Here is a 72,089-nt window from a genome sequence, read left to right as displayed (position 1 = left end):
GCAAAACTTTGGGGATGTTTTCTTGAAAAGAGCTATCTCTTTCCTTATGTGTGGGGCTGGCAGGAACATCTATGGTGAACTTTCCTACTAGTTTCTGCCTCAAACAAGAAATAGAAATAGTTTTAATTAAACTACTTGTCTGATTTGGAAAATAAGCATAGGAAAGAACCTCCCAATAAGAGAGGAGAAAACAAAGGCAAAGAAACCCTCACACAACTAACCCACTTGCTGGTAAGTTCTGATGCTGTTAAGTTAAAGCATGTGCTAGGGTTTTCATGTGGTGGTTTATCAATCTTGTAGTAGTTAAGTTTTGCTGCAATCTAAGGCTTTTGGAAACAATGTTTATTACAGTCCAACAGAACTGATGCTTCGGAGGAAGTTCTGAAGATTACGTTCTGCCTGTTCAAGTCTGTGCTGCATGAATGGAACAAAACTTTTCTGGAACCTGCTTAACACTGGAATTTAACATGGAGTGACTTTCCAGTTTCATGTATGCATTTTCTTTGTTTCTACCTAGGAAAAGGGTGAAACACATGACTTAGTGAGTGAGTGACTAGGGCTGTGACTCGGGCTTTTTCTGGACTGGAGGACAAAGGATTATTCCCCAATTCTTGGATCCCAGTGTATCTATACTGGGCACATATAGAACAGTGTGCTCTAAGATGAGTTCCATACAGTTGTAGCTGGACTGAAGTGAGCTGTGTGCTTGTTTTCAGGACTATAGCACAACAGTTCATGTCTGATATGATTCCAGTGGCAAGCTGAAACATTTCAGAGTTAAAATACTTAAATATGAATTTGGCCCCCCTCTAGGTTCTTACAGTAGAATATGATGATGTAATTAAAGATGAGGGTGATGAGAAATTGGTCTCAGTGAATTAAATAGACTTTTCAGTTTGAAAAATGCTCTTCCCAATCATTACAGAATACTAAGAACAGGATATGTACTTTCTCTTGTCCAAATTCTAACCTGAAAACAGAATCAGTCTTTTGGAGTTTCAGAAATGTGGGGTTTTTTTTCAACACAACACTTCAGAATTGTGCTTACTTTTGTCTCCGGATGTGGTTGTGGCATTAGATGAAAGGCAATCTTTGCTTTGCTTTCTAACTTTACAGTTTCTTTATCATAACTTTAAGCTAATCTGTATCTTTCAGTAGTTCTGCTATGACAGTTGAGTGCTGATGCTACAATGCTTGATGTAGAAAATTGAAGCATCCTTTATGCAGCATTAGCTAGCTCAGCATTAGCTTTCTGTCTGCACGTTTAAGTGTGTGTTGGGGGTGGTGTTGTAAAAATGAAGAAACATTACTGGAATGCTGCTTACCTGTGAGTTACCTCCTTTCTCTCCTTTCAGAAAATTGACTTTCAGCTGTTACTCTAATAAGATCCTTTGAGGAAAATGCATGTGCAGAACTTTTAATCGAGTAAATGCATTCACTTGTGCAGAATCCTAAAGTGAAGTTGGTGGGTTTTTGCTGTGGAAAGACTATAATGAAGTGTGATTTGTGGATTAGGGCTAAACTTTTCTTCTAGGCCAGTGGGAAAATATAAATGTTTATGCACTGAAAATAGCAGTTTTCTGTTAATGTTCATTTTAACTTCACAGGGATGAAGGCATGGCTTGGGGATTTTAATTATGTAGTTAGTCCAGTCTGCCATTTGGGGAAAAATTATGTTGATTTAGGGTAACACTAAGTACTATTCATGTCTTCTGATGTGACAGTATTTTGACCAGAAGTTGCAGTTGGATGGTGGAGAAGACTACATTATTGTTGGTTAGATAGTCTTTCAAGTTACAAAATTAAAAATATAGGCCAGATACGGAAGTTTGGATATAGATAGCCCTTGAAATTTACGTACTAAAGAAAAATTACACAAGGCCATATGTGGCTTGCTGAAGAACTTTCTGTAAGGAAATAGTTATAGGTGCAAATTTAAAAGCTTATTCTGGAATCTTGAACTAATTGTGTTTGAAAATAATATATAGCAGTTGATAAGAGGGAAATGTAATTTTTGATTATTCATATATATGTATAAACAAATACATATACACAACTTGATAGGAAAACCTAATGTTTTCAAAGACTTGGCTTTATAAATTTTTATTGATGAGAAGACGATTCAAATGTACCTTAACATTTTCAGTTAGGCTGCTTATTTGGGTGAATCTTGTTTTTTAATTAGAATGTAGATAATGTAGTTTTCATTTCCAGAATTCATACATTCTGTTCTTTTATGTTGCAAAACTGTTCTGTTAATCTAAAATTGGTTGATATTACAAAAGGAAGAAGCAAAAGAAACCTGGGTACTTCTTGAACAGTACATTTGTCTGACGTAGCCATAGAATGTGAACAGAAGAATCTGCAAAACTTAGGCTTTTAAGTGAAAAAGACAAGTGGTAATGTAGAAGGTAGTTAAGACAGAAACACCTCATTGTTGGAAGTACTGGTGATGCAAACAATTTAAGTGTACTTGTGATGTGTTAGTTGCCTTGCAGTGTTGAAGAGCACAAATAGAAATAAAGATGTTTTGAGGCTGTGTATATTGAAAACAAATTGCACATTTGAGCTCATGTATGATCTCTTGTAAAGAGATTTCATTTGTACTTGAAATTAGGGTATTATGCTTACTTTCTAAAATGTGAATCTTCTGCAGTATGAGGAGTTTGATCTGCATGGGATCAAGAAAGTGTAGCTGTTTTGCTAATTTTTCCTCTTTGCTGCTGAAACTCTAAGGATTTCCAACTTGTTAATATGTTTGTGGAATAAATGGTAGCAAATGTGGGATCTACTCTTCAGTATTCTGAATGGCGAGTTGGTTGGGAAAGAATGTGACCAGTGTTTTTTGATGGTCTGAATGTGGATGGCTGCAAGTGGTCTGATTAAGTCCATCTACACTTCTTGTGTATTCCATGTGTTTCTCATCTTATTCATGTAGAGGCACTAGTCTTCTTACAACTGCAAAAGTTCATTGTTGTTTCTTGGATTACTTCATATTTTCTGCAAATTATTGGATTTTTGGGGGGAAGAATAGTATTGCTTCAGAGGATTTGCAGTTTTACAGTGCTTCAGAGGTAGGTGCTTGCCGCAAGAAGGGGCTGCACACAGACCAATATGATCGGCAGAATCCGTTTATTGATTTCCAAGCTCACACTTATATATGCTTACAGTTAATTATGCCTACTAGTCAACTACTGATTGGCTTACAGCTAGATGTTAACCCCACCTCTTGCAGGTTAAACATTCCATTCGGCTTAATTACAACATCCTGTTTTTCTCAGGCCCGGTACTTTCCAGTATTTCCCTCCTCCGCCCAAGGACACCGCAGCCCTGCAAGTTTGCAAGTCACACTGATTCAGCTAAACCCATCTTGTCCTATGGCACTGTATATCTTCTTCAGTAAAGTCTATCAGGCCTTCATGTCCTTTCTTTGCCAACCATTCCTCAACAATTCCCCCGCTGTTTTTAAGGGCAACAACATTCTGTGTTATTTTACCAACTAGTTTCATCATACATTGATACACAATTCTTAAACATATTAATACAATAAAAATTATTAACAACAACCTACAGCCTTCCTTAAAAAGTGGTAACAACCATCCTGACCAAGATCCAAACCAAGATGATAACCATGAGTCCCAAGGACTATCATTCTTCTCGAGTTTTTTTTTAAATCCATCCTCTAAGGTTTGAATACTATGATAAATAGACACAGAACGATCAGAAAGATTCATACAACACATACCATCAAAATCTTCACAGCCATGTCCTTGCGCTAAAAGCAAAAAATCTATTGCTGCTCTACTTTGTAGCGTAGCATGACGAACACTATCAACATCTAATAAAAGGTTAGAAAGTGCACTACTAGTTGCATTATTTTGCTTAGCAAGCGTAACCCACACATTAGTCTTCGGTAAAAAGGGAAGGACAAAACTTCCCCATGATCCTATAAACCCTATCTCTAATACAATAAAAAACTATTAAACAAAACATCATTAAGTTCAGTTTCATCTTTTAGTTGTCTTCAGGCAGTGGCTGCACAGATCTTCCTTCCTCAGGCACAGGTCTTATCCACCGACTTGGTATCCACATAGGTCCTGAAGCAGAATCAACACACATATACCCACGTCCTACAAATATAACCATTGCAGGACCCTTCCATTTGCCACATCTCATTAGCCTGCAGACCTCGAGGATTAACTTCTAGGCCAAGACCTTGCCCTTTGTTGTGAAAACTACAAATCGGACAGGCCTTGACTATAGCCTTAGCATCAGCATATGATATTTTAAAGCCTTTGGCTAATCCTTTTGCATTTTGATGAAACGTTGCATGAGCTTCCTTAGCCTTCTGCATTGCTGATACTGGTACTGCAAGTGAGATTAAATGATCTTCTCTATCATTACCTTCACCTAGGCCTACATCCCAGAGATGACTTCTAATATGCAATATCGAATACTCCACTGTCCTTTGCTTGACTGCCTGAAGTATTTGCAAAAACAGTTGATATAACCTCTTATTTCTGCATCCTCAATTCTACTGACAACTCCTACCACATACAATGAGTCTGATACTACATTAAGAGGTAGATGTATCCATTTCATCAAAGCCCAAGCTACAGCAAGTAATTCTAATGTCTGCAGTGAATCACTGGCCTCTGCTTCTGATATTTGATGTTTCCAAGTCCCTTGATCTTTCCACATAATAGCTGCTCGTCTAGATCGTTTGCCTGCATCAGTAAAAACTGTCACAGCCTCAGGAAGTGGATTAACACTATATTTAGGTTTCTGAACCCAAGACTGATTTGTCATCCAAGAAAGAACCTTGTCCTTAAGAGGAGACACATTGATACTGGCACCTATTCCCAGCAATGCTGTTTGAAGTGCTTCAGAATTCTGTAAATACCATTATAAATCAGCCTGTAACATGAGAACATAAATAGTACCAGGTGTTTTTCCCCAAATCTGTAATAACCTGTTCCGACCTTTACAGATCAACCCAGCCAAAACAGAAATTTTTTGTACTAATGTTGTTTTTGGTTGTAAAGGTGGAAACAACCATTCCAGTACTATAGTCCTCCCATTTTCCCCCGCTGTTTTTAAAAGCTGAGTGATAGCCCCTATTATTGCTTGTGGACCACACACTATCGTTAGATCAAGAGGCACGTCCATCACCCACCGATGTACGCTCTTGGAGGAAATCAACGATACTATGGATTGCAAGGCCGTCTGTTGGAGTCAGCATCCAGAGGATGATGAAAGCACTGGGACCCAATATGGTCCAAAATCTGTTTAGATACAAGCATATCCTCCACCCGAGGTTATTAATGCACTGGTGGTAGTCAAAGAATTAAAATGACGTGTCATTGGGGTTTCCTGGGAATCATTAGGACACTGTAAAAATTTTAAATTTTAAAATGTAATACATATGTCTTTAGTTTTTGCAAAAGTCACTTCAGTATACTGTGTGAGGGAATAAAAAATACAGGGAACATGAGCGATACCCCACAATTGCAAGAATGAATTAATTTTACCAGATAAATAGGCTGGGCTATTTGTCTATTCCTGGGTAACCACTGTTTAACTATAACATTCTGGTGAGTTAACATATAAGTCTACATAAACATATTCCCTAATTACGTAACATTAAGACATTGAAACATTCAGTCCCAAATGAAATGTTTCCTCCGGGGACACTCGTGCAGTCAGCTTCAGATTGACTCTTCTGATCTCAGTTAAACAAGCGCTGTGGTCAGACTCAGTGGTCAGCTGATTGTCAGCTTCACAGGCACTGCTGTTTGTCCCATCCTTTGAGTCTTGCGCTGGGCCTAACCATGCTGGCATCAGGAAAAACCTGTAGGTGGGAAAAGATGAATCCCTTTCCTAGCCCTGAGTTTTCCCTAGGGTAAACCTCTGTATCAAAAGGGAAAAGAATTTTTTTGTTTGTGTCGCTTTTCATAGTCTTATAACCTTATCTTAAAACCTTTATAAGCACAAAAACAATAGAATACTCTATAACGTTCCTAAAATAATCTTATGTCCTACTAATATAAAAAAAAGATCCTAAAAACTTAAAAAATACATAAAAATTAAACCATCAATATAACACACACACACAAAAAAAAAAACCACAAAAAGATAATGTGCGCTTTTCAAAATAACTTATTTACCATATAGATAGAGCTCTTTTTTGAAATTTGCCGGCAGACTCAAAAAAAAAAAAAAGAGATTTGAACCAGAAAAAGGAGAAAAAAACCCCTTTTAACCTATAAACTCATAAAACCAGTAGCACTTACACAGTATTATGCTTGATTAGAAAAAATACTTTAACACAATGACTAAAAACTTATAAGCAAACTTCATTTTCTATAACACTTAATATACCTTATTACCAAAGTACCAAATTTGTCATATGCATGCTCATTGTGAAAACACAATTGCAAACACTAAAATAATGAATTTCCCAAATGCCTTACAATCAGAAATAATGATAAAACCAATACATATATATCAAGTTTGCATAAAATGGCAAGATACCTTTCTTAAGAAAACTTAATACTGTTACTTTAAAATTAGAACACAGGTTTGTGCAGACCTGCAACAGCTGCAAAACAAGGGGGTGAGATAAGGAGGGAAGGAGGGGGGGAAAGGCAGATGGGAAAGAAGCGGAGGGTGGGGTGGGGGGGGTGGGTTCAAACGGCAGTAGAGAAGACGACACTTTTTTTTTTTTTTTTTTGTCGTTGCTGGCATGCTGTTATCTTCAGAAATGTGCAGATTTTCAAGCTTTGAGGTGAAAGTTCTGACTGTATGAGCACTGCCTTCAGCTCCAAAGTTGCTTTTTCACTAATTTCTTGATGAAAAAACTGTGACATTTCTTTAAAAAAAATCAAGAGCTGTAAATGCTACTGCTGCTGCTGCTATAACAAAATCTCGGGGACTTTTCCACTTCATAAGGATTTTAAGTTGCTCATTAGGAAGAGGATTTTCTACTCTCCAGCACCCTTTTCTTCTGGCACTGACAGAGCAGCTGGGCAGCTAGGGGCGGGGGGTGCGGAGGCTGCTGGTATGTCATCCACTGCTTCAGTTATCTCCCCCATACCCAGCTCAATTCCCTTTTCTTTTATTAGATTCTGTCCCATTATGTTCCTGGTGGCTCACCTTAATAGGTGTCAAAGTACAAGTCCGGCCTGAGGTGGATTTCTATGACCCAGGCTGGGGGCTCCTCCTGCGGGGCCGCACGCCTCGGGGGCGGGCTGCAGGGCAATTCTCTCGGCTCAGGGGGCCCCCGGGTCCCTTGCCCGTGGCAGCGGCGGTGGGTCGGTGCTGCCCTACCCTTGGCTGGACTCCAGCCGCCGGAGGCTGGTGGCGAGGCCATGCCGAGGCCGCGACCTTGCAGCCATTGCTGCTTTTTGCTCTGCCTGATGTTGCTCTAAAGCATTCATTACAGCTCGCCATGGCTTTGCTAGTTTCTTTGCTGTTTTATCATCACCTTTCCCAAAGTTCAGTTCCAACTCTGCGCCACTCCTCAGCTTCAAACACTTCATTTGGATCTTTAAAATATCCTTTAGCAGTTGCATATGTAAGCAATCCCGCAAGTTCCTTATTCAGATCTATGCCTGTTACCCGACGCTTTTCCAAAAAGCATTTAAATAAATCGTACGCTGCCTGCCTATCCATACCTGTTACACCGTTGCGCGCTAAGCAGTCTCCCAGGCTTTGCAGCGTCTTCAGCTAGAACCTCCTTTAAGGCTTCTAAGGTGCGGAACACTCTCCTCGCTTCTGGGTGTTCTTTCACCTCCGGTGCTGCTGGACCGGGCTGGAATCCTTACGACTTGGGCCGTGGCAGCAAGATCCACTGCTCGATCTGCTCCTCTTTACCAATCTGAGGGTCCCTGTTCGGGCGCAATTTGCCGCAAGAAGGGGCTGCACACAGACCAATATGATCGGCAGAATCCGTTTATTGATTTCCAAGCTCACACTTATATATGCTTACAGTTAATTATGCCTACTAGTCAACTACTGATTGGCTTAAGCTAGATGTCAACCCCACCTCTTGCAGGTTAAACATTCCATTCGGCTTAATTACAACATCCTGTTTTTCTCAGGCCCGGTACTTTCCAGTATTTCCCTCCTCCGCCCAAGGACACCGCAGCCCTGCAAGTTTGCAAGTCACACTGATTCAGCTAAACCCATCTTGTCCTATGGCGCTGTATATCTTCTTCAGTAAAGTCCATCAGGCCTTCATGTCCTTTCTTTGCCAACCATTCCTCAACAGGTGCTTACCTGACTGAAGTTGGAATAGTAAGTATGAATGGTAAGTACCTAAGAAATGGGAGAATAAAACATACTTAGATGAATCAATTAGCGTCTAAAAGCATGAGCTGTATTAGAAGTGGTACAACGTTAAAAGGCAGAAAATGCCAAGCTGGGTTTTTTTTTGCTAAAAATATTAAAAAAAACCCTAGGCTGCATTAGACTTGCAGAAGTTAGACTTCGATTTCTGTATTTATCAAGTGGACTACATTGCTGTGAACAAAACGAGTTAATTATTTAGATGACATCATCTAAGAAATGTGAAGTGATACAGTAATGGAACAATTTCTATACAGGTTATTGATAGCTGGAGAGAGAAATATTGAGGAGAAATTTGTTTGGAAGGGTCTTTTGCTTTTCAAAGCTCATGTAATGAGTATGTACCTTCTGTGAAAATTCCACATGCAAGCTATTTAAGCACTCATGTTTTGTGTCTAGTTTTGACAGATGCTAATGATTTATTTTTTTTCTCCTGATGTCTACAAAGTGATGAAATAAGTCAAAGATTGGTTACATTTGAGTTATACAATGAACCTTTTAACACCTGTTTTTTATTTTAGAGTTTGTATATGAAAAATTTCCTTTTCAGGCTCAAATCAGTGTTCAAAGCATAATATCAATATTACAGGCATTTATTTGTACACAGAATATATAGACAAATATAAATTGTTGGAATAGCAGCTCTACTTTTTTTAGGTCACAGGAAGATCATGTGAAGTTGTTGTGGTCGAGGGGGAATTATTATCTGTTTACCCTCAGCAATAATAAACGATATGGCAAATGGGTATTAACAAAAATATTAGTAACCTTTTATTAATATGAAATATGCCAAAACTCGTTAAATAGGATCATTGTACAGTTGGAATATATATTTACAATGGGAATAGGCAGTCTTAGGGCAAAATACAAACTACTCCATGGAAATTCGGAGGCAACAACTTGGAAAGAGAAAGTCCCTGAGAGCAGACGGCACTCAATTACAGCGGGGGGAGGCTTGGTAAGAACCTTTATACCCAAAGGACAGTGAATTAATTACTCACAGCTGGTTTTACCCACATGGGGGATGCTGCTGCTGCTGTGTTAGAGTTTACCACACGGTCCCAGGCTGATCTGGCTTCAGCGGATGGTGGGCAGTTAATGACACTCTTCATGACGGGCACTTGCTTGGTTTCTGGGTAAACTGAGGCACAGCACGATTCTGGTAGCAAGGGGAAGCAGGCTCGGTGGATCCGGCTTTCTCCGGCTTGTGGCTTCTTTGGCTTGCTGTGTGTGGCTTATGGCTGTATCCCAGGCTCTGGATCAGATACTTGAGGCAGGGCAAGGCAACTCAAGACAGCTTCTGCAGGACAGGTCCAAGTAGGCTTGAAGCAAGGCTTAAAGCAAGGTAAGGGTCACTTGTTTATATACATCTTGCCAGAGATTGATTGGTCCAATGGGGCACTGAAGCTAACCTGTTGCTGCCCAATGGAAAGCATTCTGCCAGGCTATAAAAGGCAGAAGCAAGGACTTTGTATCTGGGGGAAGCAGTGGTTAGCTTATGTGCTCTCACTCAGGTAAACATCTTGTTTACCAGACAGGGAGGAGTCCTGTCCCCTTTGTTCTTTTTCTCACGTTGTCCTGTTTTGCTGCAGGAAGGAGGAGAGAGAAAAGCACCTTGTCTAGACATCTCAAAGCCCATCTGGGCTTGCACTTGGCTATGTCATAGCCCTACCGTGACAGAAGTTTTGAATTCCTCTCTTTGGACTAAAGTACTTTCTGATTAAAAAGTGGATTTAATTTTCATTTTATGTAAGTATTGAATCTTACTAAGTAATGTATAAACTTAGAGGTTAGAAAATTCCATCCTGAACTTTCAAGGACTCTTCAATTGTGAACCTTTTTGCTGGGAAAATGAAATTGCACAGATGTCCTCTGTTGCATGAAGACATATTTAAAAATGAATTAAAATGATGCGTGTTAGAGCTAGGCCAGGAAGAAGAGCTTAATCTTTTAGTGAAGCGTGCTATAATACCAGAAAGAGTTGATCAGATATTAGAATTGTGTATTGATGAGCTCACAATGAAGCTCTCACTCTGAGCTTGATTTCAGGTTTGTAGTATGAATTGCTTTTTTTTTCTAGTTAAAAAATTCTAAAAGTTTTGCTAAATAGAATTACATATTACTCTCTGGTCCAAATGTGTTTTTAACATTCAAATGTATATTAGAAATTGAATATGACTGTTCTGTCTGAAGTAAGAGCTACTTAATGGGTGAATTATTCCATAAAAATTGTGTTCTGTTAGAGCAAAGCTCTCAAATCTGTAGTAGAGGCACTAGAAACTTTCTCTGGACTCCTTTAGAAGGTGTGAGAAGAAGCTTTGTCGCTAGATTAATTAGTGCTGAAACCCATAATACCTTTGAAGTAGAGGTACATTAACAAAGAAGCTTGACAGATAAGGAAAACTGAAAATGTATGAAAATGGTAGGGTAGGAGCCTTGTGCTTAAACCTGCGATCTGTCTTACTATCTTTTTATTTTGTGGAATCTTTTATTTTCCTCCCTAGCTCTTGTGCTGTTGCATTCTTTTTTCTACAACTAGATAAAAGTGGTAGTATACTAATACTAGCAGTGATATAGGATGTTGTAAATAAAGAAAAGGTGTATGATACCTAGGGGAGCAGTTACAGTTTCTTGTTTCATATAACTTTGTCACTTCCATTAGCAGGTTTAATGTTCTCTTAATAGGTTTATTTAAGAGTAAATCTGGAACATAAAAGAAGTAGCCAGTAAGTTTTTGTTTTAAAGGTGATTTGCACATTTGAATGTGAACATTGTTGTGACCTACACCTTGAAATATGTAAACTTGCATGAAATTGCAGTAGTACTCTGCTGCAGGTGCAGCCATTTGAGATGCTTAAGTACAAGTTTTTTTGCTTTTGCTCTGCCTTATATAGGGTCCTAGGAGGTTATTATTATGTATGTGGTATATAGTCTTTGGTAGTGTTAACTGGAACACTTTCAGCTGAAATTGAGCGATGTTTTGATATATATCTTTGTAAGATGGTGTTGTCTGAAGTGTTTTCTAATTGTCACTTCTCCCTGTGTGCCAATCCTTGTATTAGAATTTGAATTTCAGTAGCCTGCGTATTCTGGCAATAATTTGACTTTGATCAAGTAAAGCAGACTTTGAATGTGATGTTTCTAGCTAAGTGTGGCTGTGCAAGAAATTAGATATACTTGTTTTATAATAAAACTCAGAAGTAATTTAAAATTGCCAGCCTAACTGGGGCTTTTAGATTTTGTTGGTAGGTATGAAAGAAATTGTGCTTGAGAGTGTGTGTGATATTTGGTAATGGTGCAACAAAAAGAACTGGTAGATGTTTCCTGGGCACTTGAAAAAGGAGAACTTTAACATGAATATGATTAGAAGATTTGACCAATTTTTTGTGGTCTTCTGTAATTATCCTTTCTTTTCCTTATAGCTGGTGTTACAGTCCTCTCTTGGTTCTTGAATACTGTATCAAGAAGGAAAAGATTAAGAGGATTTAAAGGAAAATTTCTTCAGTGTAGGTTTAGGTAAAGATTGTTTTGCTTCACAGATATTTTGTAGCAGCATATGCTTACTTAATTTATAATGTGTTCTTTTGGGTGATGTTTGAACTTGGAACAATATCAGCAAAGCTGTTAAGTATACTCTCTATACAATAGAACAGAAGACAGAATAGAGCCTGAATTCACTGAATATTCTGTTAGTGTTTTTCTTCAATGCCTATAAACAGTTTTCTTTAATTTGTTCAGAGAACATAATATATCCATTAGAAGGAAAATGCAACAAACAAAACCCAAACAAACCAAAAAATCCTGAAAATTTTCCTTGCTGAATTCATTTGGAAGTGAGATCTTTGCTTAATTTTATTTTCTACATATCTAGTTCTGTATGTATTCTTAAGGAGTTTTCAGTGTTCTGAGTTCTTCAGTGCTATACAACTGCCCAACATGAATTTAAATAAAAATAGTTTGAGTGTAATGGTGAGTTGAGGTATCATTTTTGTTTATGTAACTTGTGTAGTTCCATTAAAACTCCAGCGACTTATTCTTTGTGTAGAATTTTATGCAGCAGAGGGAGTGCAAACCAAACATTTCAAACACTTTGAATTTTCTGAGTTGGAATCTCCTTGTCTATTAAGTAAGCAAGCTTTGTGTGCAAATCATCAATGATTGTGTCCTGGAGAACATATAGAGTAAAAATACCCTTTCAGGGGAATAAATTGCTCATCAGACCTGTTCAAATATGGCAAAATTGCTCAGCTAACCTTTAGAATGATCTCTTTAGTCCTTGTTTTGGATTCGTTGAAGAATCCATGTATTGTTATGCAGAAAGAACGTGCACTGAAGTTTGGAAATGACAATGCCTGGAGGTGAATTACAACATATTCATTTCGTGGAGCAGAGACTAGTCGTAATGCTAAGTTTATGTTTATTTGCTTAATTTGACTGTATGTTCCGTGTTTTAAGTTTTATGTTGACACAGATCAGTAGCCCAGCTGTCTTTTGCAGTCAGTTCTAAAACTGAGCCTGAGATTCCTTTTACTTTTCTGCAGGTATTAGGTGTATGACTACTGTCAGTCAATTGAAACTATTATCTAGCTATTGCCTTCACAATTCTTGCTTGCCTTCATCACACCTGTTCTTGAACTGGTATTCACTCTGCAATGCTTGAAAATGTCTATTAAATTTTTCTGTTAAGTTATACCAAATACATAAAGCCTCTATTAGCTAGTATTAATTTTGCATCTCAGTTATTCTGCTTCATTAAAGGTCTTCTGTCTCACCTTTTACCTTCATCTGTATGGATTGTAGGTTTAATTTCAACTTATGATGTGATTACTTTTACTGCTGTTTAATACCATTTTCACCTTTTTTCATAGCTTCCTCTTTATACTTCCAACATAAATAGTCATTTCAGTGCCATGACATTGCTTTGTTAACTTGGCTTTGGTGGTGTGTTTGCCATTGTACTGATACTTAATCACGCTTTTAATAAGTATGCTTATTTAAATATTCTCCAATGTCTGGCTGAAGCTTATGGGTTAAGTGTGCTCATTTATGTAGACAGATATGAAAAATGAAAAAGAGGATAGGAAACTGTGAAATAAGGATGGCACATTTTCCAGACAGATTGCATGTGAGGAGAATAGCCTATATAACTAGCACATAACAAGAAAAGTTTATGCAAATAATTTAGAATGCTCACACTGTATGTGTTATTTTTTGCCATCAGATGATTCGCACTGTTGAATGGTGCCTGACTTCTGAGCCCTACAAATTCTAAGCCACTGAAAGAAATATTCTGTATCATTTAAGGAAAATCAATGCAATTCCTAGAACTTGTAATTATTAGCATTCTGTATCAGAACTTTTTGCATGCCCAAGTAATTGCAAATACTTGTATTTGTCTTAGCCTTTCAGTGTTTCCCTCTAGAATGTGAGCATCATTGTGAAGGAAAGATACTGCCTTCAGAGTTTTACTGTGTCATAGGTAGGTGCATATAAATAAACAAATTAATTAATGTCTTCTGTATTTCTAAGATAAATACATCCTAAAATGTTGTACAGGAGCTTCAACATGAAGAAAGTCTAAGTGCTCTCCCTATTTCAAATTAGCTGCAGATTAGGAAATAGAGTCTACCTTCTGACATGTAGTGTATGGAAAATATATGAGGTTTCTGATCTTTGTTTGTCAGGAATCTGATAAAAGGTGCTAATTTCAGTTTACATTAAAAACCCTGATTGTAACTGGAATATCTGTTGGTTCAACAGCAGAAGAGGGAAGGGCACAAGTTACCATTTAATTCATAGACTGATAGAATGGTTTGGGTTGGAAGGGACCTTGTTTCCATCCCCCATACCATAGACAGGGACACCTTGCGCTAAACCAGATTGCTCAAGGCCTCATCCAACCTGGCCTTGAACACCTTGAGAGAGGGGGCCATCTACAATCTCTCTGGGCAACCTGTTCCAGTGTATCACCACCCTCAGTGTAAATTTCTTTCTAATACCTAGTCTAAATCTGCCTTCCTCAAGCTTCAGTCTGTTCATTCTTGTCCTGTCACTACAAGCCTATGATCAGAAGCCCATGTGAAAAAGTCCCTTTCTGTTTTTCATGTAGGCACATTTCAGGTACTGGAAGGCTGCTATAAGATCTCCCCGGAGTCGTCTTTTCTCTAGGCTGAACTGCCCCAGCTCTTGCAGCTTGTCCCCATAGGGAAGGTGCTCCATCCCTCTGATCAGCTTTGGAAACTGACATTGATGTAGTTAATTGTGTATTTGGTTTCACACATGTTGGCCTTAAATTTCAGTAAAACACTCAAACCATTATGTAAAACATTATGATTTTTTTTTTTAGGAAGGAATTCAGTTACCAGTTTATTTACTATTTACTCCAAAGTACTTTATTGGATTTTATTGGATTTTTTTCCATCTCTGTGATTTGCTTTCAAAATGGTAATACTGTGTGCAAAATGAATCCACCTGATAAATTCTGAAACTTAAACTCATCTTTATCCCTTCAATCCATGGTAGCTTAGCTCTTCTGTTAGTGCATTCTCAGGCTTTAAAATTACATCTGGCAAACAGCTTGTTGGTCTGTGTGCAGACACAGTTTCAGAAGTAGTGGTTTCTTAAACAGAAAAGTCTGTGGTCAGCTATTCTTCTGGAAGCACTTGCTGCTTTGAAAAAGAATTCACTCACTATAATCTTCAATTTCACAAATTTACTTTTGTAAATGCACTGGGTGTCTGTGCTCAGGTGCTGGCAGGGGGCCTGCAGGGGTCTCTGTGAGGAGAAGGCAGGGCTGTGCTGTGGTAGACATGCTGCAGGGCATGGCTGAGCCTGGCATAGTGGTGCCTGTGGGAGAGTATATTTAAGAAAAAGTAAAAAAAGCCACATGGTAGCTGAGAGAAACATCCTTGCAGTCACAAAGGTCAGTGAAGGGGGGAAAGAAGTGCTCCAGGAACAGGAGCAGAGGTTCCCCTGCAGCCTGTGAAGACCATGGTGATGCAGATTGTTCTCCTGCAGCTCATGGAGGCAGCAGGAGCAGATACACACACCGCAGCCCATGAAGGACCCCCCTCCCGCTGCAGCATATGGAAAACACAGCCCATGGAGGGCCTGCATCAGGGTAGGCTTAGGTCAGGACCCATGAAGAGATGGAGGAGCTCACACTGGGGCAGTTTTTCTGGCATGACTTGGGAACCTGTGGAGGACACTTCCTGGAGCAGTTCTTGAAGAACTACTGCTGTTGGAATGAACTCCGTGCTGGAGCAGAGTAACAGCCTGAGGAGGAAGTGTCAGAAAGGAGCTGTTGTGGACTGGCCAAAGCTGCCCCTATTCCCTGCCCCCTGTGCTACTTGGGAGAGGGCAGGAGGTGAAGGAATGGGAAGTTAAGGAGTGAAGTTGTGCTTGGGAAGAAGGGGGTGTGGGGGAAAAGTGTCTTTAGCTTTCTGTTTCTTGCAATTTTACTCCACAATCTTGCCCAAGTCAAAGCTTTTTTACCTGTGACCATCATTGGTGAGTGATTTTTCCTGTCTTGATCTTGACACATCAGCTTTTTCATTTCGCTTTCTTTCCTTTGTCCTTTTGGGGAGGAGGAATGTGCAAGTGTCTGGGTGAGCACCTTGCAAATGATTTAAAAAAGGAAAAGGGGCAAAAAAGATTTCTTGTAAATTAGCTCAGTTTTAAAAGATATCTGTTGCTTGAAGCCTTGGCATTTTTTTAATTTTTGTTTTTAGCTCACTTTAGGCACACCAGTCTCTCTTGCCATTAGGTGTTAGAATCAGATGCTTGAAGCTTACAGTAATGCTTTTCACAGAACATCTGTGAAGCTGGTTGAAGTGAAAGGTAATTTTGTACAAGAATCCTACTATACTGAATAACTTCAGTTTCTTTACAGAATTCCTGGAAATACTGCTGAATATTGCTGGTGGTGGGCATTCTGGATATCTGTTTCTGCTACAGATGCTACCAAGGCTTTGTGAATGGAATGAACATGCTGCAATTGCCTGCTTACTGACAGTAACTAGCTGGATACTTCACTGGTGATTTTTTCCATTCTCACTCTGTCCAGCTGACATTTGTTTACACTGATTTTTAAAAAGAGGAAGAAAACTAAGTGAAGTATTGTAAACCTGACATGGAAAATAAAAAGAAATACAAGGACAAGCCAGATGAAAGAATAACGCAGCCTCGTGGGAGGTCACGCCATAATCCACGTGGAGCTGGTTCAAGTTCTGGAGTGTTAATGGTTGGCCCTAACTTCCAAGTTGGCAAAAAAATCGGATGTGGTAATTTTGGAGAACTACGGTTAGGTAAGATCCATGTTTCTTTATTCCAGTTTACATTATCAAAGGCTATTGTATGCATTCCAGGCATAAAAATATCTGTGGATACACCATACAGCTCTTCAAACTGCTTTCAGGCTTCAGATAATTTAAATTTGCCTTGCACATCTTTTTGTGGCTTGGCCCTGGCCAGTGCAAGCTGTATCACATGTTAAGAATCTCTGTAGCAGGAGGCTTTCTGGGACTGAAAATGTTTCAGGACTCTATGCCGTTCAGTTATTTGTCTTCCCAGATGCTGAAATGACTTCATTGTTGTTGTGTTTTGTTACCTTTTCATAGCTTTCCGAACCAGTTTATTCAGATGTATTTGTAGCTAAGTATACGTGAAATGCATTGCCCTTCTGTAGGTCCACCTTATAGACTGTGGTCTTAAGAGTTCTTGTAGTAAGTGTAGTGGGGACTACTATGTTTTGAAGAGCAGCAAGCTTTTAGATTCCTTTGTTTCCTTTCCATCAGCAGCAATGTAGTGAGGCTAAACAGTGAACTGCTATTAGACAAGGGCAGTCGGAATCCATCTGTAGAGAGAATCTGGGAGATGGGTAATTCAGTCACTTAGTTCCCTGCTGAACAGATGGATGAAAGTCAAATGGTGAAGAAAGGAATGATTGAGAAGAATGTGTAGAATTTTGAAGAATTTGGGCAGTAAAGCTGGAAATATTACCATTTATTAAAATAGGCATTAAATGATGGGGGTGTGTTTTTGGAATAACATAAATTTAGTTTTGGGGACTTAAATTTACATGATGACAGTATGATTAGCCAGGGTTTTCAAGATTTGAGAATTATGCATGTGTTAACAAATGTGATTTGTCACTTCATGGCAAGAATTTATTCTGGTATTTGTTGAAGTCTTGAGGTTGTGCACTGCTTCAAGGTTGAAAGACAGATGGGTTCAAAAGGGTGTTTGAGGCTAGGGTAGGCTGTGATTGACTGCACCCTCAAACTGGCAGATGACACCAAGCTGGATGGGAGTGTTGATCTGCTTGAGGGTAGGAAAAATTTATAAAGGGACCTGTACAAGCTGGATTGATAGGCTGAGGCCAATTGTATGAAATTCAAGCAGGCCAAGTGCCAGGTGTGCTGTGGGGGCTTTACATCTAGTCTGAGCTAGAATATAAACAAACTTAACATATTAACACTGTAGAGGGCTGAAAGAATATATTGCTGGAGCTCTGACTGAGGATACTGTATTCAACAGTCTTAATAAGATGTACTCTTGTTATTCCTGTTAATTATTAAACAAGATTGATATATTTTGACCTTTGCAGTTTTATGTGTGCCTCTGCAGTTCAGGAGTCAAGCTGAAAGTCTGCCTTCATTTTATCCTAAACTTACCTAAACTGTCTCTGAATGATAGTTATTTTAAACCTCCCATGACCTAAATGCTGCATTTACTACTGCAGGCCACTGTGAAGTAATGAATTTACATTTTTTTTCTGTTTGTTATCTTGGTATGTTGACAATTCAAGTTTCTCTCCTTCAGATCAGTATAAGATTAACTTATTTGCTTGCAGCAAATGCAGAGTGAAATCTTCTATTTTATTTAAAAAAGAATATTAAAATAGTTAAGACTTAAGTGTTATAGTACTTAAACTGGACAAACAAGTAAAAAGTAGGAGGAAGGTAGTGTAGTGCACTGTCCTGCAACAGCCACTCCAGGACAAGTGCAGGCTTTCTCTTCTTAACTTCTGCATTTTTGCCTATTTAGAAGATATTTCAAATCCTTATTTCTTGTTATTTGTGGGATAAGATGATTTAAATTATTGAAAATAGGAATTTAGTTTGGTATTGCAAATTCTGATCTAAATTGGTTATTTATGCATTTATATTAGTACAGTAGCAAATAACTTAAAATCTGGCATCCTTTCATGAAGCACTTTATTTGTTTTATATATTTCTGCAAACTGGAATGTGTTTTGAACATGTGTCTTATTATCAGATCTTAAAGTTTTAAAGGAGGAATAAAGCTGCTGCTTAAGAGCAGTGAAGTTGTGCTTCAGGAGATAAAATTTCAGTTACGAATCAGTAGCCATTGCAGTTCTTCCACCTGAGAAGAAAGGAACGGCCAAACTTTTGTAGTGTCTTGTGGCTCAAATGGTAAATTGGCTGTGTAGCAAGTGAGTGACTTGCTGACTTGCAAAGGACTAAATTGCTTTTAATATTAATCTGTTAAGACTAAGGGTTTTCTGAGTTACAGTGGAGGTAAACTTGAGGGTCAGCAAAAGAAGCGTGTTCATGCTGCATCTAATGCATTACACAATGCCTGCTCTGTATTTATGTCAACAGTGGTGTCAAATCTGCTGTCTTCCGTATTTTTAAGACAATTGTCCTGAATCATCTCATGAGAAGTTATAATGTCCTTTCTGATGTTTCTTCAGAATAAGCTTATCTTTACTGCCTTTGGTTACTGAAAATCAAGTCATGTAAACGTGACTGAATTTGTTAGCTACTCCAATAATGGATTTATATATCTAATATAATGAATGACCAGAGTCTCTGCCAGAGATTCTTTTAATATAATCTAGATTGTTAGTGGCATGAAAAGGTGTAGAAGCAACTTGAAACAAAGAATGTTTTTTGTTAAAAATGTAATCCAAATGATCTTAAGAAGAAATAACTTGAGCATGTCTGGATTTCTGCTCTAGTCCCTAGAAAAGTCTTGGAATTAACCATTCTTTTGGTGCATTTCAGGCATGCTGCCCATACAGATTCTGTTTATTATCATGCAGCCTTTAGTAACTTTTTACAAAGTTGATTCCTCAACAGATACACCGTTGTAATAACTCTGCCCCCTCCCATCTTTACGAGAGTACACTATTTTTAAAAATCAGAATTAGAGCTGACATTATAGTCTCTGAATGTAACTGTCTTTGCAGGTAACCTTTTCACTTTGGTCCATGACTTTTCCCTGTTTTTCTTTAACAAAAAAAGAAATAAACATGCGAAATTCAGTCCTGAATACAGAGGGAAAAATAGGTTTGTCATTAATACACAATAATCTCATTTGTAGACTCTAGATGAATGAAAACTGTTGGCAATAACCACTTCTTTCCCTTTATCTGCTATTTTTTCACTTTTACACCTATGAATCTTGTTTAATGTTTTAGTGATTCCATGCAGTTTGAAGTAATGCATGTGGAAACATGCTTATCCAGTTACAACATCACTTCTAAAGAAGCAGATGCATTTTTGTAAATGGTGTAAACGTTTAAATCGGTAATATTGTTGCCATGTATGTCTTACACAACACCTACCTTTAAGCTTGGTAAGTTACAGAATAGAGGAAAAAGGGGCCTCGTTAAATCTAACTTCAGTGCCTGATTTTCCAAAATCGTATGACAATGTAAAAATAAATTTTAAATAATTTTATATAATAAATGTGGAAATGTAGAATATCACATCCGACTTATTTTAGTTTACCAATTTTCAAGCTTTTCTAATACATAACAATTATACAAACTTGGTGAAACAGCCGAAACTCTCAGTGAAACTTCCAGTACTTAACACTATTCAAGAACAGAGATTTTTAGAGTATACTATAAGCCTAATAAAGCCACTTTTCTCTACCAGAACACCTATCACCTTAGATAAAAAAATATTTCAAAGACTTTCTTGAGATTTAAATGGCATTTTACTGGAACACAAAAGCCAATGTCTCACATTCTTTTTTTTTTTTTCTTTTTTTCAAGGAAAACATTTGCACACAAATGAGTATGTGGCAATTAAACTGGTAAGTTGGGTTTTTTTGTCTTTTTTTTAAGGATTTGGAATAAAAAAATCAGAATTTTCCTTTCATATATGTAATAGCTTGATTTCCTTAATTGAAATCTGTAATATTGTATGTTTTCAGATGAAAGCAGTGAGTGATAGATGTAATTATGTACTCTGGCTATATTGAATAAAACCAGTGTTAATTGTTGTCACTGTTTGAAAGGCTAAATCTGTTGGTAAAGTTGATGGTGATTGACTGCTGCCTCAAGTCTTCTTAGTAGATTAATTTTCTGTGCAGCAAATGCTGGAACAACAAATTTAATGGGCATCTGACATCAGGTGACTATGGAGAAGCTCCAGAAATTTTGCAGACTGTCTGTATTTAAACACATATATTCTTACAACAAACTGGGTTTTGACCATTGTAATGTAATCATTGGTATTTTGATACATGTTTTATTTGCAATGTAAATGTGTGGGTATTTTATTCCTATGTCATTGTTCTGATTTTTAATCAGAACCACTCAGTTTACTTAACTTTTGTTTCTGGATACTTTTAACCTCTTGGTAAATGGTTGTGTTCATAACCAGAGTATTTCAAGATTAAATTCTCTTTACTTTTTGGCATTGAAATTATTTTAGGATTTCAATTAATTTCTTGTTGCTGCAGTAGGTTGGAATGTTTTTCATAGTGTGCTATAGTGATTACTGGTTGCATAAAGTGAAAGTTAAACTATAGAAACAGAAGTACATGGCTGTAGATGAGGAATCTAAAAAGCATTATAAGTGTATATAATAAACTTCTGAAAAATACTTATGTCACTGTCCTTGCTTAGAAAAATACATACTTCAGAAGCTGTTACAGATTTAAAAACATCCATGTTGTGGTTTGAAGAGCAACACTGAATGAAATTTTGAAGGTTATCATATGTGTTCTATACAAGGTTTACATTCATTTTCTTTTAAAATATCTTGAACTTACTCTGTATGTTTAAAACTTGAAAAAAGTCTGAAAATTCCTGAAGTTAATGACTGCTTACTTTAAAGCCCTTTCAGAAATAGTTTGCAAGATAGTGGTTATTGTTTTTTAAAGCACTAATTGATGATACAGAGCAAAGTAACTTTTACATCTGATCAGTGGGGTGTGATAAAACTGTTTTTATTATACATGTAATTATTAATAAACTCAGATATTATTTCAACCTGTTTAAATTTCCAAAGATACTGTTCAGTGGCAGCTTTTACTGTAGTTTTTTCTGAATTACTCAATCTTAGCGGTGTTCATTTACAGTTGTGCAAAAAGCTTGAAGTGTCATTATCAAATAAGTTACTTAGAAGTTACTGAAGAACCAGTGTAGTAAAGTATGTAATTTATTACCAGTGCTTAAAGAACTCTGAATATGTAGTGTTCTTCTTGCATTGTTCTCTTACAGTAGTGGTATGAAAAGGCATGCAGTAACAGATGGAAGGAATCACTTTAAATCGACACTGGTACTTGAGTCATCGTTGTAAGGCAAAATACATTTGCTAGGTAGAACTAGTGGGTTCTTTTAATATGATCCTCTTTTTGTATCTTTTAGCTTGTTAAAATTTGTTTTGAAATCGGAAAAGATTTCGGTCTGTTAAAAAAAGCTGGCATCAAATTGAAGGATTTAGTTTGGCCTTTTCTGTTGTTATTTGTATTGTACACAGTGCCAGGACTTTAACAGTTAGGTAGGTTGCAATTACTCATGGTATGCCATCTTTTTCCTTTTAAAGCTTTTCTTTCTAGTGCTTATGCTTTTATGCTTTGCATGCAGTCATTAGGCCTGTGCTCAGTCTTTATTGTAAATGAAGCGCTGATAATTTCCTCTAGTCTTTGCACCTGTTGTACTTCAAAGTTTAGCCTTCCTGAATGGGATTACTTGAATTGTGTGCTGATTTGAGCAGTTATGCTTGGCAGGTATAGTTGTGGTAATCTCTCCTGCAATATCCTGAAGTCTCTTTTGCATTCCATTATTGATGTACTGTTTTCTTTAGCAGCAAGAGATCTCCTTTGCCAGATGTTCTGTGTATAAATGATAACTGAGTACTGTAATGGAGGATAATGAGGATTGTGTGTGTCTCTGTCTTGAGCATGGGTTATAATGTCTACACTTACACAGCAGATTGCAGAAGTGCTTCTGATGTTAGAAGTAAATGGGTTTTATAGCTACTGTTTTGACCTAAACTTTTCTTTGTGTTGAATTTATTTCCCTCTTGGAAAAAATTATACAAGTATATTCCTCTTTATAATGCTTATGGCAACCTCAGGACTTACTTATGTAAGGAAATAGTTGAAACAATTTTCCTGTGTTAGGCCTTAAGGTCATAGAATGCATTTTAATCTATGTGGTTTATATGTAAATGATATTTGTTTTGCTAAAGCAGCTATGCTTATAGGATTTTACTCTTAATCTGGCTTTTTTTTCATTATGGACTGTTCTGGCTGGTCAGATAGTTGAGGTTAGAATGAACTCTTCTAAGGAGTGAGACTCATAAGAATTGAGATTTATGAGTTTTGCACTGCCCAGTGATATATGCATGTTTCTGCAGATCTATTAATATGCAAATTGGTATCTTCAGATCAGGTAGTTCTTCAGGAATAATCATTTAGAATACATGAACTGTACCTTTTCTGCTCACTTCTTCATTTAACGTTAGATGTGCTACTTATTGCATGACCATATACTTTACTTAAAACTCCTGTTCTCTATTCAGATATTCCCTCTCCTCTTCTTCCCTTTGATACTCATCTTCCCGTTCCCTTTGACAAACCTTCTCCACTGCCCAAAGTTATCTCCTTCTCAGGGTGCTTAACGACTCACCAGATACCAACAAAGGAATTTCTGCTTGAGCTGCTTCAGGAAATAAGTCCATTTTGCTTTCTCTCCTTATATTACAGATAGCAAGTCACTGTTGCTTTTAATCTCTAATTCATTGATTCATGAATCATTCAACTGTTAAGATTTTAATCCTTCAAATTTTAAGTGGGATGTGTGGAAAAAGGATTGTTGTTGGTTCCAAGGCTGGAATATTTTTTTCCTTCTTTTTCTGGTTTTAAATAATTATTGTGGTCTAGAACAATGCCATTTAAGAACCTCTGTAGAAAGTTGTATAGTAAAGTGCAACTCTGAACAGACTGATCTTTTCCTATAGTGAATGCTTTACCTTGCAAAAGAATCTTTTCCTGAAAATAGTTTCATTTGTTATTGCTTAAGGAAATAGGAGTTCTCACTGGATTGATAAACCTGTGAGAAGTAGGTAGTAGCTGGAAGTTTATATTGTGCTTTTGGTTAACATTAGAGTTCTTGAAAATTTCTAACATTATTGTTAAACTAAGCTGTTTACTCAGAGCCCTTTAGATTACGTTTATCATAATTTCTCTTGATTTATCACTATCTATCTCTCTTTCCTCATTTATTGATAGTTTACTGCATATTGCCAAGTGGGATGTATAGCAACAAAACACATTTTATGTGAGGAGGTTATTGTGCTTGCCCTTTCGCAGTATTCATTGGACAAAACATTTTATTTCCTTTGTATGTTTGGAGTTACTGAACAGTCAGTAACGTGTAAGCCTCCTTGCAAAAATAAGGTGGTTCCAGAATACTGACAATGAATAAATGGACTGTAAATACATATCAACACTTCCCCTCCCCCCTTGCTTTAGGAAGCAAAATTATTTGTTTCTGTAAGACAGGGTTTAACTTGAGTCTTTGGCTGGTGTTGTGAAGTAGATTTGTTTGACTGAGAACATCTTTTCAGTCTATTTAGCTGTGTATCAATGATATCTTTTGAGAGCTGCAAGATGCATCATCCATATCCTCTGGTGATACAGGCATATTTTTCAGCTATTCTGTTGTCGGTCTGTGATTGGTTTTTCATACTGAATCTGTTCTGTGGAGCAGTACAAGATGTAAATGTTCTGATGTACTCTAGTCTCACTTGACTGAGATTTAGGTTTCTTAGTCCCTTAATTACCAGTCATTTTGGAAGAAACATTCCAACTTTCCATGTGGCTTGGAAACAGCTGGCTTAGTGTGACCAGGTAGTGGGTTAGTGTATTAGTTCATAGGTTTTGGCAGTGAGGCTTTGTTTTAAATGTTGTTTTTGTTTTTAAATCAGGAGCCAATGAGGTCGAGAGTATCACAGCTACATTTGGAATACAGATTCTACAAGCAGCTGGGATCTGGAGGTAAAACACAGTGTGATACATTTTACTGTGATATAATCCAGGATCATTTTTTTCACAGAATTTTTCTGGTTTAGGGGTATAAATCTATTTAATAAACTATCTCCAGTTAATTAAAGCAGGAAAAAGCCCAATGAGTCAGTGGAGTAATGTATAAATTTTTCTAGCGTGGCAAGACTTTTGTTTCACTCTTTGAAATGTCTGTTAAATCCTAAGACAAATCCTGATGTCTCTAAAGTCACAGAATTTGTTCATATGGATATACCTTCAACTAAACAATCTTAGACTATTCCCAATACGTTGTCTTTGAATACTGTGAGTGACCAGACAGCTGACTTACTAGTTACATTTTTATTTAAAATTGCTATGTTGTTTCAATAGCTTCAGTATCAGTTCTACTTTATTTCCATTCATATATCATTTCTTACCAGTTTTAAGCCTATAGTTTAAATGCAGTTTAAGGTTTGAATGTCTCATTTGATTCACCTTTGTGGTCATACACCCAGAACTGCTCTTATTATGGTCTCCTCACTGATCCATTTATCACTTTTTGCTTTTATAGGTGAGCAGTACCTAAAATTTCTTACTGCTTTTTTGTGCCTTTCACCGAACTCTATATGGTCAGTAATATGTGAGGATTCTTAAACTAGGAAGTGGAGTACAAATCTTACCTAAATTGGTTCTTCCCGAGGAAGAAATCTTAGATATTCTGCTTGAAAATGTTCCTTTAATTCCCAGACTAATTTTTCAAGGTTCTTGCAGTTAGTTGCGTTTTCTGTTTTTAACTAATACAGAAATTTATTTTATAAAATGAAGTAATAATTCTTTTCTACATGCACACTTTTTTTCTATCAAAGGCAGCATGGATTTCATAATGGTGATTTTAAAGTTGTTCTTCATCTACAATGGAATGCTATTCAAGCTGAAAAGTCATCTCTTGACAGTCATGGAATGCAAAATGAACATGCCCCTACCACTTCCGTTTTGTTGACTTTCATGTGTGTTATAATGAACTTCAATACTTCTAAAATACTGTGTCCCTCAAAAATTCAGGACATGTATTCTTTGTACAGACTGGATACTCTTTCTCTGTTTAGGTAGCTTTCAAGGTTTTGTGCTCTTCTTTAAGGACTGTCTCTAGGGAAACGTAACACTATAGAACAAATGCTCTGCAAACAGGAATCTTTGGAGATGGCTCTTAGCAAGGTACAACATTGTCTATTCCTGTTTCTTAGATGCAGAGTTAATTTTTTTGTAGGTAGTTGTAAATAGTCAACCTATGCTAGAGCAGCACTGTGAAATAGCTCATAAGTGGAAATCAGAGGTCTGAATTGCTTAACTAGTGAGACAAAACAACCCACAAGTTAGGGACAGTACCCAGCTGTGTGAAACCCAGCTATCTAAAATTGACATGGAGCTGTTTAGTGGAGGTAGGGGAATATTTCTTGTGAAAAACATCTTTGCAAATGTAATCTTTTTTGCCTTTTTGTTTACTGAATAAGATTGCAGAACAGCATTTAATGTAAGAATGTAGGCAAGTCAAAGTCTGCTTTACTTGGGATATCCATTGTCTTTAACCCTATTTGTTGGTTGTACCAGTGTTATGAGTTTTACTAAGGTATTGTAAGAGAATGATGCATTCAGGAGGATGGAAAGTTTTGGGATGAAAACTGAGAGATAAAGCAGATGAGTTACTAGCTGCCTTCAGTATTTATGAAGAACCTATTACAGAATCACAGAATGATAGGGGTTGGAAGGTCCCTCAGAAGATCTAGTCCAGTTCCCCTGCCAGTGAAGGAATGCATCCAGGCAGGTTTTGAATATCTCCAGAGAGGGAAACTCCACAATGCCCCTGGGCAGCCTGTTTCAGTGTATCCTGTGACCCTCAAAGTGAAGAAATTTTTCCTCATGTTTACATGGAACTTCCTATGCCTCAGCTTCCACCCATTGCCCCTTGTCCTGTCATTGGGCATCACTGAGCAGAGTCTGGCTCCATCCTCTTGGCACTCACCCTTTACATGTTTATAAACATTAATGAGGTCACCTCTTAGTCTCCAGGTAACAAGATAGCAGCCACTGGCTGAGCTGCTGTGTGTTTGAGAATTTCCGTAGTCATTAATGAAAACTGGAAATAGGATCACAGGATGTTAGGGGTTGGAAGGGACCTCTGGAGATACTCAAGTTCAACCCCCCTGCCAGAGCAGGACCATGTAATCTAGCATAGGTTGCACAGGAATGCATCCAGATGGGTCTTGAAAGTCTCCAGAGACGGAGACTCCACAATCTCTCTGGGAAAGCCTGTTCCAGTGCTATCTGATTCTTAGTGTAAAGTTCTTCCTCATGTTGTGGTGGAACTTCCTGTACTGTAGTTATCCATTGCCCCTTGTCCTATCATGGGGCACAAGTGAGAAGAGGCTGTCCCTTCTTGATACACAACCCTCATTTTTATATACATTTATTAGATCCCCTCTCAGTCTTTTCCTCTCCAGACTGAAAAAACCCAGGTCTCTCAGCCTTTGTTCATAAGGCATGTGCTCCAGTCCCTTAATTGTTCTTGTAGCGAGGGATCAAGCAGATCCCTGTCCCTCTTGAATTGGAGAGCCCAAAACTGGATACAATATTCCAGGTGCGGCCTTACTAGGGCAGAGTAGAGGGGAAGGAGAAGCTCTCTTTATCTGCTGGACACACTCCTCTTAATGGACCCCAGGATCCCATTGATCTTCTTGGCTACAAGGGCACATTGCTATTTCATGGATGACTTGTCCACTAGGACTCCCAGTTCCTTCTCGATGGGGCTGCTCTCTAGCAGATCACCTCCTAATTTGTACTGGTGCAGTTTATCATTCTTTCCCAGGTGCAAGACTCTGCACTTATCCTTGTTGAACCTTATTAGGTTCCTCTCTGCCCAGCTCTCCAGTCTGTGCAAGTCTCGCTGGATGGCCACACAGCCTTCAGGCATATCAGCCAAGCCTCCCAGTTTGGTGTCATCAGCAAACTTGCTGAGCAGATACTCTGTCCCCTCATCAATGTCATTGATTATGTCGAACAGGACTGGACCCAGCACTGGTCCCTGGGCCACTCCAATAGTCACAGCTCTCCGGGAGGACTTGACACCATTGACCACCACTCTTTGCATTTTATTGTGTAACCAGTTCCTAATCCATCTCACTGTTTTTTCTTCTATCCCCCATTTCCTGAGCTTACTCACAAGAATGTTATGGGAGACAGTGTCAAAAGCCTTACTATGGTCAAGGTAGACTACATCCACTGTTCTCCCTGCATCTACCCATTTGGTTATGACATCATGGAAGGCTATCAGATTAGTCAAGCAAGATTTCCCCTTGGTAAATCCATGCTGACTACTCCTGATAACCTTCTCTTCAAAGTGCCTAGAGGTGCCCTCCAGAAGGAGCCACTCCATCATTTTTCCAGGGATGGAGGTGAAGCTCACTGGTCTGTAGATTCTTCAAACCTCTTTCTTGCCCTTTTTGAGGACTGGAGTGACATTGGCTTTCCTCCAGTCCTCAGGCATCTCCTGTTTGCCACAATTTTGCAAAAATGGAGAGTGGTAGAGCAACAACATCAGCCAGCTCTCTCAACGCTCTTGGGTGCATCTCATCAGGGCCCATGGAGTTGTGAATATTCAATTCATATAACTGACCCCTAACCCAGTCTTCATTGACTAGTGGAGAGCCTTCTCTCCCCCCGGCTTTCTCTCTTTCATCTGGGGTCCAGATGTTCACAGGGGCTGGTATTTAGCAACTCTGCCTTCTCTGCATCCTCAGGTATCAGGGCTGCCTCCTTGTTCATCTCAGTGGGCCCACACTTTCCCTATTCCTCCTTTTCCTACTGATATGTTTGAAGAAGCCCTTCTTGTTCTCTTTTACTTCCTTTGCCAGTTTTAGTTCCAAGAGGGCTTTGGCCTTTCTTTTGCCTTCCTGCATGCCCTGACAACTTCTCTATAGTTCTCCCAAGTGACAAGTCCCTTGTTCCATGAACTGTAAATTTCTTTCTTCCCTGAGATTTCCTTCAGAAGCTCCTTGCTCCTGCATGCAGATCTCCTAGTATGTCTACCCAATTTTTTTTTTACTGAAGGGAATGCATCTATCTTGGGCTTGGGGTAAGTTGCACTTAAAATGTATGAAATTAATAGAAAAGTTTGCACTTAAATTATTTTTATATTACTATTTTACACTATCAGTCTTTCTCAAACTAAGAAGATAAGCTGTAGATGTAGAACTGATTTGGGGTGGGGGAAAATTGATAAATACTGGCTCAATTTGAGTATTTATCAAGAGAGCTGAATTTTTTTGAAGTTGGATTTTAGTTTTTAATTTAAAATCCTTACTGGTGAAAAGCTTTAAAAATTGTTTAGTTCTTTGACAGTTAAGTACTGGGTGGTTCAGTTTCCTTTTGCAACGAGGAGTCTGCATATTAGTGTGAAGAGAGTGAAAAGTATTTAATGCTAACTGATTTTTTTTTCTAATACCTCTTAATAAATCTGTGGGTCGTTAATCATGCTGTCTGGGAGTCTTTATAAGTCAGTGTGGATTGTTTTTGTACTTTTCCATCTGACAAGTTGAACAAAAGAATGGCAGGCGTCTCCTGCTCCTTAACCTGCTTTAGTGGAGCTTGTGCCTGCAGTGCTGCAGTTCTTCTAAGTACTTGTCTGTATCAACAAGGGACACCCATTGATAGACTTTTGTTTTTCACTTGATAATTTTTGAAGGAGACAAAGATCTGATCAGCTGTGGAATACCTTGATTCTGAAACTGCTCTATTACTGTTTCAGAGATGTCTATTTTGGTTTGGGCAGAGGAAAGTTAGTTTGAAATACTCTGAATTTCTGATGTTTTAATTTTATTTTTTTTTTGGTGGCAGACTGCCTTAGGGCTTGAGATTAAACACTACTACCGATTTAGTGTTGACTGGTAGATGTTGCTGTTTATAGTTTTTTCCCTTGTTTTCTGTCTTGAAAGGGTGTTTGGGCTGAAGGCCAAGGATAAAGTTCAGTACTTCAGTGTTCAGTGCTTTTTCCTGTAGGCAAACAGAAATATTTATCATAATGAATGTGTTACTTCATCTAACTTCAGTTCAGACCAGCTTGAATGTGTATATGAGATTTGAATGTTCAATTAACACCTTTTTTATTTTTATGTTTTAAACTACAACTCTATTCAGGATGTAGCATGAGCTTCAGACAAAGGGAGGCTACCTTTTGTATTTAAGATAGTGATGAGTGATATTTTTCTGTCACCTTTCACTGTGAATCACTAAAATTCTGGATTTTATATGGGGGGAAGACAATGGGATTTCAGGTTGTTATTGAGATCACCTCTAGTTCATCCCTGTGGCTATATCTATCTTGTTTGCAGGTTAGCCTGTAAAAGAAAATGCAGCACAGCATGGCTTTGTCACAGTATGCCAGCATCTGTGCTATGCTATAACTCTTCCCAAGACAAAATTATCTTATACTCTCTTACTCTCTCAATTGGTATATTTTAATTGTTTCTGTATTGTATTCTGTACCGTATCATGAAGTAGTATATCAATAGTGTTAGAAGTAAATTAATAATATAAAACAAACCAATATGAAGTAACTTATCCCATTCTGTGTTTCTCAAAACATTTTGAGATTAGTATCCTGAATTTGCTGTTGTTTATAGGATCAAAATTATGGAATTTACCAGGGTTTTGATTTTTTTCAAGAGTATTCTGTGATACATGTGCAAACATATTAATTGATTTACCTTAAAACAGTAATAATTTACTGGAGCTTCAGATTTTAGAATAGAATTTGATTTCTAAAACAAGTGCATTTTTAACAGTCAGTAACAATAAAATTTGAAGATAAAGTGCCTAGCTGTTAACTACAGAGCTGCCAAGTAGTTCAGAGGAGTCCTTACATGCATAAGTAATGTTTTATGAGTTCTTACGTCTGTCAGAGTTGTCTAATTTCACAACCTGTCCATATATCTTGCTAACAGTCATTGAGTATAAATGTGCAAAACGAATTGTTTTAGTAACTTCACAGGAATGTTGCTTTGAGCTATACTCCTGGGGTAGGGATAGGTAGGTGAAAATCTGAAATTTGCTCTTAATCTGAAAGCTGTTTTTTTTTTTTTTTTTTTTTTTTTTGGTGGTGCTGTCCTACTTTAGTTTTTTCTGCTTTGGTGCTGTTATGTAGCAGAATAAACAATAAGCAATTAGTTGATGTGTTTTTTAATCTATTAAATAATAAAAATATAGGGCATAGAAAAGAATGCTATAATGTTACAAACACTTAAGATGAATCAAACAATTTCTTGACCAGAGATGTCTGTTTGTATGCACTGTTTATGTACTGGTGATTGCTATGGTTTTGCTGTGTGTTGCTTGGGGGAAAAGCTGACTCAGTTTTGGGTTCTATTGCTGCTGATATACTTCATCACGAAGGTTTTGCTGCTCAGTTATTTATGTGAATATGCTAATATTTATGTTTAAATGAATGATATTTGCAATATATTTAAGTATAGTCCAACAAAAACTATTAAGGAATATTGCTGGGACATTTTCTTGGTTTATGACAGCCCTTTCTAGCATTTGGCTGAATGAACTATTCAGAATTAAATCAGTTTATTTTTAAAGTAATTTTTTTCCTCTGCAATAAGTGCAAGTAGTTCTATTCAGTGACCCATTACTTGGTACTAAGAAACTGGGAATAAGAAAAATATTTGTTTTCCTTTTGCAGTCTCTGTATATAAAGCAAAGTACAAGTCTGTGTGTATGCAGTGTATAGAGTTAAAGGGAAAAAACTTACCAATTGGATAGTATGTGCCCCTTATTTGATTTTTTGATGATATTTTGATAATATTTTTGATTCCCGTATTTTGAGGATGCACAATTTTTAGCACAGCATGATAATTACGCAGAATACTTAATGCAGTTTTCTGCAAGGTGGTAGTCCTTCTCTGGTTAGCTTTTCAAGAAGTTATTATTGAAAATAAGATCAAACAAGGTATAGAAGTCTCAGCTGCTGTTATATACTTGTGTTAGCATTAGTAGTATTATCTTTACTCTGTGTTTTCTTTTTAGGAATATTTTATGCTACTTGTGCCCTTTGTGAGGAGTAGTTCAGCGAAAACTAGACAATATAATCTGTAAATATGCTAAGCAGTGCACACGCAATGATTTTTTTTTTCTTTTCAAAAGCCTTGGTTGTTTGGTTGGTTGGTGTTTTTTTATGGGGGCTTACACTCCTGTACATCTTTTTCAGAACCGCATTTACTGCTGCAGATAGATCCACATTTCCATGTGTAATTCCATAATACTATGAAGTAGAGGCGAGACAGGAAACCTTAAATTCTAACGATATCCCGTTATGTGTACAAATATATTTTCTGATCCATTACCTGATGATTGTGGGTGATTTTGTTACTTTTACTGTGGTCTGAGGTGCTGTGCAAAGTGTTATGTGCTCTTTCATTAGTAGCAATAAGCTACTCTTCTGAAATGGTTGTGATTATACATGTGAATAAGTGTATTAGTGTAGATACATCTAGTGTAGTGTAATCATACATAAATGGGAGCTTTAGTTTTCAGAAAATTGAACAGCTAAGGTATTCAATTGATCTCTTAAACTTTTTAGGCATTATGTTTTTGTCTTTGTTACTTGTAGGGAAAGATTAACGAAAATGCTACACTCATTTTTTCTTTTTTGATAAAATTGTGAGTTGGAGTTTTTTGCCCAAAGCTGTAGTGGACACAATTAAACATTGGTGCTCTGAGTGCAAATGTATGTAAGGTATGAAAAACTTGAGACTTAATGTCCCTTAAACAACGCCCAGATTTACAGATGTCTTCTTTTTCGTATTTGTATTTGATCTATGGAGGAGGAAGGCAAAATCCAGTATTTCATTAGAGTATTCTGAAAATAGATCTTGTAGTTCTCTATAGTACAGTATTATAATAAAAGACACCATAGAAGAAGCTTACATGAAAGGAGAAGTACATTTTTGGATAATTGGTTATTTAGAGAAAGTGAGATGCATGTTAAAGAATAGCAACAAAAAACTTCGTGGTAGTTAGCTTCCTTAATGAAAGTTACTGTGCTGCAGACATTTACGGCCTTCATATCACCAGCTGTCTGAGGAAACTTGTACTGCAAATACATGTTCTTGTTAGGGTTTCTGGGATACTGCCATAGAAAACTTAACAAAAATCAAATGTTCAACACAATGGTACAGTCTTTGTATTTAAAGTTTTTATGAACAGTGAATTACGTATTCCTCAGGTGTTTCGTTTCAGAGAATATGACTTTTTTTAAACTTAGATTATTAGACTGACAGGTCACATTTTAGACTCTATGCAAGATTTGAAAAGAAATTCAGCTTTAATATTAAATTTGCCTTTTGTCCTTTTAGATGTATTTTATACCTGTTCACAAAATGTTTTAAGACATTTTGTGAACATACAGTGAGATATTTTTGTTCCCATATGTCTCTTGGAAATCATATCTGCATTGTTCTGAGCTTCAATTTAATTTTAATAATTGTATAAGTAAAACAAAGTACAGGAGTAAAACATGAAAATTTGTTAGCAAAATTTTAAATATGAAATTGTGTTTTATTAAAAGATGTTTCTTTGAGATTTTAATGATTTAACAGCAAGAATAGAATCTAATGGATGGTTTCTGGTCATCAGTTTTTGAAAGACCTATTAAGAAATGTGAGTAGTATCTAGTGTGACACTTCAGAAATAGAATCACAGTGATTAGAATAGAATCAAGAATCAAGAAGGGTGGAAGAGACCTCAAGGATCATCGAGTCCAACCTGTCACGCTACACCTCATGACTATCTAAACCATGGCACCAAGTGCCACGCCCAATCCCCTCTTGAACACCTCCAGGGATGGTGACTCCACCACCTCCCTGGGCAGCACATTCCAATGGCCAACCACTCTCTCTGTGAAGAACTTTCTCCTCACCTCCAGCCTAAACCTCCCCTGGCGCAGCTTGAGACTGTGTCCTCTTGTTCTGGTGCTGGTTGCCTGGGAGAAGAGACCAAACCCCTCCTGGCTACAACCTCCCTTCAGGTAGTTGTAGACAGCAATGAGGTCACCCCTGAGCCTCCTCTTCTCCAGGCTAAACAGTCCCAGCTCCCTCAGCCTCTCCTCATAGGGCTTGTGCTCAAGGCCTCTCACCAGCCTCGTTGTCCTTCTCTGGACATGCTCCAGCAATTCAACATCTTTCCTAAACTGAGGGGCCCAGAACTGGACACAGTACTCAAGGTGTGGCCTAACCAGTGCCGTGTACAGGGGTACAATGACCTCCCTGCTCCTGCTGGCCAAACTATGCCTGATGCCTGATTGATTCTATCAAAGACTCCATTTGAGACACCTGCATTATATTAAATAAAAAATTCCTCTCCTTCGTGCAGTTGGAATTATTAAATCTATCTACTATACATTTAACCAAAAATCTAGATTGAAAAAATCCCAACATTTGAACTTCCAGTCTTTGGTGTTAAAATTTTTAATGGATATACTCACACTGAACAAAAATGTTTGTGTACTACCTCAACACAAGCCAGAAATAATGGAGGAAAAGAAAACATGAGATGTTTTTGAGCACAACCTTAAGTAGAAAATGTTTGTATTTAGAAAAAATGTTAATAACTGATGGCTATTACAATTTCTTGTTTTTATTTGGATGCATCTAAAAACTTGACTTAATGTCTCATTAAACTCGAGTATTATTCATTAATTTATTTTGGATTCTTAAACTTTTTCTATTGATAATAAGGTGGGTTTATTCCTGAATGTAGGTTTGTCTTAGCCTTAATATGTAGTTATTTGAAAAGGAGCTTATTTAAGCCTCTCTTCATACCATTTTAAAATCCTGTTCCAATTTGCTGTTACAAAACATGACATATTTTTGTCTGACTTTTTTTTTCCATAAAAAGCTTTAAATCTTTCACAAGTCAAACATGTAATAGTTAAAATACTTAATGGAACCGGTTGTCCTGTTGCATCTTTTAGGAGGTTTTAATTGTTGCTTTTTTATGAAAAATGTATTTTTGACTGCAGATCAACTTGAAATTGGGTAAAAATGATATTGCTATGTTCATTAATCTTTAACCCATTATAATTACTTTGTACCTTCATTTTACAGATGGAATACCTCAGGTTTACTATTTTGGCCCATGTGGCAAGTATAATGCTATGGTGCTAGAACTACTTGGACCTAGTTTGGAAAATTTATTTGACTTGTGTGGTAGGACGTTTTCTCTTAAAACGGTTCTTATGATAGCCATACAGTTGGTAAGTAGATAAGATGTTCATCTGAGTATTCATTAGAATAACTAAGTCAGTCTTCAATAGATTAAATGTTTATTTCACTTACACAATTTGTAATTCCTGTGTTTTAAATTGATATTGGTTGCTTCTAAGGAGTCTGGGATACTGTTTTAGAAGGAAGACTGTTTTAGGTCACTTTCATTTACTTTGTTCTGGTTTTGCAAGAATTATTGCATGAGTGTGGTTTCATTATTCCTTCCTTGTAATTATAGCTCGAAATAGTTAATTTTAGTTTGACATACTCTGTCATGAAATAAAACCAATCATAGTCCAAAGTAACAAAAATACATTTTCTGGGAATTGTCAGAGAAAGAACAAACTAAATCCTCCAAACCTCTGCAGAAATACTAAAATAGCACAAAATTATTCAATGAGGGTATTTTTTTGCCTTGTCCTGATTTGGTTCCCACCTGAGAGTGGGTTGAAGTAGAAAGACAAAGAAATGAGGCTTTGCATGTTTAACTTGATACAAAGATTTCTAAATAAGTCATTATAAAATATTAATGATACTGTTTCTCTAATTTCCTAAATAGAGTACCCAAAAAGTGTAAAAATTGCTGTAATTGCATAATAGGCCTGCAACTGTAGACATATTCAGCTTATCTATAGGCAAAACAGCAAAGTTATTTTTTAAATGCTCATCACAAGTCCACAAGGTCATCTTTATGTAATACTTCTTGTTCCTTTTTGAATATACAAATTTTAGTAGAAAACAATTTGTGTAGAATAAAGGTTAATATGCCTTTGATATATAATCAATCTACATGGAACTTTGCTGCTCAGTGTTTGACATAATTCATGATTATAGTTTTGATGTACACAAAATATAATCGGTGTCAGCTGTTCTTAAATGTAACTTGGTTATTTTCTGATTCATGTCCTGTATGAGAGTTTCCAATACACCATGTCATATATCTTCCTGGGGGATGTGTGCAGATTTCATTAACTAGGAGATACCCACATACAAAGAGCAGTAGCCCTTTGGTTTTAAGGCGATAGGTGGGTGATTTGTTCTAAATGCAAAGACAGTGTGAGTTGTGTAACTTCTGCCATGTTATAGTGTAGCGATCTTAAACTTACTGTTTTGTTTTGTATTTTATTTTTTGAAGCTTTCTCATATGGAATATGTCCATTCAAAGAACTTGATATACAGAGATGTAAAACCTGAGAACTTCATAATAGGACGACCTGGAAGCAAAACCCAGCAAATTATTCACATTATAGATTTTGGTTTGGCAAAGGAGTATATAGATCCAGAAACAAAGCAGCACATACCGTATCGAGAACACAAGAGCCTTACAGGAACAGCTAGATACATGAGTATAAATACGCATTTAGGAAAAGGTATGTGTGGTTTTCAAGTGCAGAAACACAGTAATTAACAACTGTCATTGTCTGACATCCTCTTATTTTCAATTTGTAATTTTTCATAGCCTGTAGTAAAAAGAACTGCACATTTTGTGTACTGTGCAAAATCAGTTTGTATGAAAATACTATTTATTCAAATAAGGTTCTCTGTCTCTAATACTCATGTCTCAGCAAATAATTATGTTATTTTTCTTAGCTACCTATAAAAGATAAGATATATTTTCTTGTCTCATAACATCTTTATACTGCCTTCCCTGGTTTTTTTACATCATTGAAACATACCTTGTAGTGGAATAAAAGTAGCTTATATTTGATGCTGATTTCTTGAATTTTAGCTTTTTTAGTGCTTATACTCTCAATTAAGCTTTGTCAGAGTAGTTAAAGATTATGCTAGTGTTGTATTATATGATGAACTAAAGAAATGATAGGATGCCTCTAGAGAGGTAAGTTGTTATTACTGAATGAATAAATTTACAATGATAGAATCATTTAGGTTGGAAAAGACCATCTATTAAGATCATTGAGTCAACTGTAAACCAAACACTGCCAAGTTCATTGTTAAACCTTGTCCTTAAGCATCAGGTCTACATGTCATTTAAATATCAGGGATGGTGACTCAAATACTTCACTAGGCACTCTGTCCCAATGCTTGACAGCCATTTAAATGAAGAAATTTTCCATAATATCCAATCAAAACCACCTTGCTATCACCTCTTTAGTTACAGAGAATTTAAGATCTCCCTTGAGTCTCCATTTCTCCAGGGTAAGTACCTCCAGGTCCCTCAGTTGCTCCAGACAGGACTTGTTCTCTGGATCTTCCACCAGCTTCATTGCTGTTCTTTGGACAAGCTCCCACACCTCAAATGTAGTTCAACATTAAGCATTTTTTAATACTAATGTTATAATACATTTCCTCTAAAGGACAATATTTAGGTGTGTGTTGAGCCTTTATAAGCCTTTCTTAGAAAGGAATTGAATTACCTTATCTATAAACAAGTTTTCTTTCTTTTTTTTTTTTTTACCTAGAGGCTTCTTAACTCTGCTTTTTTCTTGGTGCCTGCCTTAGTCTCAAAGTAAATTGAGATGAAAGACCTGTCTAACTTTCTTGACTACTAAATTAACTTCAGATATGCCTTTTCTATGAAATGTAAGTAAAGATTGTATGCAATTACTTTGTAGGAAATGTTAAACTCTGCTTATAAAATGTCATTCATAACCCTTCAGAAAAGCAAATGTGCAGTATCTCCAGGAAAGCTGAAGAGTGCAGAGCTTTTTCAAATTGAACAAAGCTTGCAAATCTTCAAAACAGGAGAAAGACTTAAGCAGGTACATTTAACTGATGTTGGAGAAAAGATAACTTTTTGTGTTAGCATTTCACAATCAGAATTGTTTTGATTGGAAGTGACCTTTAAGATTGAGTCCAATCATTATTGAACTCTGCCTTAACGTTTGGTGCTAAACCATGTCCCTTAGTACCACATCTCTTTGTTCTTTTAAATATTTCCAGGGATTGAAATTCAACCACCTGCCTGGGGAGCTTATTCCAGTGTTTGATAACACTTTTGGTGAGGAAGTTTCTTGTAATATCCAATTACCTCCCCTAGTGCAACTTGAGGCTATTTCCTCTCATCCTCTTTCTTGTTACTAAGGAGAAGAGACCAACACTTGCCTCAGTACCTGACAACCTCCTTTCCAGGAACTTACAGAGAGTGAGAAGGTCTCCCCTCAGCCTGCACTTCTCCAGACTAAGCAACCCTACTTCCTTCAGCTGCTACTCATAAGACTTCTCCAAACCCTTCACCAGCTTTGTTGCTCTTCTTTTGGGTATCACAGTATCACAGTACATTAGAGGCTGGAAGGGACCTCAAGAGATCGAGTCCAAACCCCCTGCCAAAGCAGGATCACTTAGGGCAGTCCACACAGGAATGCATCCAGACAGGTTTTTGAAAGTCTCCAGAGAAGGAGATTCCACAACCACTCTAGGCAACCTCTTTCAGTGTTCTGTCACCCTCACTGTAAAGAAGTTTCTCCTCATGTTGAGGTGAAATCTTCTATGTTCAAGCATGAACCCACTGTTTCTTATTAATGTGCACCATCAAAAAGAGATTGGCCCCCTCCGCTTGACTCCCACCTCTCAAATTTATGCATATTGAGATCTCCTCACAATCTTCTCAAGACTAACAACCCCAAGTCTCTCAGTCTCTCTTCATAGGAGAGATGCTCAAATCCCCTAATCATCCTCATGGCTCTCCGTTGGATTCTCTCCAGCAGGTCTCTGTCTCTCTTGAACTGGGGAGCCCAAAACTGGACACAGTATTCCATGTGTGGTCTCACCAGGGCAGAGTAGATGGGTAGAAGAACTTCCATAGACCTGCTGGACACACCTTTCTTGATGCATCTCAGGATTCCATTGGCTCTCTTGGCCACAAGGGCACATTGTTGTCCCATGGTAAACTTGCTGCCCACCAGCACTCCAAGGTCTTTCTCTGTGGAGCTGCTTTCCAGCAGGGCAGCCCCTAACCTGTACTGGTGCCTGTTGTTATTCCTCCCCAGATGTAGGACCTTGCACTTGTCCTTATTAAACTTCATGAGGTTTGCCTGCACCCAGCTCTCCAGTCTGTCCAGGTCACGTTGAATGGCAGCACAGCCTGACAGGGTGTCAGCCAATCCCCCCAGTTTTGTATCATCAGCGAACGTGCTGAGGGTGCTCTCAATCCCCTCATCCAGGTCATTGATAAAGATATTGGACAAAACTGGACCCAATACTGATTCCTGTGTAATACCACTTGCCACAGGCCTCCAAGTTGACTCTGTGCCACTGATGAAAACTGTCTGAACACTGTTGTTAAGCCAGTTTTCAATCCACCTCACAGACCAACTATCTAGGCCACGTTTTCTGAGCTTTTCTATGAGGATGTTATGGGGAACAATATCAAAAGCTTTACTGAAGCCAAGGTATATGATATCCACTGCTCTTCCCTCATCTACTCATTTGGTCATGGTTTCATAGAAGGCTATCAGATTAGTCTCCCCTTGGAAAATCCATGTTTGCTTCTCCTGCTAACCTTCTTGTCTTCCATGTTGTTAGAGATGCCCTCCAGACTGAGCTGCTCCAGACTGAGCTGCTCCATCTTTTCAGGGATGGAGGTGAGGCTGACTGGTCTGTAGTTGCTTGGGTCCTCCTTCTTGCCTTTTTTGAAGACTGGAGTGGCCTTTGCTTTCTTCCAGTTGTCAGACACCTCTCCTGTTCTCCATGACTTTTCAAAGATGATGGAGAGAGGTTCAGCAACAGTATCAGCGAACTCAGTGGTTGTGGATGCATCCCATCAGGGCCCATGAATTTGTGTGGCTTTAGTTGGTGTAAGAGATCTCTAACCTAGTCCTGACTGACCAGTGAAATGTCCACGTCCCTCCAGTTCTGCTCCCTTGCTTCTAGAGACTGAGGCTTCTGAGGGCTGGTCTTAGGAGTAAAGATGTATTTGAAAAAAGCTCCTCTTGTTCTCTTTCACTCTGCTGGCAAGACTCAATTCCAAGAGGGCCTTGCCCTTCCTTGTTGTATCTCCACATTCTCTGGCTGTATCTCTATAATCCTCCAAATTGAGCAGACCTTTTTTCTACATATTGTAAATCTCCTTTTTATTTTTGAGTTTTACTAAGAGTTCCTTACTTATCCATGCAGGTCTTCTGCTTGCCTTGATTTTTTTTTTTTTTTTCCCAAGGGAACACATTTTTCTTGAGAAGGTAATGTTTGAATATTAATCAGCTTTCTTGGGCCCCCTTCCTTCTGGAGCCATAGTCCACTGGATATTTTTAAGTAGAGTCTTGAAGAGGGTAAAGTTGGCCCTCTTAAAGTCCATGGTTGAAATTTTGCTTATCACCCTGCTTCTTTGTCTGTTGATATTAAACTCTTAACATGTCATGGTCACTGCAACCAAGATTATCTCCAACCTTATCATCTACAACCACGCCCTCTTTGTTGATACCAGGTCCAGCATTGCACTTCTCCTTGTTGGTTCTTCAACTACTTGAAGGAGAAAGTTGTGATCAGTGCATTGCAGGAACCTTTTGGACTGTTTATACTTGGCTGTGTGATCTTTCCAACTAATATCAGAGTGGTTGAAATTACTCATGAGCACCAGGGCACTTGATCTTGAGGCTGCTTTGAGCTTCCTCATCAACAAGTTCTTCCTGGTTTGGTGGTCTGTAGTAAACACCCACAGCTGTATCACCCATGTTTGCATGTCCCTTCACTCTTACACATAAGCTTTCAATGCTTTTGTTTTCTCCTGGGTTGAACTCAATACATTCTAGTTGCTTATTCACATAGAGAGCAACTCCACCACTTCGTCTTGTCAGTCTGTCCTTCCTGAAAAGTACATAGTCAACTATAACCATATTCCAGTCATGGGAGCTGTCCCACCATGGCTCTGTAATGGCAAGATAATAGCCCTGTGACTGAACCCAGATTTCTGGTTCATCTTGCTTATTCCCCATGCTTCTTGTATTGGTATACAGATACTTCAGAGACTTAGCAGAGGAGTATCTGATAGCATTGTGGGTGTCACATAATCCTCCATCCCTTACAGTCCTTGCAATAGCAGTGGAGCTGGTACCCTGACTCACAATTATCACAGAATTATTTTCAGTGCGCCTGGATTTTCCCTCTTCCCCCTTCAAAATTAGTTTAAAGACCTATCAATCAGCCCTGCCAGTTCTTGTCCCAGGATTCACTGCAGCACCTCAATGTCTTTCTTGTAGTAAGGGGCCCAAAACTGAACCACAGTACTTACAGTGTGGCCTAACCAGTGCTGAGTACAGGGACGCAATCACTTTTCTAGTGATATTCTTGGCCACCATGCACCCTGATGGCTCACATTCAGCTGGCTGTTGATCAGCACTCCCAGATCTTTCTCTGCTGAGCAGCTTTTCAGCCACTTTCCCCCAAACCTGTAGTGTTGCCTTGAGTAGTTATGACCTAAGTGCAAGACCTGGCACTTGGACTTGCTCAATCAAATTTTGAAAATTGTTGATTTCACATGGCCAAACATTACTTTATAATTTAAATTCAGTTTTGAATTATTTCTCCTGACTGGCGTCTCTACATCTATAGGCTTCTTTATTTCTTCACAAGTGAAGCTGAAGGATTTGATTTCCTGATATGCAAACCAGTTCAGCTATTCATTCTACTTTTTGGCATAAGTTGATTTTGCTTTCTGCAATGATAACCTTAAAATATTCCATTAAGTATGGAGAAAAAAACAGACAACTATGAGTACGTTAGGAATCCATGTAAAAGACAGAGTATATAAATTCACCAGATTATTAGAAGTTTTTAACTTCAATTTAAGTATTTGTTTAGATTCTAAGACATCCTGTCCATATTCAGAACTTTCTCGAGTATGTGTCTTCATATACTTTTCTAATCAGCTTTTCACTCATGAGCAAGATTTTTTTATTTTTTTTAAAGCAAAGATTATCTTTATAAATCTGCTGGTGATGGCCCACAAGATGGAGCCCAGGGAGACAAAGTCACTCTCCATGATATTTGAAAAGTCATGGCAGTGAGGCGAAATCCCTGGTAACGGGAAAGAAGGAAATGTTACACCCATTTTTAAAAAGAGTATAATAGAGGACCCTAGGAGCAACTGACCTGTCAGCCTCCACCTCTGTGCCTGGGAAGATCATGGAACAGATCCTTGTAGATCACATGCTGAGGCACATGGAGGACAGCAAGGTGGTTCAAGACAGCCAGCATGGCTTTAATAGGGTCTAATCCTGCCTTACCAACCTAGTGGCTTTCCATGATAAAGTGACTACCTCAGTGACGAGGGTTGACCTGTGGTTGTGATCTCTCTGGACTTCTGCAAGGCCTTTCACAGAGTCCCCTACAACATCCTACTTGCCAAGTTGGAGAGATATAGATTTGATGTGGGTGGACCCATCCTCTCCCCATCACCTCTCCTTGCATGTGCTGGCAACACGTACAGGGACTAGGGGCTGGAGCACAGTATAATAGGGGAGACTTCTCCCTAGGAGCTTGGGCATCAGTGATATCAACGGCCACATCACTTCCATGGGGATGCCTGTGAAGAGTCACTCCTACTGATCCTCTGACCAGCCCAAGTACAATAGGGAGAAGCAGTAGCACCTTGACCCTCGCTTCTATGATTGCATTTAGGTTGGTATCACAGTATCACATAGTATATTAGAGGTTGGAAAGGACCTCAGGAGATCATCAGGTCTGACACCCCCCCCCCCCCCCAAAGTAGGATCACTTAGGGTAGTCTGCACAGGAATGCATCCAGGTGGGTTTGGAAAGTCTCCAGAGAAGGACACTCCACAACCTCCCTGGGCAGCCTGTTCCAGTGCTCTGTCACCCTCACTGTAAAGAAGTTTTCTCCTCATGTTGAGATGAAATCTATGTTCAAGCTTGAACCCATTGCTTCTTGTCTTATTACTGTGCACCACTGAAATGTGTGTATGTAATCGCTGGGAATTAATAAAGGGACATGGAGCACACTTTATTTGAGTGAGAGTGCCATTGTCTTCAGATCTGAAACAGTTGTTCAGATCAAAGTCAGACTGGCTTTAACTTTCCTGTGCACAAAAATAACAAGTAGTTACTTTTCTGCTCAGTCTGTATTGTTAAAGGATAACTGTTTTGTCTTTGTGGAAATACTGATTAGAAGCCATGTTAATATTTCAGTCTTCTGTCGTGTCAGGAAGGAAATCAAAGTTAGAGGTAAATACTACTTGTTAGTACGAAACATACCCTGTCTAATGGTCTGTGGAAAATATGAAACTCAGTTTTCTACTAGTCATTTAAAGATGCTTCCTATTCTCTATTCAGTTTTCCTAATAATAATTAATTTTATTTAAAAACAGTATTATAGGTATTCTGGAAACTTTGAATATATTTCTTCTTTGCTGGTTTCTCTTTTTTCTTTACCCTTCTGTGATATTATTGAAGGACTGCCACTGCTCTTTTGTGGATAAAAAATTGTGGCCATGCCAGACATTGTATCTTGCAACAGCCTTTAAGTCAGACATTAGAGCAACCTGTATGTACTTGCTTCTCCATGTTGATTTTCTGATCAAATAATATTTCTGTGCCTTCTTCAGGCCCCCTTTGACTTACTTAAATTCTATGTGGTCACTGAGATGCAATACAGTCTTTTCCATGATTCTATAGAGGAAAATGCAGTTCAATTAAATCTTGCTTAAATTGTTTCAAGTTCACAACTAACGGGTCAAAAAAAATACTGAAAGTAAAATGTGATTATGTATGTGGAGGGTCAAAAAACATAGTAAAAATGAGAACAATTTCTTACAATGAGAGTTTGTTTAAACTACTTCTGAGATGAGTGTACCTGCAACATGCACTTTTAAAAATTTTAGCTGTATTCTTAATGGAGTTCATACTACACAAGAAGCCTCCCAAAATGCTCATTTTGATTTCAAGTTCTTCATACCTTCTAATTATTTTTACGTAACTTGGAAGCTAACTTTTAAAATATAGTGTAGAATTATGCAGATTAAATATCTTAATATTATTTGAATTTTATTTCAGAGCAAAGTAGAAGAGATGATTTGGAAGCTTTAGGTCACATGTTTATGTATTTTCTCAGAGGAAGCCTTCCATGGCAAGGTTTAAAGGTAGTACCTTTTAATATCTTACTCTATCTTATTTTCATCTCAGCTTTTCTTGCAATGATATTTCTTTTAGGAAGCTTGTCTGCAAACTATATGACTTAAGAAGTTTGGTTTCTTTTTGCATCATAGGCTGATACATTAAAAAAACGTTACGAGAAAATTGGACATATAAAACAAGCAACCCCTGTAGAAGTACTGTGTGAAAACTTTCCAGGTAATGTCTATTGTTAATAAAAATATTGTATATTAATTTCCAAAATTAAACTTGCATAGATAATTGTTTAAAATCTGTTTTAAAAAAAAATTAAAAATGCTTCCAAATGTGTATTGTGTAATATGGTAGTAGATACATGAATTATCCTTTGAAGTAGCAGTAAACTACTCCTCAAGGAGATTCCTCTAAAGGAAACATTATATGGTTATTATATTCTTATGGTGATAACTAGGTTATTCTTTTATCCTGCATAAAATTCTGTAAGCTTTTCAGCTCAAATCTCAAACCTTTTTAAAATAAGTTTCATTTGGAACAGCTTGAAATAATAGTGGCAAGTATTTTCAAGTGTCACTTCTAGTTCTCCTTCAGTGCATGGAGAAGCAACGAAGTATTGGAAAATCTTAGAGAATCCAATATGACGTTTTCTTAAAGTTGGGCTAATCACCTTGGTGCAGGGAGTGCATGCCACATGGGTGTGATTTTGCCAAAATAAAAATAAACGCTTTGAAAATTAGTCAAAGTATCTTTGATAAGCAAAATGGATTTTCTGAGAATAGTTCACAACAAGATAGTTTGATTTTCTCTTATGAAACGAAATCCTGTCCGCATCAGGCCTTGAGAAACAGGTGTTTTACACCATTAATCTTAGTGCTTTTGCTGCTGTCTTTAAATATCCTCACAAGTAATCTTAAAACATATTGAAGAAGTGTAAAACAATTGGAAGTACATTGTTGCCAAATTCGAAACTTGAAATGGTACTCCACAGAGATCTGTGCTGGATCTGTAAAGTATTTTTGAGTGCTTTGTGTAATTGAGAATGTTTATTAAACTTTCAAATACTAAGTTTTAAGTATGTGGGCTTGACAGTGGGGTTAGAATGAAAGCATTCCAACAGATTAAAAATATAGCCTTAGGTAGATAAGATGCAGTTCAAGGTGGAATAAGAATATAGGATCAAATCCTAATTAAGAATTTTGGCATATGATAATGTTTCTTAAGTAATGACTCAAGTCAGTCACAAAGTAATGCAAGTGAACAGTGTCATGCTGCTGTACTTCTTTAAATGAACAAACAAGACCCCCATATACTAAATTGGATAATTTAAACAGGATATAGCCTGAAAGATGCAGGAACTGTCATTTTCACGCTACTGAATTCTGGAAGCCTCAGCTGAAGCAGTATGCTAAATTTTGGGGTCTGTATTTCAAGAAAATATATCCCGTTTTAAGGGTATGTCATAAAGAAGTGGGAGGGTTTCCGTGCTGTATTTGCTATACCTATCACCAAAGATGAAGATTTGTTTGGTCAAGATTGTGAGGGTAAGAACTTCTGTGCCTTTTGGCTGCTGCAAACACCAAAGAAATCAGTTTGCTACATCCACAGCAGCTGGAGCAAAGTAATGCATGTAATACAAAGCAATTAGGTTTAAACTTGGAACTCCTGTGTTTCAAATATAGTGAAAAACACAATGGGATTGTAATTACCAAGGAGACTATGGAGCTTATTTGACTGGAGTTGTGTGAAAGCAAACCAGACAAGGCTGTAACCAATTTCAATGGGATAGGGTGGTGTACGAGGTGACTTTTTCAAGTTCTTTCCCACTCTATGGTAAAAATCAGTTTGTTACTGATTTTTCTTATGTTTTTCATTGCACTTTATTCTCTGTATTAAAAAAAAAAAAAAGGAAAAGGTGATTTCAGTTTTTTTTAACAGAACTTAGGGCAAATGTCTGGTGAATTGAGAAAAATTAAATATGGGGGAGAAAAAAAAAAATCTGTTCTGCAGTAGAAATCTTCTACATCCAGTAGTGCATCCATGTTTTGCATCTTAGTTTTTATGTAGTTGCCCGAATCCTCTATATATCTAATTTAAGGTATATATGGTGCAGTTCCTGGAAATAAGTGAGTAGCAATATAGATGTAGTAGCCTGTTTCCACCAAATTTAATCAGATACATGCTTGCTGACAGGAATGAATCTTAAAATAGAACAGCTTAAAAGACGCTTGACCTTGGAGAACCCAAGATAAAATTCTTAAAAGTTTTTTCTTACGTGTTTTAAAAGACTAAAAAAGAGTATATACAGTGTTGTATGTGGAAATTTCTGTGTCAGATATCCATGGGTTTTCTGCTGCCTTCTGTCCTCTGTCACTGATGAGAGAATAGAATGGGAAGTACACCCACCATCATTTCAGTTCTTTTCAGGCAACCATCAGACTGAGATAGCCGATATTCCGTAAGGCAAGAGAACTGTAGTGTCATTGGAAGATACTTGGTCTTTGACATGTGAAAGACTTTTCTTTTTCATTCCCTGTTCTGTGGAACTGTACTGTTTTGGAGTGTGTCAAGCCTTGTATAAAATATGAGTGAGATTTAAACTCTGGAGTTTCTGCTTCAAATACGTAAGGTATTTGACTTTTTGAATCAGATAGTTGTAACAGGTTCAGTTGCATTTTTATAGCTTAGTTCCAGCCTTCACACCTCTGAAGACATTGTGCATGATTTGATTTCCAGTCTGCATTGAGAAAGTATTGCAATATTTCTCTTCACCTTCTTCACACACTGATCTCCTCTGTTAGCACTGCTGAAGTCTCGCTTGTTTTTAGAGTTGGATCTCAGGTACCAAGGATTTCCTCCTATTCACTTCTCCATCTGTTTATGTCTAAAATACTCTGTTTTTGTCAAAAGTGAGTAATTTGGGATGTTTCCACACAATTGTTCTGTGGTGTGTTCTTGCCAGCACCAATATGATGCTACCTCAAGACTTTCTTTTATCAATCTCATCTCAAGACTTCACTTCTCGCTCTTTCTACCCCACTGTCTCTGAAAGTTTAACATAGCATAGTTCATTCTTAGCACTGCTTCTGTGCTTCTCAGCCATTCTATATCAGAAGATTGTCTTCTTTACAACACCTTGTTTGGACCATAAAATGTCAGCTTCTCCAGACTTACTGGAATGTGATGTGTGGATCAGGGTGAATGTGCAGTGATACCATTGTGCTGCTCTGACTTACATACCTCTTCACAGAATCAGTAAATATTGATGATATCTACTTTTAACCTTACTCATCCTCTGACTTTCTAGTCACATAGAGCTATCTTCTCTTGTATGTTGGAACCATGAAGACAGCCTTTTTGGCTTGACTGTAAGGTGTCATTTGTTTTCTCTGGGTTTTTTCCCAGATCTTTCCTGATCTGCAAAGGTTCCTAAAGAAGATAGTTCTTAAGAGCTATGCTCACCTGGAATTCATAGAATCATAGAATCAAGAAGGCTGGAAGAGACCTCAAAGATCGAGTCCAACCTGTCACCCTAAACCTCATGACTATCTAAACGATGGCACCAAGTGCCACATCCAATCCCCTCTTGAACACCTCCAGGGATGGTGACTCCACCACCTCCCTGGGTAGCCCATTCCAATGGCCAACCACTCTCTCTGTGAAGAACTTTCTCCTCAGTTGTGGAGTACTCTGTTCCAAACCACTGCAGTGCCTTTGTTTCTTTCATTTGGTGTTTTTTTGTTTATTTTGGGATGTTGCTTTTATTGTTGTTGGTTTGTTTTTTTTTTTTCTTGTTTTTTTGAGGGGGGTGCTTTTTTAGTTTGGGATTTTTTGTGGTTTTTTTTTTGTCCTGTTTTGGTTTTGTTTCCTTTTTCATGGGTTTTTGTTTGTTTGTTTGTTGTTATTTTGGGGTGGATTTTTTGTGTTTATTGAGGGTTTTCGTGGTTTGTTTGTTTTGTTGGTTTGATTTGGTTTGGTTTGGTAATAAAAGGTGTGGACGGATGTGGTTTAAAGGAACCAGAACTTCAGTGTGTTTAGGTTGTTGCTTTCTTCACTCTTCCAGTACATTATTTCTTTCTTGTAATACCTGCTGGAGCGGAAGGACCTGTAGGACTTGGTCTTTTGTGAAAGCTTGTTAATGCTTCTTTTCTCACCATCTGCTCTTTTTTTGGGTTGTTGTAATTCCACATGCTCTTCATTTCATTCCTGAAGGACTTACTGCAAACGTAGTCACATGTCTGAGCAATTTCTTAATGGGATTTGAAGCCCTTGGATTCTTGTAATCTCCTGTCCATAAAGATGCTTGTTCCTTAGAGCTGTTGTCTCAGAAGTCTTTTATGGTTTGAACCCAAACATATGGGTTCTGTATGCTTTCCTCACCTTGGAAGACATTTGTGCGGAAACTCTTGGCTTAACTAGAAGGTTCTGGCTGCTAGTGCACAATCTGGACTTCATACTCTTTTAACAAGTAGGAAAGCTCTTTCATTTTATCTTCACAGGTCCAGACCCTTTCAGAAATCTCCCTGGTTGTCTCCACTACTGGGAGAATTTTATAATTTCCATGTAATACCTACCCAAATGACTCTCCATTTGTATGCTGATCTGGTATTTAAACAGCGATATTAAACTGACACTGGTCAGAAGTCATTCTACAAGAGCTCAGGTAACCTTAGTACTTCTCTACAGTGTTTCTGTTCAGAATATTTGCCACTTCTCCTTACATAACGTGATGCTTGAAACATTCAGTGCTGTTGCGGCCTTCCACAGTCATGCTACATTTATAACTCAATATAATCTGAGTGGGTTTTGTCAGGACAGTTGTCTACTGTAGAACATAATATGTGGATCTTCTCTTAAAGGAAGGTTACATTCTGGTAATAGCTGTTCTTTGAGGTGTAGTCCACCCTGCACATTCACATGACCCCTTTACCTTTCCTGAGACCGTCCTTTATACAATTAATTGGAGAAAAAAAAAAATGAAACAGAGGCATTTCTCTCCTGGCTTTCTTGATACACTGTGCATCAGGAATAGAAGGTTGAATGGAAGATCTTGACAGGTAATGCAAAGGGAGGGTTAGTGGGGGGATTACTTCGTAGTGTATACTTAGAATCTCTCTGGAATCTTTCACAGATTTATGGTGAACAACTGTTCAGGTTTTATGATGAGGTAGAGCATGCTTTAAAATGTAATAAGTACCGTGTTTTGAGTGCCATTTAACAAGCTATGGCAATTGTGTGCATTTCTTATTTATACAGAGGAAATGGCTATGTATCTGCGTTACGTAAGAAGGCTAGAATTTTTTGAAAAGCCAGACTATGACTACTTAAGAAAGCTCTTCACGGACTTACTTGACCGAAAAGGCTATGTGTTTGATTATGAATATGACTGGATTGGCAAACAGTTGGTGAGTACAATTAAGCCATTAATAGTATACTGAGGGTTTTGTGTGATCAGTTTTCAGCCAATGTTAATCTTGAATCCCCAGTACATGCGCATCTCATGGCTACAATTTTAGTTGTGAATAACTGCAATTGCAAACCCATTTTCAAATATTATCTTTTGGCTTGAGATGTTTACATATTGAGTGCTTTTTCAAACAATCCTAATATGAAAATCCATCTCTGTTCAATCAAGGTTTTAGAAATTCAGACTAGTTTTTAAGGTGGAAGGGGGATTTAAAACTTTCAGATCATTGTCTTTATTGCATCCTTATTCTTACTTCAGGGATTTTCTTTCTCCCAATATTTTATAATACTAGAGCAATCATTTATCTGCATCAGAAGTATACTTGAGGTATTTATCAGTTCATTGTGAAGAAACTGTCTATACTTTATATGCATTGTTTTAATGAGATATGGTTTAGAATATTGATTTCCGTCACAGTTATAGAAAATAGTGTTTATATTCTTTAAAGAAAGGATCACAGAATCACAGAATGTTAGGGGTTGGAAAGGACCTCGAAAGATCTAGTCCAACCCCCTGCCAGAGCAGGATCACCTATACCAGATCACAGAGGAACACATCCAGGTGGATTTGGAATATCTCCAGAGGAGACTCCTTGAGCCCTGAAGCCAGGCTGTTCCAGTGTTCTGTCACCCTCACAGTGAATTTTTTTTCCTCATGTTTCCATGGAACTTCCTGTGCCTCAACTTCCACCCATTGCCCCTTATCCTATCATTGGGCATCACTGAGAAGAGTCTGATTTCATCCTCTTGGCACTCATCTTTTACATATTTACGAACATGAATGAGGTCACCCCTTAGCCTCCTCTTCTGCAAGCTAAAGGCCCCAGCTCCCTCAGTCTCACCTCATAAGGAAGATGTTCCACTCCCTTAATCATTTTTGTGGCTCTGCATTGGGCTCTTTCAAGCATTTCCCTGTTCATCTTAAACTGAGGGGCCTAGGACTGGATGCAATATTCCAGATGTGCCCTCACCAGGGCAAAGTAGAGAGGGACAGTTCTCGACCTACTAACCACACCCTTTCTGATACATCCCAGATTGGCATTGGCCTTTTTGGTCGCATGAGCACATTACTGGCTCGTAGTCTTCCATCCAGTAGGAACCCCAGGTCCCTTTCTCCTTTACTGCTCTTCAACAGATCAGTCCCATCCTCTACTGATCCATGGGGTTATGCTTTCCCAGGTGCAAGACTCTCCATTTGCCCTTGTTGAATTTTACTGAATTTCTCCCTGCCCAATGCTCCGGGCTGTTTTAAGTCTCACTGAGTGGCAGCACAATCTTCTGGTGTGTCACCCACTCCACCCAGTTTTGCATTGTCAGCAAAGTTGCTGATAGTGCTCTCTGTTCCCTCATCCAGGTCACTGATGAATATATTGAATAGTACTGATACCAGTACCAACCTCAATGCCTCGAATTTTTTCTTGCTTCTTTTTAATAAGTAGAGGAGTTACATGTGTAAGTTGGACAATTAGATTATACATTTTAGCCTAAAATGTCCTGTGTGAGTCTCTAAAAGAATTGCAGTATGTTTTGCTAAATCTCATTTCAGGGCTTAGGATCTAAAATTTAAGCCTTTCTTCAGTCTTTAATAAAAATGTCTTAACTGCAGGAAGTATCAGCCTAAAGTCATTAAGAAAAAATTATGTCGTAACAGAATTACTACTTCATGAAATTTTCAAAGTCTTGGTTTGCATTTTTTCTCTTTGGTATTAGTAAATATCTAGTGAAGCTTTTGCTTTTATTTGATGATGTTGAGTTATGGGAAACTATCAGATATAAAGATTAATTTCTATTCGAAACCAGTAATTTTTGGTGAGACTTAAATGTATTGTTTTACTAGTTGCTACATATTGTTTGTATTTGTAGCCTACTCCTGTGGGTTCAATACATTCAGACCCTGTACAGTCTTCAAATAGAGAAGCATATCAGCATAAAGTGCAGCAATCCAAAAATCAGGTAAACTGTTCATGTAGTATTACTCGAATTACTTTCTTCTGTTCATGTAGTATTACTTGAATTACTTTCTTCTGTTTAGTGGTTTGTGCTCAGTTGTTGTTTTTATTAGAACTTCAAAATGTAATTGGCTTCAGGTTTTCTTTAGTTTTGTTTGTTTGCTGTTAATATAAGTAGATCCTTGTTAATGTAACTCTGTAGACCTTAAAATGTCCTAGAAGATTGCTTGTTTGATACTATGATACTCTGTAGCCTACATCAGTAGTGATGATATTTTACATTTTTTGTAGTTCTGTGGTTTTAATCACTAACTCTTCCCCATGTGCTGTATCATCTATTTGGCTTCTAACATGAATGTATAGCATTTTCACTTTTATTTTAAAACCAGATAATGAGCAAGGTGGTAAAAATGTTGGGAATTTAGATCTGTGTCCACTTACCCTAAGTTGTTATAGGTTTTATTGGTGGACTTTTTTTCTCAGTGGAATTTTGAATTTTAGCTGCTTCTTTACGAAAATGTGAGTAGGCATGTGTAACTATACAGATAATGTTGATGTGCAGTCTTTATAGGAATTGAGTGTGTAGTGCTGCTGTGCTTTTAAAAATTAATATAATTAATGCACGATTTAATTTTTAAAAATTATTTCTTCTTTTGCATATATTCCTGATAAATTAAAAAATGGTAGTCAACAGACCATAGGGCAGCTTGGGACTTACAAGCCAATAAGCATCATTTGAGGGCTCAACTAGCAGCTGACAGACATGGTGGCTCAGTACAGGTATTTTCTACTTCTTCACATGACTTAGTCATTTTGCATTGTATAATACTAGCTTTTCCTGCAATGCATGACATGATTAATGTTTTCACATTAAATTAATGTTCCAATAATGTTTAGAATATTCCTGTCATTCCTTACTTCACAACTGGCAAACCGAGATTAAAAAAGGTGCAGAAAACCATGAGACTTTTTGTATGTAGAATTTTTGCTAAAAATTTCCTACTGAAAACCTAAAAAGAAAATTCTTTCTGAGGGAATGTACGCTTACATCAGTGCAGGCAACTGTTTAGACTTCTGATGTGTTATTTTATTTGTATTAGCAACTAAACTACTGTTGACCCAATCCACTGTTGTTCTAGTCATTTTTTGTTCTTATTACAGTTAAAGGTTCATAAAAGATGAGGCACAATGGAAAACTGTATACACTGTTGTATAGTTTAAAAGTGATTTGTTGACTATACTGTGCTTCCCATTAACTTAAATTGCAAGGGTGCTCTCAGCAATGTCAGTTTTAAAGACACTAATTTCTATTGAGAACAGTATAGTAATGTTGAATCAAGATTGGATTTGAAGTTGCATCTTCTGATATTTATTTCGTAATTATTTTTATTTTTTAGTTTAGAAAAACACATATTGAACTTGAAAAATTCCAGTTTCTCAAACTTTCAGGTTTTATCACTATTTTGACCATCATAGTGCTCAAGGAATATTTATTCCTTCTCAGGTAGACTGTAACAATTGCAAGAGATTTTATTCCATTAATAATATCTGTTAAATACCCTTTTTAGGAGCAGGTAGAATATTTCTCTAGAAAATACCAGTAGTGTTCTTTTGTGTTACTATGCTCCTCTTACAGGTAAAACTCCTGTTGTACAGCACTGAATTGTTTCCTTCTCTGCTCAAACTGCAAACTGCTTATACGCTCATAAGGACTGTTTCATCACTTGCTAACTGTTCTCCTTCCTCTTATCCTTTTTTGTCATTTGTATATCCTTTGAAAGGATATTAGATAAGAGTCCCCAGTAAAGTGCCATAGGTCTTGAAAGGTGCTTAGCAACTGCTTGAAAGGTTAGATGTTTGAAGTAAATAGTTTTGAGCTGCAAGATGTGACTTTAAGAAGTGGAGAAAGCAGTGCATTAGAAGATACAAATCGATTTCCTCAAGCTTCTGTGAATTAGAAAGGTTGTGTGGGTTGGCTTGTTTTTTAATTCTTTTGTCTTAACTGTAAGGTTTTTGATGTTAAATTACAGCATTCTGTAGTGTCACCAATGAGTTGCTTAGGCATGAGGGCTGGCTCTATTTCTGAAAAGTGGAGACTTCAGTTACTGAACTTAGTAATGAAATGAAGGGTTCTTTTCTATGTCTTTTTCAAATTTTTACAACTCTGTATTATGATTATACTCATGAAATGAAAAAAGTAGAAGATAAGTTTACATACTAATCCAAAACAAAGCATGGGGCTGTTACAATTTATGGGGAATTTTTATTCAGGTTTAACTTCATCTTATTATACCTGTTCCTTATCAGTCTTCTAAAGGACCATATATCTAAGAAATTAATCTGTTCCACAATTAATGTGTCATTGTCAGTCCAGTATTTTAACTTTGCCTTATGGCATAGAGAGTAGCAAGAAACACTCACTGTGACTCGTGCTTCTTTGTGTTCTCTTCAAATGAAACTCTTAAACTGACTAAATTTAAAGGAACTACATTTAAACCAGGATAAGACCTGTTACCCAGTTTCTTGAAAGTGGTTTAGATTTTCAGTTCAGACCTTAATCTCCTACTTGTATAATTTATCTTCAACATTGCAACACTTCTAATTTGAAATGTAGTTTAAAATACTATTTTCATAAACCTAATTCTGTGACTGTTCATGGCAAACGTGCATGTACATTTTTTTTAACAAAGTTTAGGCACAAAACCAATTTCAGTATCGTTTTTTCACTATGACTATATACAGTCATACAGAAGAGTTTAATTGTGCTTCCCATTTTTCATCATGCTGATGAGAAAATCCAGTCCAATTCCAGGCATAAGTAGATAAAATTAGAAGTTTCTCTTCATGTACTTCCAGCGTTGTGTTTTAGTTCTTCTCTCTCATTTTCTAAAGTTGCAGCTTTTTTGTGTGTATAGACTGTGATGAATCTTTTTTTTTCCTTGTTTGTGGTGCCTCCTGGCGACAGAATATGGTGTCCCACAACTTCAGTGCATGTGCTGTCTTTCAAGTGACATATTCTTGTTTTATTTTGTTATAGTTTCCTATCTTCCTGACTGCATTGTACAGATTTTTGAGATTATCGGCATGAAGTCTAAGAGGGAAAACTAATGATTGGTCTAATTTAAACCCATGTGCTCCAGGATCAGGAGTGTAAAGTGTTAACACTGCTTCATTTACCCTGCATTATCAGTCTTTTGCAAAATACACTGTTTGGTCAGATCATAAAATATTTTACTGATGTCACAAGCATTTAATTTCTGGTATTGCAGGTTATTTTAGCAAGGCAATAAAGGTGGTGTAGCCTTACTGATACTGGAACTGAAGTACTTCTGCATATTTCATGCACTCCTCTAGATGAATCTTTGCTAGGTTTCTTTTAAAACTAAACATTTTACTGTTACAGGCGTATTAATTGTGTTCTTTGTCTTACTAACATGGGTCATAGAGCTGTTTTCGTTTAGTAGACTTCTGCCTCTGAAACTTGGGATGTTTTGGTACTCAAGAAGGATGTTTTTCAGACCAATACACTTTGATTTACTTACACTTTCAGAGGTCACAACACTTTCCTGAAAGATGTTCTTCATTTTGTCCCATCTAAACTAAGCCATGCAACTTGATGGTATTTAATTGTGTTTGGTGGATGTCTGGTGTATGCATATTGGAAGGACTGAGGTCTCTTTCTCCTTGATCTCTGTCTCTTTGATAGAGGCAGGACAGTATTCTGATGATGTAAATGTTTCTACAATGATTGTCAGTGACTTTTACAGCAAAAGACTTCATCTACTAAAGGAAACCACTGTCCTGTTTCTTGATTATACGCTACCCTTACTTAAGTGAACTTCAGACAGATTCTTCTGCTTCTGATCAACTGTTGTTACTAAACCTTGCACAGAGATCTGAGGATCTTTTTAGAAAAGTTTGTTTGAAGTCAGAAATCCTGAATTATTAGGACTGCAGAGAAGGTTTACTACAATATTAACTAGGTTGGTTTGCTTTATATATTCATATATATCCATAGTGCAAACTGTAGTTTTGATATAGCTAAGGTCCGATCCATTGAATCTAAAACTCCTTTGGTGGGTAAGTTGCGCAAATTATTTTTTTACCCTTACAGTTTCATGAGTGATCCTGTCTTACTTAACAAGTACTTCCCATGTACTTGTACATGTACTTCCCAATACATTGTATTTCCTCTATGATTATTACTGTTACAACTGGATATTTCACAAGAAACAACAAAATTACCTGTACAGCTAAGATACCTGGTGAGAAGGTTGAGATACGAGTAAATACGGGTAATGATGTCAAGTATTAAGATACTTGTGGGCAAAAAAAAAAGAGAGAAAATCTGGGATGTTGTTGAAATGCCTGACCCACCATCTTATGACTTGTCAAACTATAATACTTTCTATTTCTGTCACTGTTTAGTACTTTTGTCATCCCTGATGATAGGAAACTAAGCTGAAGCCACATGGTTGAAACTCTGCTGACTTACCTGTCATCACAGAAATAAAGTCCAATTCTCTGAATTCGTCCTCTTACATTGAGTGAAATTTAAGTAATTGCATTCTTCTATCTCATAAATCTTTCCTTTTGTTATTGGGCTGCAGAAGGGTTTTTTTGGCAGTGGTTTGAGGAAGAAGAAAACTCAGTGTGGTGCAGACATACGGCATGGAAGAATGGCTTGAGTTCAGCAGACTTCTGAAGCTCTGTAGTTACAATAGGTATCAGAATGCAAACCTCAAAAGGCTATTAACTCTGGTTATAAATAGATGAAGCATCTGCTACATTGAGAACTTGGAAGGGTGAGGGGAATAGTAACATTATAATGACTGACTTACCTTCCCCTCCATTTTTGTCTGCAGTAATCTCTGACCTTCAGGCCACAACTGGGAAGGATCTTGCACTAAGAATTACTGTTTGTCCACTTTCCTGTATCTGATTGTTTTACAGATATTTTCTTCAGATTCCTATGTTTGTTATCTAAGCAGAATTGACACGTTTGTGTAATGTTGCTTGGACAAGCATTTGTTGCCGTGTTGTAGCTAGTAGACCTCTTGATACTTGAATGGGTCAGTTTACACTATCAAATGCCAGATTCCTACTTGTCTGTATCCAGTTAACCATTTTCCTGGCAGATTCTGAGAGGTAAATTAAGGCGAGACCTCTTGAATAACTCCATCTGTCATACTGGAAAACTGACAGGAATTGGGAGGGACCCTACTGGATTCCATTTAGTTTGAAGTCAGAACAAATATTCCCAGGGAAACACATCTGTTGCAGAGACTCAGGATTTTACAGAGGAATTTGAATGTAAATTAATAATTAATGGGAATAAAGATGAATCTTTACTTTTTAATTTTTCTGTGATGGCAGTAAGTGTTCTTGTGCTCTTAAGAGTGAAAACTAAATACCACTTGCACTTTTATCTTAGTTTTTTGCCTCTTCTGAGAGTATTCTTTGAATACTCTGACTCAGGCCACATAAAGAGGAAAATTACAGCACTTAAGTACACTGAAAAAGCAGAGATAGGGTAGACTGACTGAATGGATATTGGGAAAGAAGTTAGTGCCATGCCTTGAGGCTCTGAAGAGACATTAGGGAGATCAGCAAACCTGATGAAATTGCTTTGCTTAATATACCTACTTTGAATGGATCATGTCAATGTCAGTTCCACTAGTATATGTAAAAGAAATATGGCAGGCATGCGGGAATAAAACCTTGAAAAAGATAACTGTTAATGAAATAGTTTTCCACAGAAGTACTATTTTTTTAAGATCTACTACAACTCAGGAATTGACAAATACATGCCTGGCGTTAGCATAATTTCACTTATTTTCATAATTTCAGGTAGAAAGCTCGACAAATGGAAAACTGAACACAGATGACCCAACTGCAGGCTGTTCAAATGCACCCATCGCAGCTCCCGCAGAAGTAGAAGTAGTGGATGAAACTAAGTATGTTCATCTTTTTGTGTTCTTTGGATCTTGTCTGCTCAGCTACTTAGAAATTTTGTTGGGTATTTATTAAAAAATCGCTGTCTAAAGCGAATAGGTACTGGTGAGGGGGACTATAGGACTATAGTCCTATACTTAATTTTTGCTTTAAATAATATATTTTCTATAGCTCGTGCTTTTTAGGCTAAGCCCTTCAGTAACACATTTCTCTACTAGATAAGTGTGTGCATATTTTGTATTTCAACTAATTTGGAAATACTTCTTTTAAGATAGTCTTCTGATTGCCAAAAGTTATGTATGAAAGATGTGAAATTCTTCCTCTGTGTGGTATTCTGATACTTTCTTTTCCCCTCATTCTCTTTCTGTATAGCTGCCAGAAAGTGTTGAACATGTGGTGAGTTCTACAACACAAGCAGGCAGAAGTTGCCCCAGAGGCTTTATTTTTGTTGCTTAATTTAAAACCAATTTCAGAGAAGTTTAAAGTAACAAGTCAACTTGGAAATCACAAAACACGTTTTAATACTATGAAACAATTAACTGTTTTTACAAACAGCCATCTTGAGGAGCTGTTCTGCCTGCTTCAAATCTCGCTTGCTTTTACGTTGTGCAGTCTATGATATACTTAATTTATTACTTTTTAGTGGGTAGTAGAATATTTTTTTCTTACTTGCTCTCCTCTTTTACAGAGGGAAAACACTCTCTTCAGGTGTTGTAGAATTCAGCAAGTACTTCATCTAGAAAACAGATGATTTCTATGAACAAGTAATAAAACACTAGCAGATGTTTGAATTTCACCTGTTATCTGTAAACATAGTATGTATGAGAATAGTGGTCTTTGACAACCTGCTAACTAATTATTAAAGCATAACTTTAGGATTCTTTAAAGTTACTGTGTCATGAAAGGGAAAAATACTAAGGCCTCTTAACATGGGTTGGATAACTGATATGTATATATATTTGAGTAATAAAGACTTGCAAAGCAGTACAGAAATATATTCTTAATAGCTAAAGACAGCATACTTTTAAACAAGTTTTCTTTAATTTTGGTTAGAGTAGGTTTTTACAAAGATACAGATTTAGTTTACCCTAAAATAGAGGCACTCAGGTGTGAAGGGTACAGTTGTAGCAGAAAAATCTAGTAATCATTCCTTCATAACAATAAGGGCCCATTTTCTACTTTTTATACATGGGGAAATTTCTCCAAGTACAATTTTTTTCTTTAAGTGATTTCTCTGCTTTTGGTGTGTGAGATTTCATGTGCATGTGTAGTTAGTTGTTGTGAGTGGAGGTGTCTTGTCACACTTGTGTACTAGATTTCTCTGAGCACTGAGAAAACCAACTCTGTTTCTCGTCCTTGCAGAGTACTGTTTTATTTTTTTTTTTGTAAGAATTCAGCTTTCTTTTAAATCAAAAAGACCTCAAAGAGCAAGGATATTTATAGGCTGCACATGCAGAAATCCCCTATACCCTCCCTTTGCGTAAGTGCAGTGATAACCTTCCTAATGCCCAGTTTACATACACACAGGAAAAGATTATATTTCTAGAGTTTTAAGGAGTGTTTAACCTAATTAAATCTATGGCTAGTTATCTGCAGAAAGTAAGAGAAATCTCAGAAGTCAATATGCTATAGGTGCTTTAAAAATGTGGAAGCTCAGGGGTGATGTTTAACCCCAGCCAGCTACTGAGCACCAGCAAGCGCTTGCTTGCTTCTCCCCTCTCCCATTTGGATGGGGAGAAGAATTGGTGGAAAAAGGTGAAACTCATGTTTTGAGATGAGAACAGTTGAATAACTGAAATGAAAGTATAATAATGACACTAAAATGTAGCAGTAATAATAATTATATTGAGAAGGAATATACTAAAAGACAGAGAAATAAAACCCAAGAAAAACCAGTGATGCACAATGCAGTTATTCACCACCTGCTGACCAATGACTGAGCAGTGACCTGCCCTTCCTTCCCAGCCAACTCCCTCCAGTGATATGGAATATCCCTTTTGCTAGTTCAGGTTACCTGTCCTGGCCATGCTGCTTCCCAGCTTCTTGTACGTTTTCTTGCTTGCAGAGAGCATGGGAAACTGAAAAGACCTTAACTGAGATATGAACAAATGTTTATATATATATATAAACATATGTGTGTGTGTGTGTGTGTGTGTGTGTGTGTGTATATATATATATATATATATATATATATATATATATATATATATAAATATATATATAAAACACACTGGAACATCAGTGTGTTATCAAGACTGTTCTCACGCTAAAACCAAATCTAATACCATACCAGTTACTGGGAATAAAATGAACTCTGCTTCAGTTGAAACCAGGACATCAATTTCTTCTGGTAGAATATTGTACATCAGTTATTCCTATCCTTGATCTTTTTGGCCTAGGCTTCACTGGCATTGTTACAGACATAATATCTAGTCTAAATATCCTATTCTTTAATCTTTTTTAATAAAAAACACACAAATTAGTTTCCTATCATTGTCTGTTTAATCTGTACTTTATTCATTCACTAATTTTTTGGGGTAGAAATTGGTTTGTTGCACCAAGCACTAACTAAAACAATGTGCACATGCACACACACACTCCTCTTGCCATCCCCTCCTGGGGTAGGTAGAGACATGAATGTATAGGTGGTAGTACATCTTAGTAACAATACTTCATCAGGTTTAGGTGGTTTTATGTTTTAATATGACAGTTACAAGCCTAATCAAAGGTATTTTGAGATGTTTAAACATCTGTGATGCAGATATTTTTTTGTTTTTAAGGAGACTTTCTCTTTGTACCTCTGTGTCGGTGTCAGCTGAAATTCCCCCCCCCGCCAACAAGTAACCAGGCTAGCCCAGTCTGGAAGCAAATGAAGGCTGTATTTACAAGCAGAGTCTAAAATCTACGACGAAATGCAATGAATATGTACAAACATACAAAATTCACAACATTTACAAATATATACAATCAACAGAAAAGCACAACTGATCTCCCTTTACTTCCCCCCAAGGGGACCCTCCCAAAAGGGCCTCTCTCTCTCCCAGGAGCTTCCCCCCAGACGCCCCTGGACAGAGAAGCAGAGTTAGTTAAGCAGAAAATTGTTAACTTAGCTGCCAAGGTCAGTGTGTGTTATCTTCAGCCAGAAGAGAAGAAGAAACAGCAGCCAGACAGCCCAGCAACAGCCCCCACTGCAGAATGCAGAATGTGCCGAATGCCTACCTTGTTTTGGGTAATAGTTCTTAAACATTTCTATCTATCCAATGGAAGTGTTTAGAACAATCAGTATTTTGCCTTATTACACCCAGTAGTGACTTATTTACACTCTTTCACTTTCTCTGTTTTGAACTTTGCAAGGAAAAATTAAAAAGACAGTTTCAAACCACCACAGTCCACCCCTTCTAAACAATTCCATTGGCTGCTACTATCATTTATCTAATCTAAAATAGTATCTACAACAATAGGTGAATAAAAACCATAGTCCATTCCGGCTATCTCAGATGTAGATGATTCAAAAGAGTCAAATCACAGGAAAAACAGCAAACAGCTTGTTTCCTCGCAGATGGAGCGAAAAAAGGAACAGGGACTCTCAGGTGACTCAGGGCTCTCAGGGTTCGTGCACCGTAGATCTCATGGACTCTCCTCTTGGGCGCGGTGCTGTATCTGCGCAACACTGAATTTAACCTTTCTCTGCCAAAGCTAGATTTCTTTGTGGAATACACTGAATTTCACCATTTTCTTGCATCACCCAATAGGTGTGACCAGGACCTTCAGCAAAAACCACCCCTCGGACAGGTTTGGCCTCTCCTGAAGGAGAAAATACCCAAACAGTTTTGCCTAATAGGAACTCTATAACAGGAACTCTATCACCTTCTTCCTTTCGCAACAAATCTGATTGGGCAGGTCCAGCTTGATTCACTGAACCTCTACTATTCACCAACCAGGTTGCTTGTGCTAAATGTTTCTCCCAGTTTTTCAAAGATCCACCCCCATGGCTTTGAGAGTGGTTTTCAGCAAACTGTTGTAGCGTTCGATCTTCCCTGCAGCTGGTGCATAATAGGGAATGTGGAATATCCACTCGATGCCGTGCTCTTTGGCCCAGTTTTTTACAAGATGGTTCTTGAAATGAGTTCCGTTGTCTGACTCAATCCTCTCTGGAGTTCTGTGTCTCCACAGGATTTGTCTTTCCAGACCAAGAATGGTGTTACATGCAGTTGCATGAGGAACTGGATAAGTTTCCAGCCATCCAGTGCTTGCCTCTACCATAGTCAGCACATACTGCTTACCAGATCGAGAACGAGGTAGAGTGATGTAGTCAATCTGCCAGGCTTCACCATACTTGTACTTGGACCATCGGTCACCATACCACAAGGGCTTGATCCGCTTTGCCTGCTTAATAGCAGCACAAATGTCACAGTCATGGATGACTTGTGTGATAGCATCCATGGAAATGTCAATGGATCTGTCACGATTTGTCTGTGAACAAAGCATATCTCTTTTCATCATCAGACAGATCACTGTAAGGAGGAGCTTCCTCAGCACGAGTTACTCTCTCCTCTGGAGGTTTAGCACAGCTTGTGCCTTCTGGCCAGTTTGTGATCACCTCCACCAAACCAGGCCTTTCGAGATTTCCCATTCGAGCTCGCTGTGTTATCAGAGCCATCCACTTAGACCAGGTAGCATCTGTTGCATGATGTGGTGAAGAACCTTTGCCTTTGAACATCCAGTTCAGAACTGGCAATCTAGGAGCTAGAAGAAGTTGTGACTCAGTTCCGATCACTTCAGAAGCAGCTTTCACTCCTTCATAAGCAGCTAAAATCTTTCTCTTTTCGAGTGTAGTTTGCCTCTGAGCCTCTGTAGCCACGACCCCAGAAACCAAGAGGACGTCCTCGTGTCTTCCCTGGAGCTCTCTGCCATAAGCACCAGGTTGGACCATTGTCACTCACAGCTGTGTACAGAATGTTCTTAATGTCTGGACCAGTTCGGACAGGTCCCAGACCCATCGCTTGGACTACCTCTCGCTTGATCTGGTCAAAGGCTGCTTGTTGCTCAGGACCCCATTGAAAACTGTTTCTCTTTCGAGTCACATCATATAGAGGTTTCACAATCTGACTGTATCCAGGAATGTGCAGTCTCCAAAATCCCACTATGCCTAAGAAACGCAGAGTTTCTTTCTTGTTGATGGGATTTGCCATGGTGGAGACTCTGTTTATCACATCCTTTGGGATGTGATGGCGACCATCTTGCCTCCGCACTCCCAGAAACTGGATTTCCCTGGCAGGTCCTTTCACCTTGTCTCGCTTGATAGCGAAACCAGCTTGCAAGAGAATGTCAATGATTTTGTTACCTTTCTCGAAGACTTCTTCAGCAGTCTCACCCCAGACGATGATGTCATCGATGAACTGAATGTGTTCTGGAGCTCCACCTTTCTCCAAAGCATCATGGATCACTGCATGGCAGATGGTTGAACTGTGAACCCACCCCTGGGGCAAACGATTGAGTGTGTACTGAATGCCTCTCCAGGTGAAAGCAAACTGAGGCCTGCATTCCTCTGCTATGGGAATAGAGAAGAAAGCATTAGCAATGTCTATGGTAGCATACCGTTTGGCCTGCTTGGATTCCAGCTCATATTGGAGTTCCATCATGTCTGGTACAGCTGCACTCATGGGTGGAGTTACTTCATTCAAGGCACGGAAATCAACTGTCAGACACCACTCTCCATTCTGCTTTCTTACAGGCCAGACTGGACTGTTGAAAGGTGAATGAGTTTTGCTGATGACCTTCTGACTCTCCAACTGACGAATCAAGTTTTGAATGGGCACCAAAGAGTCACGGTTGGTTCTGTATTGTCTGTGATGCACAGTTTGAGAAGCAACCGGCAGCTTTACATCCTCTATCTCATGTTGTCCCACAACTGCAGATTCATCTGAAAGCTCAGGTCTAATAGACAACTTCAACTTTCCTCCATCAGTTTCTACAGTTGCTGTTCCAAAAGCCCATTTGTAACCCTTAGGGTCTTTAAAACGCCCTTCTCTCAGAAAATCAATTCCCAAAATACAAGGTGCATTAGGATCTGTTACAATAGTATGTTTCTTCCACTGCTTCCCCGTTAAACTTATGTCAACCTCTATCTTAAACAACTCTTGAGATCCACCAGTGACTCCCTGAATAGTTATAGATTCTCCCCCTTGATAATTTGATGGTATTATGGTGCAGTAAGCTCCTGTGTCAACCAAGGCCCTGTACTTCTGAAATTTTGAAGTGCCAGGCCACTGGATGACATATCCCAATAGATTCTGTTATCTCCATTATCCCTTACCTCCCCCTGGCGGAAGGCAGGGCACCCCTAATGGTGGGGATTATCTCCACATGTACAGCTGGCACAACGTCCAGCACCAGAATTAGGATCACTGTTGGAGCTATCAGAGTTGTTCTGGGAAATTGAGGAAGTGACAGCTACCCTCCTGGTATTGCTACCTCGGGATCTGCCCCTCTGCAGCTCCCGTAACCTCTTGAAAAGATCAGAAGTTGGTTGACCATCCCATCTGTTCATGTTCTCACCAAACTGATCACGCAGAGTTATCCAGATACTGCCATGTGATTGCCTCTGCTGTCTGTTTTGGTTTGACCTATTCTGGAATGGCCTCCTTGGAGCACGTCTGTTCCTGACAGCTGAAACTTCTATCCATCTGGAGGAAGAGGAATCAGAATCATCCCCCTTCATCAAGTTGGATATGGAGATTTGAAGTTCCTCCTTCAGCTCTTTCATGCAATTCTCCATCTTTCCAGACAGAGTTTCAATGGCTGAAACCGAAGAAGTACGTGCGAGACTATCCTCCAACTGCCTCATTTGGTCAGTGAAATGGCCAACAGTAGGAGGTGCTCCACCATAATTTCTTGCCACAATCCTGCTTGCCAGAATAGTGGCATAATTAGGAGGAGCAAGCTTAATGAGCTTTTTGGCAAGGCCTGTTCCAACAGGAATTTCATCAGGATTCAGAGTCTTATGATCTCCATACATTATTTCTCTCACAGCAAATTCTCTCCGAAGCTTGATTCCCTCAGCTATTGTGGTCCAAGGCTTAGGGTTCCATGGTAAATCATCTTTGCTGGGGTACCTCAGTGAGAGTGCCAGTAGGAGGCGTGCCCACAGAGAAACTTTACCAATGCACTTGCCTAGGTGCCTGTCTATGCCTGTATCCTTTGAGAGCATCCCGAACTGAGAGGCCAACTTGTCACCTACCACCAATGCTGGGGCTCCCATATCAAAACACCTGGCTAGCCAAGACAGGACTGGCTCATTATCTTCTCTGATGTAATCCTTCCTCACATGTCTAATTTCCTGTCTGGGTGCATTAGCTGACTGTATGTCATCCTCATCATCATCATCATCATCATCCTGAGGTCGCTGTCCCCATAATCCTGTTGTAATCCTCCGCTGAATTTCCTTGAGTTCAGAGGCTCTGCCAGCAGTTGCTAATCTACCAGGGTCTACATCCTGACCTACATCTCCATCATCCATGTGGGGGTCTCAAGAGGTCTGCCAGAGTTTTAAGGCTAACCCTCTCTTCCTCACCAGAAGGATCTTTCTTAACAGAGGGACCCTGAGTAGAAGGACCCTCATCTCCATCTGCACCATCTCCTGCAGCATCTGCATCTCCTCCTGCAGCTCCTTTACGCTTTCTGCTTACAGTGGCCACCAAATTTACTAGATTGTTTTTCACATTCACAGCAGAGTTGGAAGAGCAAGTAGCCTTATGTCTTTCTTGACACAGTGCTATCAGCAGCCATATGATTATTCCAAGAAGCAACAAAATTAAGATTAGCAGGAGATGTCTAAGGTGCCAAAGACCCTCTGTAGTTGTAAGAGGAGTAACAAACTCAGATGTGTCTGCTAGCAGATCCATAGTTGAGTTACCATAGCTTCTTAGCCCAATAAGACCACAACAGAATTCACCAACATTCAGTAACTTGTTCTTAACCCAAAGAAATGACTTATATGCCACATGTCTCACAATCTTGTCTATCATGCAGGAAACAGCCCATCTGTAGACAATCACACTGATAACAGATGAAATAGAATGACTCAGAATCCAAAACAGCTTCATTTTGCTTCCTCATCTGAGCAGAAATAAATCATACAAGCAATCGAGCCCCGAGTTGGAGCGCCAAAAATAAAAGATGTGTGTCGGTGTGAGCTGAAATTCCCCCCCCCCCCCCCAAGTAACCAGGCTAGCCCAGTCTGGAAGCAAATGAAGGCTGTATTTACAAGCAGAGAAATGCAATGAATATGTACAAATATACAAAATTCACAACATTTACAAATATATACAATCAATAGAAAACTACAACTGATCTCCCTTTGTTTCCCTGCAAGGGGACCTTCCCAAAGGGGCCTCTCTTTCCCAGGAGCTTCCCCCCAGATCCGCCTGGACAGAGAAGCAGAGTTAGTTAAGCAGAAAATTGTTAACTTAGCTGCCAAGGTCAGTGTGTGTTATCTTCAGCCAGAAGAGAAGAAGAAACAGCAGCCAGACAGCCCAGCAACAGCCCCCACTGCAGAACGCAGAATGTGCAGAATGCCCACTTTGTTTTGGGTAATAGTTCTTAAACATTTCTATCTATCCAATGGAAGTGTTTAGAACAATCAGTATTTTGCCTTATTACACCCAGTAGTGACTTATTTACACTCTTTCACTTTCTCTGTTTTGAACTTTGCAAGGAAAAAATTAAAAAGACAGTTTCAAACCATCACAACCTCTTAATCTTTTCTCCATCTGAAAATATCAACAAATTTAACCTGTTTTGCTGATACCATCTGTTTGTGGCATTTCCTTATCTAAGGAGCCAAACTTAAAGAATTTAAAAAAAAAATGCATTCTTTTTTGCAATGTTTTAATGGATTTGCAAGCTGAGAGTGATTATGTCTTTGTTTAAAATAGTTGAAGAAAGGGTGTCCTTTGAACACAAGTATTTTTTTTAGCTGAATGTTAGATTTTCTGTTGCCATTTCAGTGAGATGCTGTAAATCAGAAAGAATAAGAAGACTTTATTTTCAGTAAACATTTTATTGTTTTGGGACATTTATCCAACACTTTAATTTTTGATATGTTTATGTACTTGCATGCAGTATGTGTTCTAAGTCTTAGGCCTTGTCATCTCCTCCAGCCTGGTTTTAAACACTTCAGGGATGAGGTGTCCACAACATCTCTGGGCATCCTGGTCCTGTTCTTCACCACCCTCACAGTAAAGAACTCATTGCTGGTGTCCAATCTGAATCTACCCTGCTCTAGTTTAAAACCATTGCTCTTTGTCCTGTCACCACGTGCCCTTGTAAATAGTCCCTCTTCAGCCTTCCTGTAAGGCCCCCTTCAGTTACTTGAAGGCTACTATAAGATCTCCCTGAAGCCTTCTCATCTTGAGGCTGAACACACTTAACACCCTCAGACTGTTCTTACTAGAGAGGTGCTCCAGTGCTATGATCATCTTTGTAGCCCTGCTCTAGACCCTTTTCAACACATCTATGTCCTTCTTGTGGTGGGGGTTCCCGAGCTGGATACACTGCTCCAGGTGGGATCTCATAAGAGCACAATAGAGGGGCAAAATCACCTCCCTTTATCTACTGGCCACTTATCTTTTGATGAAGCCCAGGATACAGTTGGCTTTTTGGGCTGCCAGCACACATTGCTGGGTTGTGTCAAGAGCCTCATGCACCAGAATCCCCAGGTCCTTTCTGAAGGGCTGCTTTCAGCCCACTCATCAGCCAGCCTGTGCTTGTGCTTGGGATTGCTCCACTGCAGGTACAGGAGCTTGCATGTACTTCATGAGGCTGCCATGGGTCCACCTTTCCAGGCCATCAGGATCCCTCTGGAGGACATCCATTCCCTCCACCATGTCGACCACACCACACAGCTTAGTGTTGTTGGCAAACTTGCCAAAGGTGCAATCAATCCCACTGTCCATGTTACCCACAAAGATGTTAAACAGCTGGCTTCAGGCAATACAGTACACATTAAAAAGTGATCATGCCACCTCCTAGTGACAGTATTCTTAGGAACATGTCTGCATTTCTATTACACTTTTAAAGAGATTATGCACTATGTATCTCTTAAGTTCAGAGTTAAATTTGTCCCATAAAATATATTATTAAGGCATATAGTCTGATCTGTCTTATTCTCATGCAAATGTGTATATATTTTTTAATTACGTTTATTTGGTCTTGGGAAAGTTTGACAGGTCTGGCATTTTTAGGCTGATAAATATAAATTCCAATTCCAAGCTAGTCCTGTGGTTTACAGTACTCTATGGAATTCACATTTCTTCAACACTTTCTAGGTATATATTAGTAATTTATTTTCCCACACCAAACAAGCCTTCAGCATTTAGTGAAATTCTGTGAACTAGAATACAGATGAATAAAAAAAAAATAAACCCACCAAAGAAAGTTAATAGAAACTATATTATTTTTAATAGTATTGTGCAAACTTCAGAAGAGTAGGAAATTTTAAAAAAGCAGTGCTTTTATACTGGTTAAAGACAGAACTCTTGAATTCTTCTCTGCATGAGACCCTTTTCTCTGGTTAACAGAGAAGTAGTAAACATTATGGAGAAGGAATAAACAACAGTATGAGATTGTGGTTTGCAGCAAGGATGGGTTAAAATTTTATGGGAAGAAAATCAAGAAAACCTAAAAGTGTCTTTGAATTACACAGAGGATCCAAGCAGTCCTAAACATTTAGGAAGTGTGATCTGCTGTTCCTTGAAACAGGCTTCATATTGTAAGCTTATTTTAAAAATGTAGTTAAACAGTGAAGAGTTACAATTCTAAATTGTTTTTTTAGAATATAAATTATCTGCCATAATTTCATCTTACTACAGTTAATTATGTAGCCTGTGTTCTATATATATTTCTAAATTATGAATCAAAACAATTTTTTTCTGTAAGCTTTCTTTGAGGCTTCTTAATCTGAAGTGTGTACAAATGTGATTTGCCATCAGTCCAGAGGAGGATTTCTTCATTTAGAGGATCACAGGACAATTCACATTAGAAAATGCATTGCTTTGATATGACATTTGTTAATATATATATATATATATAAGAAATATTTGGTAGAAGATTGGGACGAAGGAAGAATTAAACTAAACTGAACTCTGTCTATCTGCATATAAATTCAAAGCTTAAGTAATCACAGGTATTAGTGATTGTAAACAGATGCAAAAAAGGAGGGATTAGTGCATATATGGGAATTTCAATTGCAGTTGGTGGCTACTAGAATTCAAAAATAATTATCTCTTTTAGAAGTACTTTGAAGTTAATAAATGCAATATGGTATTTCTGCTAGCTGTAAAAAATTGCTTATATATGTAGTTTTCCCTACTGAATTTTAATTTTGGACTTCTTCTCCATCAATAACCAATGTGTTTTTTCTGCTGAAAGTTATGTAATTCTCAGAGCAGCTCTGGTCTGCCTCTGCCCACTGCTACTTTTTCAGTGACTGAGCGACAGGGTACCCTTGGATATTTTGAGAAGGTAACTTCTGTCTCCCCTTATTTTGGATGTTGTTTTTACACCCTGTAGAACCTTATTTTTTAGACCCTTCTCCCTGGTTTTCTAATGTGTTCCCCATTTCCTGTATTCCATACTCAATTGGCAGGATTATTTTTAAATTTTAGTGACAAAATGCTTGGTGAACTTAAACTCACTGATAGGCTATTGATGCAGACATTTATGTTTTCATTTTTGTTGTATGTCATAGTTCTAAGACTCGTAAGTATGTAGCACTGCAAGTGATGATTCAACTAACGAAATGCAGAACACTCTGTGGCAACCTCTGTTAGGTTAGACAGGTTGCACGTTCAGTTTTGATTACAAATTGTGAATAATTTACTACTGGAAGCTTTACTTTTAAAGGTATTGGTCAAGTGTTGGGAGTTGCTTAAAATAAGGGTAACATTACATGCAAATGAAAAGTTTTCTTTGTGTGTTATTATTGCTTCCTGAACTTATGCAGTTCTCCTTTGTGTTATCTGTCTCTACCTGCCTCCAATTAATTTTTTCTCTTTTCTTTGTTTTTGTTTGTTCTGTGGATTTGGGTTTTTTGTTTTGTTTTCTTGTTTGGTGTTTTTTTCTGTTACTCTCAAATTTTTAATATTTCCTAAGTGAAATTCATGATGCTTGTCAGTTTTAGTTTCCTTCATGTCGAAGGCAGTAAAACAGAAGAATGAACGTCAAGTGTGCGTCAATGTACTTCTGTGTTTTTTTCATAGTAGTAGTATCATCACAGTATTGAATCAAAATCTTAATTATATTATTAATTAACGTTTTCTTACAAAATTTTGGGGGGAGCAGTCTAGGGGAAGGTTTTTCCAATTTCTACTTGGCAGGAAGCTCAAATTATTTTTCTTGTATTGGCCACAGCAGGGTTTTAAGTACACAGTTCAGGTGACACAATCTTAAGCTCAAGCTTCTATTTTGTATATTATCCGTTAATGTGAAAGAGTATTCAGGTAATGGAACATTCCTAATTCTTACAAATACATTGTCACCCTGTGATGCCTATGCTTTTGATACCCTCACATAATACTCTATGCTTAGTAGCCATTTTTATTTTAACTTTTTTTCATTTGATATTTTTTCACAAAAAAGTTAAATGTGTCAAAACTATACTAGTAAAAATTTTCAGTAATAAATCAGTCACCTACAGTAGAGCTTAATGTGTTCCTTGTGGTACTGGCTGTACCTGAACCACATTCTTCAAGTGTAACAAATGCAGTAAACAGTTTAGCTTGCAGTTCCTTTTTATATTGTGTGTAATTCATGTCACACCTGCAGGTGCTGCTGTTTTTTCAAGCGAAAGAAAAGGAAAACCATTCAGCGCCACAAATGACTGGAACCATGTTGAACATGTGAAACTGATGTTTGTTCAACTGCTGTCTTGTGATCTTAAGAAAACCCAAGACCTCCGTAGTCACCGCAAGTTTTCCAAGGACTGTCTTAGAAACAATGTCATGCTTTGATTTTGGTTCTCCTGCATCCATTATTTCTTTAAATCATGTATTCTGAAAGCTTTAAGGTTTTGTCAAATATGAGTCCTCTTTGACTATCAACAACTGGACCAATGAAATGGTACAAATGGACAGCATCTTCAGCAAAACTAAACCTGCAAAGTCATTCTGTCATAAGGAAGTGCTAGCAGTGTCAGCTGAAGACAGATATCATACAACTGTTGAGTTTGTAGCAGCTTATCAACAGCAGTTTTCTTAAAAAATGCGTAAGAAAAATCACAGGTGCACAACTATATAGAAAAATAATAAAATTTTAAGGTTTTTTGACACCTACATTGGTTTTTCTAGGTTTTTTTATTCTTTTGTCCCACTATTACTGGTGAAACTATAATCAGATTGTGTTGGCATTAAACCCTGTCTGTGATATCGTGGTAGAGTCACTGTCTAGAGATACTGAGGAGGTTGATTTAACTCTTGGCAGTTGTCTAAATGGTGGCAGTTCTAATGAACAGAAAGTATTTCCAGTAGCCTCTATGTTTGAAAACCTAGTTTTGTTACGCCTACAATGAAATGTACACTAGAAATGACAAGAGTATCTGTACAAAGAATGCAGAATTTTGTATAATTTACCTCAGTAATTATAGTGAGATTTAAATACCTTCCACAGAGATCTCAGAAGAACTATAAAAGACGACATAAATGTGAATCTGGTTAAAGTGGAATCAATAATAAAACCTCTTTGCTCACTAAGGTAATTGATGACTGACAGCATCTTTAACTTGAAAACATGGATGTGCCATATAATGTTGGGGATCTATCTGAAAATTCTTTTGAATTTAGAAAACAAATAGAAAGCATGTTTGGTGTCTTCCTTCTCTGCATACTAGCCCATGGCACCCAAAAATTCCTGAGATTTTTTAATTTTCTTGGAAATTACTTTTCTTTCGGTGTAATGCTACTGCTATAGTAGTAGGATGGCAAAGAGGTGTCAGGGACAAGGAAGCCCATTTGATATTTTCTTTTTCAGAAAATATGCCTGTTTTAAAGCCATAACAACAGGTGTTTGTCTTGTTTACCTTCTAATTATTTAAGAAGACATGTGAGAGATGGAAACGACTAGACAGATTTATTGACCCAAACTCAGATTATCTCTTTTTTTTTTGGTAATTCTTCTAGAGCTAATTAGTAGGTTTTTTTCTATCCATACATGCCTTTTGGCATACTTATTTATTTTCAGTCTGTTCTGTGATAGCCTTTAAAATGTGTTGAAAGAAATGTATACCTTTGAATTCGTTATTTCATTTACAAGAATTGTAATTGTATTTTCTAATTTATTTTACCTTTACAGCCAAATGTGGTTTTTTTTCTTATTATGTGCTTGTATGTCTACTTTGCTTTGTCATTATTACTTTTCATGATCTTAAGGTTTTGTTTTCAAAAGACTGGATTTGGCCTACAAAAACCTGCTGTGTAACAGGTTGTACCTTTCCACTCCCATTTTTTTACAGATTATCTCAAACTTGTGAAGTTACTTTGTTTTTATTTGAGCTGAGAAGTTCAGTTACTTGACCATTCTCATATGGAAATACATCCTTCTTTGTAGTACTTGACCAAATTTGCTGCTTTGTAAGATTTGTAAGTATGTGTCGTTTGTGTATTTCTCACACACCTGAGATTAGTTTTATTCTCAGAGGTTTTTGACCTTTACAGTGTTTGTATGATCTGAACTCCACACATAAGAAAATGTGTATATTACGAACTTA

The 72,089-nt window shown here is 37.9% G+C and overlaps 1 protein-coding gene across 1 annotated transcript; it reads left to right on the top strand.

Moving 5' to 3' along the window:
- Window positions 1-16,345: 16,345 nt before the first annotated feature.
- CSNK1G3 (casein kinase 1 gamma 3) lies at window positions 16,346-57,728 on the top strand. The gene is made up of 12 exons (XM_054397621.1): window positions 16,346-16,655; window positions 20,378-20,418; window positions 24,546-24,615; window positions 34,764-34,912; window positions 36,058-36,292; window positions 43,887-43,972; window positions 44,099-44,183; window positions 49,215-49,363; window positions 51,288-51,377; window positions 52,061-52,153; window positions 57,224-57,330; window positions 57,701-57,728. Exons 1-12 carry the CDS (start codon window positions 16,481-16,483, stop codon window positions 57,726-57,728), a joined length of 1,308 nt encoding a protein of 435 aa, XP_054253596.1. The 5' UTR covers window positions 16,346-16,480.
- Window positions 57,729-72,089: the final 14,361 nt, after the last annotated feature.

This window comes from Indicator indicator, chromosome Z (genome assembly GCF_027791375.1).
Source record: "Indicator indicator isolate 239-I01 chromosome Z, UM_Iind_1.1, whole genome shotgun sequence".
Classification (NCBI taxonomy): domain Eukaryota; kingdom Metazoa; phylum Chordata; class Aves; order Piciformes; family Indicatoridae; genus Indicator; species Indicator indicator.
The sequence above is the reverse complement of the archived record's forward strand: the minus strand, read 5'-3'. Positions and strand labels throughout refer to the sequence as shown.

Bases quoted from the DNA above. Each gene is read 5' to 3' on its own strand.
- CSNK1G3 (XM_054397621.1), top strand. From the start codon at position 16,481: ATGGAAAATAAAAAGAAATACAAGGACAAGCCAGATGAAAGAATAACG. The intron at 44,184-49,214 runs GTAATGTCTATT...TTATTTATACAG, and splicing joins ACTGTGTGAAAACTTTCCAG to AGGAAATGGCTATGTATCTG. The intron at 51,378-52,060 runs GTAAACTGTTCA...AAAAAATGGTAG, and splicing joins TGCAGCAATCCAAAAATCAG to TCAACAGACCATAGGGCAGC.